This window comes from Adiantum capillus-veneris, chromosome 9 (assembly GCF_014529385.1).
Source record: "Adiantum capillus-veneris isolate H3 chromosome 9, ASM1452938v2, whole genome shotgun sequence".
Taxonomy (NCBI): domain Eukaryota; kingdom Viridiplantae; phylum Streptophyta; class Polypodiopsida; order Polypodiales; family Pteridaceae; genus Adiantum; species Adiantum capillus-veneris.
The window spans coordinates 106,613,670-106,685,758 of NC_140939.1; the positions used below are offsets into that span (position 1 = coordinate 106,613,670).

General features: G+C 42.0%; 1 pseudogene; it reads left to right on the plus strand.

The window, feature by feature from the left end:
* The first annotated feature begins 30,629 nt into the window (after window positions 1-30,629).
* Window positions 30,630-31,183, plus strand: LOC147450942 (uncharacterized; annotated as a pseudogene).
* The last annotated feature ends 40,906 nt before the right edge of the window (window positions 31,184-72,089 follow it).

Consider the following 72,089-nt stretch of genomic DNA (forward strand, 5'->3'; position numbering starts at 1 on the left):
GCCAAACTCCTAAGGTTATGACCAAACATGTGGACCACAGTAGGTAAATGCCTAGAAAAATTTGGAGTGAAAGAACCCACCTCGAAGCTTCAGGAGGGGATCAGAGAATTGGACAGGCCTCAACTAAACACTAGGCCAGTACCTTTAAACAAGGTTGGAGAGTATTGCGAGGGAGAAAATGGAAACACCACGCTACCAGTAGAATTCCAAGGAGTAGTTTCCAAAGCTCTTCTTGACAGTGGAGCGGGAGTTGCTATCGCCACCAAGGAAATCTGGAAAAAAAGGGGAAAACCAGCTTTAAGAGCTACCAGAATGAAATTGCAATTGGCAGATGGGTTCATGGAGAAGCCTCTAGGACTCTTAGAAAAAGTGATTGTCACTTCGTGCAGAATCGAGTATGAGCATACATTTGCAATAGTCGATTTCGACAAAAAGAACAATTATGAGATCATTTTGGGAAGACCATTCATGCGACAATTGAAGATGGTCCAAGATTGGGGTTACGACCACATATACCTCAGACATGGTGAGACAACAACTACAATACACCTAAAAGACCATAGTTACAAGGATGTGAACCGGACACCAGTGGAAGAATTTGATTCAGCTACATTAGCAGGATCGAAACTCCCAGCATGGTTAGGGCAACAAAAAGAGCTATGGATGTGCGGAGCTTCACATTGTGGAAGCTTAAGAAGAGAGGAATGCATCTTAGAAAGAGCGATTGAGGACGAGGAGTATATTCTGAAACCTTTCACTCAAGATGCCTTGGAGCCTATAGAATGGGAACACATACTAGCAACATTGGATGTCTGTACCATTACAGATAGTCCAACAACAAAATTTTTCGATAAGGATGGCTATGATGTGCTACCCTAGTACATGGTAAGCATTATACCAGGAGGAGATGAGACGATAGAACCACCAGAACAAGAAGATTTTTATAACTCCTCTGAGTAAATAATGATGCAGATAATGAGTGTTCAAACAACTTGAGTGAGCGTGGGGGAAAAACAGAGAATATCAAGTTTTATGATTTTGCTAATCAACACCCTAAACGCCAGGAACACTATAGGAGAAAACGAGCAAGAAACAAAGCGAGAGAGAACCTGATGCCTAGGATAAAAAGTAAAGCTCACTATTTGATGCTTGTAAAAGCAGAGGATTGTGTAAAAGATCAAATATCAGGAAGATTCTCAAAAGTTCGAAGGGAAAGAACGCAAGAGAAAAAAAGACAAGTACAAAAAGCTAAAACAGAAACAAAATCACAAAAATCTCAAAAATAAAAAAAAGAAACAACAAAAGACCAAGAGTGGACCAAATTGGAGCGTAAAGAGAAATACCAGGAACTGAAACGGTCTTTACGAGAGGTATGGACTACTGAGGAAGATAGTGATGGTAAAGAGGAGTCAAAGAAGGAAAACATGAATGTACCATCACACTATCAGAAATTTTCCATCCAGGACAGAAAAATCATCATGACACCACTAGTCAGGGAAAGAACCAACCAAGAATCTTACGATGGGCCAGAAAATGCAAAAAGGATAGACCTCGCGGAACCAGGTAAAAAGCCTCAGCCGGTCTATATAGCAAACGATTTAGAGCCTGAAGAAGAAGAACGGCTAACACAACTTCTCAAGAAGTATAAAGATGTGTTTGCATGGTCCTATAAAGACCTCAAATGAGTTGATCCATCGATATGCCAACATACATTTCCTTTGAAATCGGATGCAAAACCTAGCAAACAGTGTCCTTATACATACAATGACACATTTGCTAAACGAATCAAAGAGGAGATTGACAAGCTGATGGAAGCTGAATTCATCTATGAAATCAAACGTACAGATTGGGTGTCACCCATTGTGGTAGTCCCCAAAAAGAAAAAAAAATTACGAGTGTGTGTAAACCTCAAAAAGGTAAATGCAGCCACCATAAGCGATAATTATCCCTTGCCAATCACAGAACATGTACTTGAGAGGGTGGCCGAAAAACGGGCTTATTCCTTTCTGGACTGGTTTTCAGGATACAACCAACTAGAAATTGCAATAGAGGATCAACACAAAACAACGTTTGCCACAGAATGGGGAATTTATGCGTATCGAGTTATGCCGTTTGGCTTAACTAATGACCCAGCTACCTTCCAAAGGTTAATGACACATGCGTTCAAGTAATACCTGAGAATATTCTTAGAAATATACATGGATGATCTTTGTGTACACTCTCTTCTACGAGAGGAACATATTGACCATTTGCAAAAGGTATTTGAAAAATACTGGACATATCGAATCTGTCTTAACCCGGAAAAGTGTATTTTTATGGTTAGGCAAGGCCGCATCTTAGGACACATTGTCTCAAGAAATGGCATAACCACTGACCTAGACAAAGTCAAAGTCATAGTAGATCTACCAGGCCTACTAATGCTAAACAAGTGCAATCCTTCATGGGACACTACGAATATTATCGAAGATTCATATATATATGTATGCAGTCATTGCACAACCTTTGTATCGTTTGCTAGTCAATTTCGATTGGACTGAGGAGTGTGAAAATTCAATCCAAAAGCTGAAGAAAAACCTTGTATCAGCACCTGTACTTAAAGCACCAAATTGTGAAAAGATATTCCATGTTCACATTGATGCTTCTGCATATGAAATTGGAAGTATTCTGGCTCAACCTGGAGACGGAACAACGGATTTTCCAGTTTTTTATGCAAGCCAACAGTTAAACAGTGCGGAAAAGAACTACACAACCACCAAAAGAGAGGGGTTAGGAATGATTTATGCTGTAAAGAAATTTCGGCATTATTTGCTCGCAAACAAATTTGTGTTCTTCACAAATCATCAAGCTCTTTTGTATCTGGTAAATAAACCATGAAATACAGGGAGAATTGTACGCTGGTTTATTTCTTGCTAGAGTTTGATTTCACAGTGGTGGTCAAAAAGGGGAAAACCCATCTACGAGCGGATCATCTTTCAAGGATACACAACGGGGAAGCTCCTGAAGGAGTAGATGATGATATACCAGATGCTTATCTTTTTAATATTGAAATGAGACCCAAATGGTCTCAGGAAATTGTTAGCATTCTTTCCTGTGGAAGTAGGTTTGATAATACGGAATACAGATCCAAACAACAAAAAATTCAACAAACAAAAAACTTCTAGTTGATTGCAGGACGGCCGTATCATCTAGGATCGGACCAAAATCTACGATAATATATAAATCCGGAAGAATTCGAGTGTTACCTTGAAGAAGCACATGTCCAGGATTGTGCATTTCATAGTCAACAGTGAAAACACACCAGAGATTGAGACAGTTAGAGATTTATTGGCCAGCTATGTATGCAGACACACATTCTTATGTTACCAATTGTACTATATGTAGTGCCAAACGACCAGTGGATCACGCGACATTGTTTCAGGTAAACATTGCACCTACATGGAGTCAATATATCATTGATTTCTTAACCACCAAGACATTTCTTGAAAACATAACAAGAGCACAAAAAAGGGCTATAGAGATGGAGGCTCGCGACTTTCAGTTAATTGGGAACCAACTCTATAAGTGAGGAAAGGACAATCAACTTAGAATCTGTGCAAGTGAAAGTGAATACCTGTTGATTCTAGAACATGCACATAGCAGAATAAGTGGAGGCCATTTTTCGGACGATAAGACGACAAAAATTGTCTTAACTGCAGGAATATGGTGGCCTACATTGCACATGGATGCTCAAGAGTTTGTAAAGTGTTGTGACGCATATCAAAGCACCAAGGTGCCGATAAAGAGAGATGAGATGCCACTACGGCCATGATGGGAGCAAGGGAATTTGCAAAATGGGGCATTGATTTTGTGGGAGCTATTTCACCCCCTACATATCGCACCCATACCCAATATATCATTGTGGCTACGGACTATCTCACAAAATGGGCAGAAGCCAAGGCAACGCAAAAAGAAGATGCACGAACCACTGCATAATTTTCGTATGAGAATTTTTTTGTACGATACGGTTTACCAATAGAAATTGTCAGTGATCGTGGAACACATTTTCTTAATGAAGTCATTTAATATCTGCTAGAGGAATTCATGGTCATACATAGGAAATCTGCTCCATACCATCCACAGGCAAATGGACAAGCTTAGGCCACAAATAAAACACTATGCACGATTCTCACTAAAATTGTGTCAGAGTCAAAAAAAGATTGGGATCAACAGCTACACTCAACACTATGGGCATACAGGGTAGCTTACAAAACATCGACAGGAACGACACCGTACAACATGGTGTTTGGCCTAAATGCTATATTACCCATAGAGTTTTTAATTCCAACTCTACGAGTAGCAAAACGCTTAGAATGGACAAGGTACGAGCTCTCTTCAAGAATAGATGCCTTGAAAAACTAGATGAACTCCGCTTGAGAGCTGTAGCTTTGATCTATGCTAAAAACAGAAGACAAAAAGAGTTTTTTGACAAGCATGTGCGCATGAAAGAGTTCAAAACAGGTGATTATGTACTTGTTTATAGTTTGAAGCAGCATGCCAAGAAACTTAAAGAGCGAGGGATGGGACCCTTTGTGATTAGTGATCTATCACAAAGCGGAGCTGTCAAGCTTGCTACATTAACAGGTGAAGAAATGCCCAATTGGATTAGTGGATGTCGATTGAAGAAATATCATTTACCACTAACACGGGATATGCTTCAACAAATCCATCAAGGAAAACAACGAATGAAGGAGAAACAGAGAGTACGAGAAGAAGCTCAAGCAGAAGCAAAAGAACGCATTGCAAAACGAAGACTTCTGCGACAACAACAACAAGATGGAGCACCATTGCAAATCAATGCCATTTGACTAACGATGTTGGATGAAGACACAATGGAGCCAATAATTGTAGTCAAAGTGGATAGAAATCAAGTTGAATTGACGGCATTACTTGATTCTGGAGCTCAAGAAAATTTAATCTCTTACAGATTATACCAACAGCTCAAGTCCACAGGTCAACTTCATTCTACTCCTCAAGTGCTGGAAAGTAGTACATCACACTCGTTGAAAACATTGGGCTGGACTATATTGCATGTACAAGTACATCAATATATTTACCCACACAAATTTTATGTAGTCGAGGATTGGAATGCGAATGCAGTCAAAATTCAGCATGCACAAGAACAATAGGTAATAGCCTTTGCTCAACAATACCGGAATAATCAGCTGCCAGCAATGCAATCACTGGAAAAAGAGCCAAAAGTAAGAGTGCCACCAAAGAACAACATGATACCCAAGGCTAACAAACAGGTAAAAGCCAACCATGCTAACTACATACATACAAAGTCACCGACCATAGTGCAAAGATCTAGGTTATCAAAAAAAGGGAGACAAGTATGGATGCAGAAGGATAGAAATGACATGGCAGACCAAAAACAATACAACGGAAGAATTCAAACGAAGTAGATAGTTCAACCAAAAACCAAGGGCATAAAACAGATATGGATCCCCAAGAAAGTGCTCAGCAATAACCCAAATGTTACTCGCATTTAGATACTGAAACAAAAGCAAAAGGAACTCCCTTTAGTACAAGCAACATCGGAAGGCAGACAGCTGCATTTGCAAAAGGACGACCGACTTACGTGGATGCCAATCAGCAACAAAACAGTGGCACCAAAGGAAGTAGCAAAAAACCTACAAAAACTGGCAAAAACAAGCTACCAATGGAAAGCAAAAGAGATACGGTCTACAGCCATTCCGGCCAATCCAATCCTCTCCAAAGAGACAATTACGGCCATATCAACAATAGCGGCAAAGCGACTGCCTTTTGCAAGAAAGACAATTAAACAGAGAGTAGTAGAGTTATAGTTGTTACTTACCAAGAAAACAGGAAACCTCGATGGAAAATGCCAATAAGCATGTTGCTTATACCCTTCTCTTGCACAGCATTAATTTTTTCGTGCATTGACCGAGTATGCATAAAATAGGGCCACATTAATCGGCCAAGCATTAGCACAAATTTTTCAACCTATGCATGACACATAATCCAAGGCGATACCTTGTCATCCTGGAGGACTCCGGCTAGGAGGGGGGGAGGCATTCTCAAATCTGGAACCAATAGCAAAAAGAGCAAAAAAGGGCATGATTTTTGACTTTTTTAAGAGTTTTTGTTTGATTGCAAAATTTTTTGGACTAACCTAGGTACATATGCCCTTATACAACATGTATCTATAGGTATATGGGGCCAAACGCTGAATCAAGCCCCTAGGTGTGTGTATATAAATAGAAATAGCCATTTTTTGGGTAAAATATTGGTAAAACGGAGAAATCTGGCCATAAAGATTTCATGTGAGTGTATATAATGTTTTACGGTGATGTTTTTGATTTATTATGATTTTTTGGGATTTTCTGGGTTTGATTTGCTATTTTCCTTTTAAGTTTACTAATTTTCGGCAAAAAAACTTCAAAAATACAAAAAGCAGGTGAAAAATGATCGTAATGAAAAAAAAATTATGGGGATGATCAGTGACTGACTATAGGACAACCTATGGTACAGTGGGGGTGCAATTATAAAACTGAAGCGGAAAGCGTGTTTTGGCCAGATTTTGACCGAAATGCCAAATTTCTGGTAAACAAGGCAAATGGAGTCCAAATCAAGAAATTTTTGAGCCTAAACCGCATCTTGCAAAAAGTTGGGAGCACATGTCAAAGTTCATGAAAAGTGGTTCGGGGACCTCCATTATAAGAAATTTTCACCTCATTTTTAGCTCATTTTCACTATTGTCCTTTGAGAGAGAGCTTCTGCCACCTAGAGCAAACGGAACTTCCACCAGCTTCTACGACGCACACGACTACCCGAAGGGCTTTAGACATGAGAGGTAGGCTCACCACCTTGAGCTTTTCGCGCATGTTTGTCGTTTTGTAGCGAAAACTAGCGTAGGGTTCACACACAAAGCGGGCAGTAGAGACCTACAAGTAGAAGCGGCCACCTAACGGCTAACCCAAAAGCAACGAGACTTCATTGGCAACTTACCCTAGCATAGGAGACCAGTCTTGGATGTCCAAAGGCAGTAGAAAACCATCAGAAAAAACCCTAATTTCTAGAATCCCGCAAGAGGCCACCAAATGGGAAATCGGCAGAAAGGCGCCCAAATGCTACCAAAATTCATGGGTAGGAGCATCTCGACATGCTCAAGAAGTCTATGTAGCCCACATGACCAAAACAAGACTCGAAGCAGCACTAAACTTCAGAAACGGCATTAGACACACAAAGCGTCAAATAGCTCACGCGGCGAAACCGCATGTCTGTTTACCACCAAACTTCATGAGCGTCTTTCCTAGACCATCAACAACAAAGTCCTATGGTGGTAGACCACCACAAATCATGGAAGACTTGTAAACGCAACCACGGGTGCTTCTAGAGCGACAAATTGCCAAATGGATCTCCGATGAAGCCAAAGTCGACAAAAACCATACGTCAAGGATTCCCAAGGGATCGGGCAGCTATGGAGACCAACATCAAGAAATTTCATCACCAAAAAGCACTCCAAAAGTTAGAAAATGGCTCGGAGGCTTTGAAATCCACATAGGGAGTTACTTTCTATCCATTTGACTTTTTTGTTGAAATTAGGCTTAAAAGGGACTCAGGGGGACTAAGGGCACGCACTAGTGACAGATTCCATGAAAAAATCATCAGGAGACATCCTACGTGTAGGATGTCTCAAGGGAATTTCTGGGCACAGAACCCAACATTTTTCATCACACACATTTTTTGAATAGCCTTTACATGCTAGCCACCAAGTTTCATCCCATTTGGACCAACATTGACCTCATATGCATGAAAAAACGCAAAGTTAGGGCATAGAGGCAATAATGGGCCATAGACCTACCAGAACTTGTCCAAATCACATGAAACTTGCACAACACATTCACAAGCACATAGCCAACCAATCCGTGTGGTCACTTGCAAAAATTGATGAAGTAGACATCCTACACGTAGAATGTCTATTTGACATTTTTGGCCTACAGAGGGTGTTTGTCCATTCTAGATCTAATCACATCATCTTCAAGAGCTCATATACCAAGTTTGAAGCCATTCTAATCATTTTTTACCTCCAATACCTTCAAGATACACTTTCTCGGTCCAAAAACACTAGACAGGCTCTTACCAGCATCAATCCTTGTCCAAATCAAAATCCAAGAGCATGGCCATGTTCCACATGCCAAGGACTACCCACAGAACAAATCCCAAGCCATTTTGATGAAATACACATCCTAGGCATAGGATGTCTCCATCATATTTTTGACCCTCTGTGCAAAGAATGACATCATGGGAGCCAATACCATGGTGCAATGAGCCCATATATCAATTTTCAACCCATTTGGATCTGCCCAAGTGCCAGTAAAAGAGACGAAATCACAGAAAGTGGCACGTCTAGAGCGGCTGATGGAAAGTTTCAGGGCAGAAAGAGCCCTCAAAGGAGATATAGACGAGCTATGGAAGCCATCTCTAGAAGCAATGTCGGGATCATCCCAAAGGATACACAGAGACAGATTCGATCATTACATCAAGAATTTTGAGATTCTTGATGCCACAGCAGAGAATATCCCACATATACCCTTTAGAGAAGAGGAAGTGGAGCAAGTCCGACAAAAACTGCTAGAAGATCAAGAGGGCCAAGAGAGAGAAAGGAAGACCAAGGCGGACAGAGATTTCAAGAAAAAGCCGACAACTCCACCGGCCAGCCCTGAGTGGGCCAGCCCACCGCCCTCACCACCTCCTCGTAACCCTCCACAAGAAGACAAAGAAGAGCAAGACAAACCAGAAGACCAAGAAGAGTCCAAGCAAGAACAAAGCTAGGAGCAAGAACCAAAGGAAGAGGCTAAGCCTAAAAGTGGGCAGCCACAGCCAAATGAATCATACAACACATTTCTAGACCTGCTAGCTTCCGGATATACAAAAGAAGAGGCTGCCACAGTCGCATTCGACTTGGCAAGCACGGGGCCCAAAGAGCAAATGCAAAGCATACGGTTAGTAGAGCTAAAGGAGATGGCCACTGATACAGTGGACCTGCACCCGCCCACCAATGATTGGGATGTGGTGATGACAAAGCTAACCGGGATAAGAGCACAGTCAATGGCCTAAGAAAGTGAAATGGCAACTCTCAAAGGTTGCAGATAAAGCTGGAAGTTGACACTTTACAAAAACAAAGCCAAAGGCAAATAGAGAGAGAAGCAAAGCTGCAAGCCAGTCTGGCAAAGGCATTGCAAAGATGCCAGGAAATGGAAAGAGAAAATTAGGCAGCAGCTCAAAGACTGCAAGGAGCTGAAGAGGAGTATAGAAAGCTCAGCAAGTCATTGACAGATGCAGAGAGGGAAAGGGATAACCTAACCCTACAACTTGCTGAGGAGTCCAAGGAAGTTGAGGCCATGCAAAATGCCAAAGAAAAGGTAGAAATAGACAGGGAGGCTAGCCAGGATGAGGTCCTTGAGCTCAAGGGCCAGCTTAAAGTTAAAGATCAAACCATCCAACGGCTACGGGCATCTCCTACCAAAGTGAGAGCTAATAGCTCGACTCACACCACTACAGAAATCTTGATCTATGAAGAATAGATGAAAGAGCTTCAGAAAGAGTTGACTTTAGAGAAAAAGAAAAGGTTGATGATGGCGGAAGGGTCGGTGGCTATGAAGACACGCATGGAAGAAGAGCAGAAAGCAATGCAAGATGAGCTAGAAATTATCAAGAGAAAGCTCGAGGAGGCGGAGAAGATAAACACCGAGTTGAACAACCTCGTCGTGAACATGGGAGAAGAAGCTGAAGCAGGAAAACATACACTCCTAAAGCAGATAGAAGAGTTGAGAGGATAGTAGGCAGAAGAGCAGGCAGGCACAGGGCCGGCAGCCATGGAAGGCATAGACCTAGAGAATGTGGTAGATCCTGTGGACACACCCATGCAAGAGGAAATCCCAGTAGGACCCTCTCAAGAGCCACAAGATCTGACACAAGAAGAGGAAGAGAAGCTGCACAAGGCCATAGAGGTAGAAATCAGAGAAAGGGCCAAGCAAGCCTTGGAATGGGAGCAGAGGGTTTTTAAATCCATGACCATTCAGAAGATCGACCCCAGCAACCTCCGGTGTGAATGATACAGCCCTCTCTCCCATATCCTTTGCTAAAGTACGAATCCGCCACCATCAACAAGAGGATTAGAGAAGAGCTGACAGTGCCACTCTACACAGCAGATATCTCCCAGCCAGGTGACAGACAGTATCTTCTTCTTTCAAGATACTTACAGATGTGCATATGATATGTCTGGTCAGCCTTCCAAGGAGGTGATACATGCATTGTATCAAAGAATAATTTTTTTGCCATCCTATCACCTCCAGGACTTTGAAGAAGCGTTCTACACTGGCTTCTTCACAATCAACATTGATATTTTCGGCCCAACACTGCTGGATTTACATGCAAGATACAAGTTCCTGCTCCAGATGTGCGAAACAATAAGATGAAGAAGCAGCTCAACAGCCATGGCGGGGACGACATGAGCAAGGAAGGGGGGATTGTTAGAAGCTGGACACACCGTATGGAAATTGACTACTCGGCAGATTATCATTTTTTGTAATTATTCATTTATTGAGAAAACTCGACATTTCACCTTGTAAATATTGGGGCTTACAGAAGTTTTCAGATTGTATCCCAGTTTTGATAGTTAGATTGAGTAGATGGTTGATTTGGAACTTTAGGGTTTGAGAATTGTAAGGTATTTATACCACTTTTTGACCTTAATGAAGGACCTTTTGTCATTTTTAAAAGTTTGGAAGTCTATGAGTGAGCGTACTGTGTACGAGAGAGAGTGTGAGCTTCATCTTGACTCTACGTGTGCACCAGTGGTCGGAACTGAGTGCAGAGAAGTGCAGCGTGTTGCCCCCGATGAGAGCTACGTGCCGATACCTACATTGTACGTGTACGGTGCAGTTTTGCGAGCTCTATCTACGAGCTTCATCTGGTGATTCGATGAGCATACGTTGCCCAATTTTGCATTGCAGCATATCCATGCGTTCACATTGAGTAGAGCTACACATTAGGCACTTTAGATTTTGGAAACAAAGACCTGCAAGTTTCGACCAGACATCCTACGTGATTTTGCACTCGGTGTTTTGGATTGGGATTTTGGTTCATAAACCTTAAGGAGAGCAACCTATTGGTGTTAGTAGGGTCTCTTTCAAGTTCTATGGTGTTTCGAGATTGGTCGATGGGTGTTCGGCTCTAGAAAGTGTTGTAGGAAGTTTCCTCTTATGCACTCTTGAAGACTGTGACTTAAACATTGGGTAGAGACCTGTGTAGGAATTAGTTAGGAGTCGGTCGAGCGTAGGTTGACACCCTATGCTTGCTTCCACGCACCTGCGGGTCGAGCTTCATCCTTAGCTGACAAATCTTGTTAGATGAGTTCTCGCTGTGCTGACGTCCGTCGTGGCATATCCGTCCAACAGTAGCAACATAAACATAGTACTTAATTAACTTGGCATGACAATAGTTGAGGACCGAATTAACTTGGAGCCGGTCCACCCTCCAAAAGGCGTTTGTATTATAGATTCTCCCGTCAAGAAGGACTTGGTACAATGCAATCTTTGTGCTCCTTGTCACCTTGGTGATGCTATGAAATGGAAAGATTTATGCATCATGCGCATAACATAAACTTTGCAAAAAGCATTAACTGTCCCAAGCCTCAATCCCAAGGCCTCAAACACCTTTGAAGGTGGAGAAAGCTAGCGGGGAATGAGGGTAGGGAAGAGGAAGAAGAATCATTAATTGGAGAAAGAAATAGTTCCTTACTTATCATCACTCTTCTTGCTTAGCATAGCATAATAGCATATTAATGAATATGAAGAAGATGGCAAGCTTAAGCATTGAAGCATTGCTCTTGGTTGGATTTGCATTCCATAGCCAAGAGTGTTGGTGTAGGCTCTCCAGTCCTCAACAAGCTTGGAGAAGGAGATGGATCTCTTGCACTTTGCACTTCACATAATGAGAGTGTGTGTGTGTGTATGTGGGGGGGAGAGTATACCCCCCCCCCCCCCCCCCCCCCCCCTCTCTCAAGCTTGGTCCACCCCTCTCTCTCTCTCTCTCTCTCTCTCTCTCTCTCTCTCTCTCTCTCTCTCTCGTATTATTTAATTATATCATTTGAACATGTGTCCTCTTTTTCCTCTTTGAGAGAAAGAACTTAGTTATTTATTTTTATGCATCTAAATTCTCATTGGACCCCTTTAAAGCCTATCCAATAGGATTCAAGCACATCATGAGGGCCACATGTGGAGGATTTTGACATGTGTCTTTTATGATTCTTAAGTCATTTGGTTTGAATTGAACACTTCAACCACTTAGTCAATTAAGCATGAAAACCGTTTATGCCTCTTGAGAGTTTATCTTTGAATTGAATACTTTAAGAACCTTAGTCATTTAAGCATGAGAATCACCTCAAGCTTGGGCAAGGTTCCCACAAATACTTTAAGCACTTTAGCTAGCAAGCCAACAAGCACCTCATGCTTGGATAGAGTTCCCACCTCAAGGTCAGCCCTAGCTTGCCTAAGGTCAAAGGACTTTTTAACGTTATCTTTTGGAGGTCTTTAATACAGCTAACCCTAAGGTCTTTTAAGCTCCATTAGATGCACATTGCTCTTTGCTAAACTACCTCCTTTTGAACTCCTATTGAGATGTAACCATATCTCCTCTTGGTCCCTTGATAAGGTGGATCTAGAAGCACTTATTGCACATTGCTCTTTGTTAGACCGTCTCCTTTTGGACCCTATTGAGATGCAACCATTTCTCCTTTTGGTCCCATGTTGAGATAGGTCCAGAAGCACATATCTATATCCTAACTCTTGTTCCCTTTTTACCTTCTCATACTAAATGATCATTTTAATATGAGAAAATCATTTGGTAAAGTTAGATATTATATTTTATGACATTCCATGTGTAGATGCTTTAAATTTTTCTATTGGTAGCATATTCACATAATGAGGAGAAGGAACCATGGATTTTTCCACATATGCTAGCAAGGAATTAGACATGACAGCAAAGAATTACACCACGATAGAGAGAGAAGGACTTGGGATGGTTTATGACATTAAGAAATTCATGTGTTACTTATTGGCAAATAAGTTTGTCTTCTTTGTACACCACCAAGCACTGCTTTATCTCGTCAACAAACCATGTAGTACTGGAAGAATTATGGTTCATCATCTTATTGGAGTTTGACTTTATTATGGTTGTTAGCACTAGTTTGATAACCTAACAGGATGTAAAAGTGTCCTTTCAAGATTTTGAAAAAACTCCAAAACTATAGTAGATCCACTCATTTTGGAAATTCCTTTCATGATCCCATAGTTCAAAGACTACTACATATGGAAAAAATGAGAAACTGCTAAAATTTCTCATCTCTTGGTCACAATAGCCTCCAGAGTTGATGGACTAGTCCATTTTCCCCAAAATAGCCATCTCTTACGATTGATTGCATATAAATGAGACTGGGGATTTTTGTAGGACATGAGATAAAATTCCTTGTTAACTTCAATAGGTTAATGGTCAACAAATATGGTTTCTTTTGCCTCACTTTTCTTTTTTGGCAAAAAAAATAGGTACCAAAAAGTAGCATTTTTGCCTTTTTGTGGTCCTATCATCAAAAAATCCATATTCACGCTCAATACAGATACTATATACATGTTTTCTTAGTTCCCTTTGGGCCTTTGAATTCAAAAGGATCCATGGAACATGTCAGAAGAATAATGGATCTCTTACCAAGTGGAACCTTGGGGATTGTGCTTAATATAGCAAACATTAAAAAACTATTACCATATACATGTGGTAGTGATGTGTATGAACGCACTAGGATCGTCGGGGCATTTTTTCCCTCTTTAGGAGGTTTTTTCCTCCGTGAATTGTATATACACCTATCACTCTAGGGATGTCTATGTTTCCATTGCACACTAAGTAACACAGTCTCTGTTGTGTGCCTTGAGCTTCCTTCATCTTCTCCAAGTTGTGTTTCCCTTCAACCCTAATTCCAACAATTGATATCAGAATAGGTCACGTCCTCTCGGGCTTCGTTGCCATTATTGCTAGAACACCCCTGATCGTTTTCTCAAGTTTCAACGAGCTCTGGCAAGCATCAGTAGGTTGACAAAAAAAATCATTTCGGGCTCATTTCAACCTTCGTTTCCACTATAGCCAAGTCTGCACGGGCAATTTTGTCATTTTGTGCAGAATTTTTGTCAGTGCCAATTACTGCATATCAGGTCCCATATAGTCTACTACGGGTTGTTCTATATAGCACGTGCTGGTTCACTTAGTTTATCCTCGTTTCAGACAGTTTTCACGTCAAGTGCATGCATTTTCCATGGCTGACAACAACACATATGTGTTCAAGATGTTTGTTGTTGTTGAGGATAGATTGGATGGGGACAATTGCCCTATGTGGGCTTACATGATGCAACATGTACTTGTATCAAAGGGAGTTTGAAACATTGTGTAGGGCATTGATGTACGGCTCAAAGCTATCATGTGTGCCACTTATGTACTCAACAGGTGTCCTACAAAAGCGTTGCAGTTTATGACTCCATATGAAGCATGGCATAATAGAAAGCCATATATTGAGCACATGCATGTTTTTGGCTGTTTGGTTTATGGTTTAGTGCCACAAGTGCATGCAAAAAAATTGGATGATAAGGCTGTCAAATGTATTTTTGTTGGTTATAGTGCTAAAAGCAAAGGTTACAGGTTGTACCATCCGTAAACAAAGCGTATTTTGGTCTCACATGATGTTGTGTTTGTGGAAGACTCTGTTCATCCTTTGCTGTCATGCACTAAAGATAGTAATGTAAGCTCACAGGACATTTATAACAGTTTATTATCTCTTTTCAGTGATGGAAGTTTGAATGTAAATTCAAATGAGACAAATGTACAACCTATGCACCTTTTTCTAGTCATACTCGTTCAGGTTCTCACCATGCCTCTTATGCATCAGATTATTATGCTTTGGATGTGTCTAGCTTATGTGATACAAAGGAACCTCTATCATTTGATGAAGCATAGAATTCAAAAAATTAGATGGCTGCCATGCAATCTCAATATGATGCACTTATAGAAAATGACACATGGACTTTATGTGATTTTCCTCCTGGCAAAAAGGCCATTGGTACAAAGTGCATTTACAAGTTGAAATGCAAGGTGGATGATCAGGTTGATCGCCATAATTGTTGACTTGTTGCAAAAGGCTATGCGTAGCAGAAAGGCATAGATTATGAAGAAACTTTTGCTCTCACTTGTTGTATGACTACTGTTCATTTTCTATATGCATTGGCAGCACATTTTGGTTGGGATGTACATCAATCTGATATTGTTACTACTTTCTTGAATGGTGACATTTTTTAGGAAATTTATGTAACGCAGCCTTGCGGTTTTGTCAAGAAAGGACAAGAGGAAAAAGTGTGAAGATGTAAAAAGGCTTTGTATGGGTTGAAGCAATCTCCTCATGTTTGATATGAGAAAGTTGACACTCATTTGGTCAAACTAGTCTTTCATAACAGTCCAGTAGAAAGCACATTGTATGCCAAGCGTGAGGGCGATGTACTTCTCATTGTTGTTCTTTATGTGGATGATTTGTTGATCGTTGGTCCCAATGAGGCACATATTGCTGAATTTAAGGCTAATTTGAATGTTACTTTTAAGATGAAATATTTGGGACTATTCCACCATTACTTGGTCATATAATTTAAGCACTGTGATGGTGGTATTGCCTTGTGTCAGAAAAGTTACATAGAGACATTTCTATGTAAGTTTGGAATTGAGGATTGCAAGCCTATTGCCACTCCCATGGAAACATGTTTGAAGTTGAGTCTACATGATCTTGGTGATCCTACCGATGTCACTCTTTACAAAATTGTTGTTGGCTACCTCATTTATGTATGCAACATGAGGCCTGATATTCAGTTTGCAGTCTCACAAGTCTTCAAATTTATGCATAGCTTAGGGTCTAAGCATTAGTAGGCAATCAAGAATATTTTTCTCTACTTGAGTGGCACTTTGCATCTTGGCTTGTTTTAGCCCAAGGAGGGATCATTGGCACCAGATTTACATGTTTTTTTGGACTCAGATTGGGCTGGTTGTTATGAAACACGAGTGTCCACAAGTGGTTTTTGTTTCATGCTTGGTAGTTCATGTATTTCATGGTTGAGCAAGAAGCAACCTATTGTGGCCACTGCTAGTTGTGAGGCTGAGTACAAAGAAGCCTTCATAGCTACAAATGAGTGTGTATGGCTCAAACGCCTTATGGATGATTTGGGTGTCGGACAAGACATTGCCAACATCATCTACATTGACAGTCATAGTGAATTGGCAGTTGCGAGGAGCCCAGTTTTTCATGGTCGCAAAAATCACATTGAGGTGCATAAACACTCTGTCAGGGAGAGGCTCTCAGCAGGAGAGATCAGCTTGGCTTATGTGCCAACATAGGACAACCTTGTAGATCTTTTTACAGAGGCATTGTCTACTGAGAATTTTGAAGCTTTTTGCAAAGCTTTGGGCTTGATCCCCCTTTGTGGGCTGATCCTGTCCTCATGGCATGGCACTTCCCTTTACTCTTCACGCCAGCCCTCGTTCATCACATCACTCCAAGGGGGGATTTGCTACCATATACATGTGGTAGTGATGTGTGTAAACACACTAAGACCGTCGGGGCACTTTTTCCCTGTTAGGAGGTTTTTTTCCCGTGCATTGTATATACACCCATCACTCTAGGGCTATCTATTGTTGCATTGGACACTAAGTAACACACTCTCTATTGTGTTCCTTGAGCTTTCTTCATCTTCTCCAAGCTGTGTGCATTTCCTCGCAACCCTAATTCCAACAAAAACTAGGTTTAGCATTAATGACCTCTACAATATCATAGAAACTACTTAATATCTAGCCAAATTTGAGGATTATGATTAGATATGGTTACTAACTAGAAAAAAAACACAAATGGCCTAAGAAACTAGCCATATTGAGAAAGCTGCACTTTCTACACTAGAATGTCTTGTATTCTTTTGCAATTGAAAAAATCAACCATCATCATATACTATGCTATATAGGGTATTAAGTGCCTCAAAACTCAAGGAATATTAGCTTTATGTTACACATGCCACTAACACAATAAAAATTGCATTTGATATCAAGAAATCCACCAAAAAAATCACAAAAGTGCTAAATTTGGCTAGAAAATAGTATCAGGAAGTTCCTATAATTTGGTCTCATGACTTTAAACTTTAGAACTTAATTCTCCCTAGAAGCATCGAAACATGTTGAGAACTACTAAGGCTTATCCTCTAGTAATATAAACTTCACAAAGATGAATTTTAGAGTGGTATAGTTGCAAAACTTTGAAATAAAGTTAAAAGCAAGAGCCATTTTTTCACATAGTTTAGCTTCAAAATTGTTGTGCAAGAGTAAGGTTAATGGTGAGATCAATATTCAAAAAAATTATCAAGTTTTTTTCAACTCATAAGGAAAATTTGTGGATATAAAACACCTAAAAATTCATTTTCAAACTCTTCAAATAATTCAAGGAAAATGGTCACTTAACACGACATAAAAGTGTCTTGTTACCAGTCTTGTGTTAAAAAGGGCACCACATATTAGAGAACTGATCACCTATCAAGGACCACCTCATGGAAACCTCCCAAGGGAATTAATGATGTTTTACCAGATTCATACTTGTTCTCAATTGAGATGATTTTGATATGGTTAGAGGATCTAGTTACTCTGGTGACCATCATACAAGTAAATTCATAAATTCCACTTGTAATCGAGCAATCAACTATGTATTAGTTTTTGGCAGGAAAAATGTATCAAACAAACAAAGACAAAAATTTTCTTTTGTGAATAACCTCAAAGGAACAATCTAACTATTTGAATCAAGCTCATACAATAGCAGTTGGGATCCATTTTGCAAAAAAACCAAACCTTGAAGAGAAATTTAAGTCGTTAGAGTTTATTGGCCAAATATGAATCACGATGGTGACGGCAATTATGTGAGCTCCAGACTATGATAAGTTGAGTATGTAGGTGAGAGAGAGATTAATTAACTATATAAGCTTAATGGATATCAGAGAGAACAATTAATTAGCTAAATGGGCTTAATAGAGATCAAGAAGAGCTTTTGGTGATGAAGCACAATGGAGATCAAGCTATGGGCTTAAGGGAGATTGAGAAGAGCTTTTGGTTATGAAGCTCAATGGAGATCAAGCTATGGGCTCAAGGAAGAGGGAGAGAGAAATTAGCTATGGTATTAATGGAGATTGGGCTTAACGAGGGTGAAAGAGAGAGAGTTCTCAGCTTGAGAAAAAGAGCTTCCCTTATTCAGATTGTGGGAGATTTTTCTTTCTTGTATGTTAGAGATTTTCCTTTCATAAACTTGGTGTCATCATAACTATTGTGCATGGGAATCCTCTTTGGGTGATGTGGTAGACCGGATTTTCACCTGTATGGAAAGTGATGGGAGTGTTGCTAATAAATGGGCATCCCATTTTGTTGAAGCTATTTTGTGTCTACACCACCCTCAATTCGGATTTGTATCGATTCTTGAGAGCTCATCAAGCCCTACACCTTGCTTGATTTCTGCAGCCATGGCATTGTTCCCTTCTTTTTCACATTAAATAAAAACCTTCTTCCATTTTATGCTATGGGTGACCCCCAAAGTCCGTATCGACGATCATTTCTTGGCTTGGCCCAAGCTCCTTAAGCACTAAGTTTGGTATGCATTTCAACCAAAGCATCACCAAGCCTGAAATCTTTTTCCAACAGCCTCGACCAACATCTGCTCATTAATTCTCTTGCTCATGTCAACAGCTTTAATTAGGCCACTTGCCACTACAAAAGATCAATTAAATACAGACAAAAAATTACCAACGTTGATGGCGGGCCACAGATCTTCTAAAAGCTAAGATGCTAGAAGATGTTTTGGCAGTTCTTGATAAAGACATCCAGGATAGAGCCATTTTGGACTGCCCACATATGTTCTAAAAGCTAAGATGTTTTGGCAGTCTCTGACAAAGACATCTAGGACAGAGCTAGACTGCTATTGGCTCAAATGTAAAACTTGTAAGATAACATAACATAGAGAAAGAAATTCCAAGAGAGAGAGAGAGAGAGAGAAAGAGAGAGAGAGACCCTTTTCTTGGGGTCCAACCCTGATCCCTACGCAAGGGGATCCATCTCTTTATGTCTTTGCCTTGGCCTCCACTCCCCCCTCGAGTCCCTCTCGTTATGCCATGTGGAAGGGCCTCCAAGGTGCATTAGATATAGTTGAGATTGAGATGTACCCTACATGTTTTTGGTGGCCCAGAAAAGCATGGTCATTAGGTCACACACAAACACACACACATGTTAGGGGAGCAGTACTCTTACTATTCTACTCACTTAGGAAGAAGAAGATTGGACAATATTCTCTCTCTCTCTCTCTCTCTCTCTCTCTCTCTCTCTCTCTCTCTCTCTCTCTCTCTCTCTCTCTCTCTCTCTCTCTCTCTCTCTCTCACACACACACACACACACACACACATGTTAGGGGAGCAATAGTCTAGTTCTTCTACTCACTTAGGAAGATGATGATTGGCAACTATTCTCTCTCTCTCTCTCTCTCTCTCTCTCTCTCTCTCTCTCTCTCTCTCTCTCTCTCTCTCTTCTCTCTCTCTCTCTCTCTCTCTCTCTCTCTCTCTCTCTCACACACACACACACACACACACACACACACACACACACACACACACATACACACACACACACACATACAAGCCACGGTCATATGGTTTATGTTTCTTCCTGTGTTTGCATTTATTTTTTGAATGCAGAGAGTTCACATGACACCAACAATGTGGACTTGCAAAGGGGGAAGTGAGATCAATGAATGCCTTGCAGTTGGATGGGAAACTAAGGTGGTCAACAACCAAGGAGATAGAATCAAATGCTCTGTAGTTGCTAAGAATGTGGTGTTCAGATACCATATCGCAAAGAAAATCTTGTTAATTGTCTTTCCCTACAAAACATGGAAGCTAGCAATGTGGAGAATGGGAGGCACTAGACTCTTATGTTGCTACTAGAGAATCATTTGACCTGCAAATATGCCTCCATGACGATGTAGTGTAGGACATTGCAGTGTATAACAACTGGCACCTGAGTCACCTTTGCAAGTAACTTAATCTCCAATATACGTTGCCCAAACAATATCTCTTTGTAATCAACAAAAAGGTTGTTCGCTCCCAAAAAGAGAAGAGCTTTCTATGTGAGATCGTTCAGTTTTCGTGATATATTTTTGTAAAAGCTTGTATATGATGCAAATTTTACTCCCATTAATACATACAATGTTTTAAATCTATTTTAAATTTGGTCTCTGTACATGTTCATTCTCAAGTAGTTCAAGTTTTTGATTGAAATGAGCAATATCTTTGATTTGGGGTGCAAATGCTTTCAATGTTGGCGTCTTTCAATGCTTTGTTGCGTGATTTTGTTTAAAATTATAGTTTTAAGCTAATTTAACATTAATTTTAAGTGCTTTTTAAACATTTACCTTGGGTATATAAGTGACTTTCCAGGTTTTAAACTTCATTCCTCATATTCACAAATCTCTATCTCTAAGCTCTCTTCCCATCTTCTACGCAAACGAACCCATGGCAATGTCTTTAGATGCACTTCTCACACAACTAGAAAAGGTAGGACTTGTGGATCCAGCACATGAACTAGTCAGTGTGTTCTAGGGATGATCGACATGTAGGACACTGCCAACCTTCATGCAGAGGCATTCGAAAGCTTTCTTGACTACATAGCGTAGCACATGCAAGAATATGTCATAGTCTTTGAGGGATCCACCATGGCATGGCTGCCATTGAATTTTCTCAAACATTTCTATGCGGCCAACAAATTTTCTTTCAATTGTTGAGGTTTATTAAAGGGCTCACTAAATGGGACTACAAGATAGAAGATGAGGATGATCTCATGAGGATCTCATAGACCTGGGCATGGGGTGCATATGCACCCAATTCATTGCGTGGGACATGGTTCTGGTCTTGTGTGTGCTTGAGGGCATGTATAAGGGAATATCAAAGTAAAAGGCCAGTCAAAAATTGCATGGGACCATTGTGGAGGAATCAAATGAAGTAATCAAAGATATTGATGATCAAATTGAAGAATTTATGGCACTCATCCTCTTGCAAGAGCGTAGTTCCAATGAGGAGGAAGATCGGATGATAGAGGAAGATGAGGTGTTGGAGGAAGTTCCTGACCTCCAAATTCTCACTTTACATGCAATTGTGGTGGATGATCATCCCTTTTTGTTCCTTGACGACATTGACAAACACTAGGACTCAAAGAAGACGAGTCGCTCTTAGTGCTTGCTATCTATGCGGGCATGAAAAATCCTAGTGGAAAGGAAGAGAAAGTCAATTTTCAAATTGACTTTGAAGACCAAGGTCTCCCAGCAAGCCTCTCTTTCCTCTTGAATGAAAACGAACAGAAGTTGGCGCAAACGGTGGCAAGTACACTTGTGGAAATCAAATCATGTGTCTCAACCCTTTCCATCCTCACAAATTACTGATCGCTATGGGTATAGATGATCACTCTAGTATTGAGCTTACAAGGAAAACACTTGAAGAGATGGATGAAGAAACTGAGATAAAAATTTCTTAACCTGGTCTTGTCTATTGTCTCTTACAACAAGTGTTAACGTCATTTAAAATGCTTTGCAGACAACATACCATGTTGATAAGCTCGCAATGCGTATTGGACGCTCTTGCAACGTGTCCATGGGTAGGGATAGCTCCTTGTGGCACGACCTAAGCCACCTAGGGCCATCGACCCTTTGAGTTGCTCACACAAAGTTCTCCAAGCATGGTTCTATAGAGCTTCTCAAGTGCAAAGCATCAAGTGCCATACTTGTTGAAGACTCCCTCACCGTTAATGCTCACAAATGTATATTGGTAGACCGGGAGGCGGCATTGTATGCCTTTACAAGAAAGCACCCTGGGTCAGTCCTCTCCCACTGTGCCTTAAGCCTAGGTCAAGGGTGACAAACCCAGAGGAAATTGTAAAATTCCTTGGTGTCAAGTCAACCATTTTCCCCATAACCATAGATGTAATTCATAGAAAAGCTAATCACACATGATGTAATATCCAAAGCAATGCATAATAAAATTTTCTTTTCTATTGATTTTTGAAACAATAAATTTCATTTCCTCAACACATGCACAAAACCTTGACCATTCAAGCACCCAATGGTCGAGGGCACTGCTCGGTGAATTTTTTACAATATCGGGCAACATAAGGAGCATACGGAGGCGGCGGGATGACAGCGATGGACGATGACGCTTGACAGGGTCAGATGGTGCAAAAAACCTCATGCATGTCATGGCACACATGGGGTTTTTTTGTGTCACTCGATCATGCCGGGCACCATCGTCGTCTGGCCACCTGCGTACGCTCCTCTTGTTGCCCGATTTTGTAAAAAATGGACCGGGCTATGTCCCCCGACCATTGGGTGCTTGAATGGATGAGGTGAGTTTAAATTTAACAATTTGAGCAATTCAAATATTGAAAGAACACAATATACACAATCAATTATTACAATTGCACGAAATGGTAAAATTTGGCCATTGCTATTATATGAAAAGATTATAAATCTCATAGAGAGAGGTTACATGAGATAAACTAATTCTTATGTAGACACCCTTCATTTTGCAAATTGATTGCTAGAGCTAAATTCGTATATTTTTAGGGTAACTCGCTTAGCATGCACCATACTATAAACGTTATCTTGGAACAGCTACACCAAAATGACCTCGACGACATCCTGTAGGGCCAATAAAGCTGCACGTGTATGCATGTAACAAAATCACTATATTAATCCATTATCTCTCTTACACCTAAGAGAAGGCCGCTTTGGATATGATTGGCTCAGTGCTCTTCTAATACGTTTGGATCTTTTGCAAAGCAACTGTGCCTAGCCTCCTTCATTTCTTTTGTGTTCTTCTATGTTGTTGGTGGTGGTGGAGGAGCCACCTACCTGGTCCATTGAAGAGGATCATTTTTGTACTTTTTCCTCCTCTCCTCCTGGGTCCGTTGCTCTTTGGGATTGACCTTGTCCTTCTTTCTCTTTGCACATTGTTTGGCTCTTTGAGGAATTCGAAAAGGCCTTGAGCTCCTAGCCTTTTCTTGTTGGGCATCTTGACCTCTATCCTCTCTCGCTTTCCTATCTTCCTCTGCTCATGCTTGTAAATTAGCCAAGTGAGCTCTCTCGACCTTGGCTCTCTACCATTCCTCTTGCTCCCTTTTTCTTCTCTATTCTTCTTGCATTCTTTGTGCTTCCTTCTCTGATGCATGTTTCTTTTCCATCTCTTCATTTTGCTAACTTCTCTTGGCCTCTCATGATTAAAAAATGGGGTCACATGGTATTACTTTGATTACCCTTTGTTTGCACCACGTGGGAAACTTTTAAAAGCGTAATTTTTGCAGTTTCTTGAGTGCCAGGTGATGAGACAGCAAGCGAGGGCTCCTTGTTTTGTAGAGGACTCTGGTATTCCTCTTCAATTGCTCTTGTTTCTTGTATGGGTCTGTTTAGAGATGAAATTGGTGGGGGATTTGAAAGAGGTGTGCGGTTGGCATGATTTAGTGGTGCAAACTCACCAAAAATCTATCTCATGGTGGTTAGATCATCTGGATTTGATGGTTGGGGGTGTTGTTGGGTGTTTGGAGCAGATTGCAATGGGGTTATCCACATGTGGCTGAGCATATGTATTTGAAGCTATAGATTCTTCATGAGGTGTTGGTTGCAAATTTTTAGTGATGTGAGTGGTGGTGGTGACATTGATGTGCATAGTGGTATACTCATGTGAATCATCCATGTGGTGCAAGATATGAGTGCGTACTCATTTGGACTCAAGAGGATCTTTTAAAATGTGTGAACAAGAAATGAACTTTAAGTTGTGAGTTTCTACTTATATAGTACTTAAAGTTTTAAAAATAACTTAAAAACTCAATAAAACTAATAAAATTTGAAAGAAACTCCAAAATAAATAAAACTTGACCCATGGAACCATTGATTGGGGTGTCAACAAATCACTTGGCATTACAATGCATGTTTACAATAGAAATGGTTAGTGTCAAAAATTTATTAGTTTTCCATCCAACGCCTTCTATTTCGCCGCCTTGTCTCCAACGATCGTCGGATCGATATTTTGCACTTGAAGCATGATATGATTGTGATCATCTCATGCTAACCACTTTCCCTATTCAACATTTCAAACTTATTTGCACTCTAGCTTCTTCCTCTCTCTCCCCCCCCCCCCTAAAACTCCGTAGAACAAGTTGAACATCTCGTGTAGGGTATTGCTCTTTTTCCTTCCACCTCCATGCCGTGTATTTTTGAGATACAATGCTTTTTCTTGATAGTGTGAGCGTTTTCTTGCATTTTTGTTTTATTTTTTCCTCTTCTCTTGCTCTCCTCCTCCTCACTTGCTGCAGATTTGGTGTTGCGGGCTTGTCGGGCTTGGAAAATCTACTTAAACGCTTCCCTGTATCAACAAGGTAAGTTTCTTTTCGAGATTTGTAGTAGATTTCCTCGTTTGTGTGTGTGTGTGTGTGTGTGTGTGTGTTTTCAGGTTTAGCGGTATTTTTTCAAGTGTTTCTTGCTCAAATAGGCTACATGTGAGTGCTCTATCATTCTCTTCTCTTGCATACATGCACACATATACACACATGAACATAAACATGCATGCAAATAAATAAAAAAAACATATTAATTTTCCTACAATCTACACTATGCGCGCTCACACATACACATTTTGAAATGAATTTTTCAAATTAGTTTTGTTATTGTTAATTTTTTATTAAAAATAACAAAATTATCATTCATAAAGAAAGAAAATGAAATTTAATAATAAAAAAAGAGTTATTTTGATTTAAGTCAGCATTATTTTTTTTATTTTTATGGAAATTTACTTAGAAATTAATAAATTATGTTGCTTTTATAAACTATGACCTGTTGTAGGTGTTGTAAATGTTAATCAAAATATTTTTAGTTGAGTCTTAGTGCTAAGTTTTAATTACGTTTGATTTACCTCATGCCTTTGGAAAATTGGTGTTGTTATGTCGACCGCTTAGGGCAAATTGATGTTGTTATGTCGACCCGACGTAGTTGGCCGCTTTGGGCTAGTCGCTTAGGTACTCAGCCGCTTAGCTGCTTAGGGCTAGCCGCTTAGGACTAACTAGTATTCATGCCACTAAAGGCTAGATGCTTAGTGTTACCCGCCTCTGGCTAGCTGCTTAGGTATTCAACCGCTTGGCCGTGCCACTTATGGCATACTCATTTTGTTATTTAGTCGCTTAGCTGCTTAAGGCTAGTTGCTTAGGGTTAGTCGATATTCAAACCATTTAGGGCTACCCGCTAAGGTATTTAGCCGCTTAGCCACGTCGCTTAGGCCTACACGCTACACTATTCATTCGCTTAGCCGCTTAGGACTAGTCGCTTAGGACTGATTGGTATTCAAACCGCTTAGGGCTAGTCGATATTTAGGCCGCTTAGGGCTAGCCGCTTATGATAAGTGGTTGGGTTATTTCAGTCCACTTAGGGTTTAGGTCTTAGGGATAGTCGTTTATGTGCTAGGTCTTTGCAATCTAGCTGTTTCAATCCGTTTATAAAAGGGACATATACTTTGCCTGCTTGAAGTTGGCCACTTAGGGCTAGCTGCTTAGGTCTTAGTTCTTTGCAATTTGGTTGTTTTAGGCCGCTAGGAATTTAAGGTTTTATCACTCGTTACAATATTAATATTTTTATTGGATCTACATGCATTGTCATGTAGACGTGGGTGTGTACATATATCATACCCTCGAATATAGGCATTCACCAATAATAACGATTTACCTCTAAATTTTATAGTTGAAACTGAGAAAACCTCCAAAATTTGAAGAAAATTAGTGTAAATTGGTCTAAAAACCTTCACATTTAGTCAGTTTAGCTCTATTGTTTCTAACATGTACGTGTGACAAGTTTTTGGAAAAACGTTTTTCTCGAGCACCGGTCACTCACTCTCAGTGGCCAAGTTGAGTGAATTTTTAGTGTCGTGTCTCTTGTTCACTTGCAGGGCTTCTCTTTGTCACGCACTCTCAGAGTCTCGGAAGCAAGTCAGACTCTCGCTCTCTCTTTTATTTTTTTTGGAAAAAACTTTAAAAAGACATTTCCAAAACATTAGGTACAATCCCGTCCAAAAGACTCAACGTCCATGTTATTGATAGCTTCAACCACACTGGCAATTCTTGTAGAATGCATCTTCTTAAGAGTTCTATGATAGAACTCAAAATTCATGAGTCTTATTTCTCTCCTGGCTTAATATGCACTAATTAGACACCTCTTCACTTCCTAACAACAGGAACATTACTATGCTGATTCTGGTTCTGCATATCCTCCGTGCGTCTAAACCTATGTGGTGGCTCTCGTACCCTTCTTGTTGTGCGAGATCTCACTGCACGAACAATGTGAGAGTGAATGGCGCATGAAATGCAGTATTGCATTTTGGCGTAAAGCTTGGGAAGTGTGTACCCATCATAAACGCAAGCATCCTGCACATCTCGCTCAACAGCTTGTTCAACAATGTTCCTTACAAGAAACCGCTTGACAGCCTTGTCTTTGGGCACACATCGCCCATAGTTGGAGCATCTGATGGGGTTTGTGTCACCTCTTCCGTGCTTTTTACATCCACCTTTGTGGTGCTTGACCATCATGACTGTTTATGCTGCAACTACTTCTGCTTCCTCTTCATCGTGGACGTCTCTCTCTCTCTCTCTCTCTCTCTCTCTCTCTCTCTCTCTCTCTCTCTCTCTCTCTCTCTCTCTCTCTCTCTCTCTCTCTCTCTCTCTCTCTCTCTCTCTCTAAAAAAAAGGGAAAATTACCAAAATGCCCCTCTAATTTGTGGAAATTCCCAAAGTACTTCTCAAATTTCAAAAATTCCCAAAATATCCCCAATATTTTGTCATAAATTCCCACAATGCCCTTCAAATTTTCCAAAATTCCAAAATATCCTTGGTCGTGAGATTAAATTTCTCCAAAGATAAATTTTTTTGTATCTTTTCATAAGAAGACTGATTATCTATCAATAAATTAAGATGCTCAAGCTAGAAGTTGAGTTGGTTATGTAGGCTTTGGAGATAAATCGTTTCATTATTTTTAGACATAATCGACTATTTTTGCGAGGTACTTTGTAACAAATTACATGCTAAGCACTCAAAACAGATCTGAATTGTCAAAAAAGGAAAAAAATCAGAAAATCTTGAACAATCCTACCAAAATAGATACAAGGGTATTTTGGGAATTTTTGAAATTTGAGGGGTATTCTGGGAATTTCCACAAATTGGAGGGTATTTTGGTAATTTTCCCAAAAAAAAACTCAACTCTCTAAAAGAGCGCGCGCCGGCGCGCGCTCTTTAAGAGAGTTGAGTTTTTTTAGAGAGAGAGAGAGAGAGAGAGAGAGAGAGAGAGAGAGAGAGAGAGAGAGAGAGAGAGAGAGAGAAAGAGAGAGAGACTCTCAGCACACGCGGGACAAGGGGCACTCACGAGCAGCCATGGTAAAGCTGTGTCACAAGCAGCCAGAGATCGCAGTTGCCATGAAACATAAGACAATATAAAGATAAAAGCGCATCACCCTCTACCCTCTGCAGGAGCGTCAGTGAGCAGTGCAATTATGGCTCCTTTCAACGGCGCCACGTCATTTGTGGAGGTCTGCCCCCATTGATGTCCTCTTTCCCTTCTTGGCCTACCAGTGCTATTAGGTGGGCCTGTGATCTCTCCCTCCCAATTCGACGTCTATTGAGCACGATATATGAGCTTCGGTGTCAATCAGAATCGTATACGAGAGCTTCTGATATGCATCTTTTCATAATAATCAATATCTAATTCTCCTAAATGATAATTTTCTCATATTAAACTGATCATTTAATGTGGGAAAGTGCCAGGGGAGAAAAAGCTAGAATATTGGTTAAGCTAGCAGACCGGCCACAGTAGGGATCCAAAGGAGGGAAAATAGGGATCCAAAGGGGGGGCCATCTGCAAAAGAGCCATGTGCAACAATGGGCTAAAAAGGCCCTAAGGTTCAGCCCATTAAGACTTCCAAAATGCTAAGGTTCCAAAATTCAAAGGTTGTGTCCAAAGGTCAACCCTAGGGAAAATTGGATGCTTTGTGTGTGCCCTAAAAGTCTTTGCACATCCCTACATGGGAGGGGGCGAGCCCTAAAGGTAGGGGATGAGAGAGAAAGCCACACACACACACACACACACACAGAGGCTCCCTTTACACAAAGGGAATGAGGGACACATGTCAGCTTCCTAGGCCAGATGCCCACAAGGTGTGCCCAATTTCTATTGGATGACCCTTGAAGTGGACCAATGAGAATTAAGCTAGAGTAAATCTAGTTTAATTAATTTAAAAACATTTAATAAAAGAAACCAATGAGAATTAAGTCTCCTAGAAGACTATTGGGCAGTCTCCCAAGGGGTCCAATGAGCATTCAGGAGCCCCATGGCTTGCCTGATCGATTCCTATTGGCCAGGAGGCAAAGGGGTCCAATGAGAGTTTAGTTTAATCATTTAATTACCTAAAGCTCTCACAAAAGGGGAAAGGGGGACACATGTCAGAAGGCTATCACTTATGCTGCTTAATTGTAATTGGCTTGACTTGGGGAGGGCCAATGAGGCTTCAGCAAGAGCAATTAGCAAGAGGGCTCGCCCAAGAGAGAGAGGGGGCTGATTTTTGCAAGGCATTATCACACACACACTCACACAAGCTCATGTGTGAAGAAAGAGAAGACTATCTCTTCCCAAGCTTTAATGGAGAACTCATCACCTACTCCAAGCTTGTGAGATAGAAGCCTACATCAACACTCTCTTGGCATGTGGATGCAAATCCAACCAAGAGCCAAGCTTCAATGCATGCTCATCTTCTTTACCAAGCTAATTACTAAGCTAAGCTATGCTAATATGAGTGATTATGTGAGGAGATGTACATCTTTCTCGTAAGATACTCCTTCTTCCTCTCAATCTACTCTCATACCCTGCTAGCTCTCACCATCTTCGAAGGTGTGTGAGGTCTTGGGTCTGAGAACGGGGATAATTCAAGTTGTGTTTGTTAAGTGTTTTGCTTAGTGCATGAAGTTTCCATCTTCATTGCACTAGCTAGTCTTGAAGGAACACAAAGAATTGTATTGTACAATGTCTCTCTTGATGGGAGAAACCATAATACAAAGCCTTTTGGAGGGGGGACCGGCTCCATGAAAATCCGGTCCTCAACTGTTGTCAATAGCTTAATTTCTCTCTCTTTTGAAAGTATTGTCGATGCTATCTAACTAGGTGTTATGCTTTTTATTGCTCTCTCCACCCAAGCACTCTTGTAATTCTCATTAGGAATCTATTCTAATGAAATGCCCACTATGTTCATGCTAATTTCCGCTACACATAAGTTATTAGGCCATTAAATGTTACACATCTCCACGTAGTACTTCTTGTCATTCAAGCTGATGTGGTCCTGCGTATTAATCGACTCACCGAATGTCGTCGTCGTACTTGCATTAGTAGTCATCAAGATTTTTGGTAATCTGAAAGGAGGTGATAATTTGTTTCAAGCATCCACCATTGCAAAGCCTCTGAACTCTCACCTAAAGCGAGTTGTGAGTGGCCTTGCACCTCAACTCGTAGGGCAAAAAAACAAGAAGACGACACATCTCCACCTGTGCGATCTCATTCCCAAGATCATGCGCAGCAAAAAAATAAGTCCTTCTGAAGTCCACCGTCATGTACGTCGTCAACAGATGACATATCTCGTTTTGTCTCTCTCCCCCCGCCCCCAACCCTCCTCTCTGTCTCTAAGCTAGCACAACATCTTGGTAGATTCCCCCACCTCAAAAAATTTGAACATACCTACTCTTGTTGGGGGTCGCGTACACGCCATCGTGTGATCCTTGCTATAGGAATGATGCAAGAAAATGTTTGACTCTTGTCATTGTTGTAGAGTACTTGATGCACAGTTTGACACTGGAGAGCTCATTTGTCCTCACTATAGAATTACTCAGTGGAGAATTTGATGTCGACCATCCTCACTATAGTGTTACTCGGGCGTGACACCCATCTTTGCTGAAAATTTACCCAGGCCATCATGGAGTACGATCATAACTTCACTCATGTTCAATTCCATGATCGACACCAACTGGATCTGGAGACTGTTAGAGAGAAAGAGTGATTTCGTATTGTTGGATGTGATTACAATTATATCTAAGCGTGTGTGCTCGCCCCAGCCGCTGGCACAATCACCAGCATAATATAAAGTGGTCCGTTGTTCAATTGCCTGCCAAGGGCTCATTATCGGAGCCCAACACGTCTTGCAGGGTCGTTTGCAAGCAAAAGAGAAGAAGAAGTAGAGCTCGTTGCGATTGTAAGCAGAAATAGTAGCTACAATATTATATTCAGGGTGGACAAGGAATCTTGCAAGCGGTCATGGGAGGAGAGGCAGGAGCAGCTGGGGAGGGGGAGGGTGGACGTGGAGGGCGGAAGGTATGGCCTGCAGCGGTGCAGGGCCGCCCGTCGAGATCATATTGAGGGCATGGGCGACATCACAGCCCGCATAAGCGGGCTTCAGCTAGTAGGCAAGCTTGAGCAGGAGGAGGAGGAGGAGCAGGAGGAGGCGGTAGGGGGCCCGGAGGAATGCTGCCTGCAAGCCGTCGTCTGATAGCTGCGCCAGGAGCTACAAAACGTACACTCCCATCTGGCGGCGCTGGAGGCGGAGGAGGAGCCACCCGACCTTCTACAAGCTCGTAATATGCTTACACTTCAAGCATCCGGTGGTACTGTAGCTACTGGTGATGAGCTGGACCTGGGACTGGCACTCACCCTGCCAGGCATAGTTAATGATCCCCTCCCGCCAGCTATCATTAATAATTATAGTCGCCTGCTGCAATATCAGGTCAACGACCTTATTGATGGTATGGACCGCCGCCTCACCCTCTCGCAAGCTACTGTACTGCCTCTAGACCTCCGCTTGCCACTGGATCCCCTCGACGACTCCAGACCTTCTCTGCCCAGCTGAGATTCAAGGAGACATTCTATCTTCACCTTCAACTTTTTGCATGCCGACTCTTTATGGTTTGTGTTTCTTAATTACGTACTTCACTAATGTCACTCGTCATAATTCAAGTACTTAGTTGAGTCATTTTTCTACTCTTTTAAGGCATGCCAAAACATAATCTTGTATTCACACTTACATTGTAATCACATCCAACAATACAAAATGAGACCCTAATCGTGTAGGGCTGCTAGAGAGAAATAGCGCAATAGCAATGACAATGAGGCCCACACCATCATTGAGTCACACACAATGATGTTTAATTGCATGTCTAACACTTAGATATGGAGGGAGTATTGATAATAGTGCAGGGTAGGTAGAGAGACAATGCAACAACGATGTCTATGAGTCACACACCTTGTGTGACAGTGTGACACTGAGGTTAAGCCACATTGCAAATTGCAAAAGCAATGCTTGTGAGGTACACATGATGTGCGACATTGCAAAGGTAGAAAACACCTCAATGCCTTTCGATTTGTTAAAGCTAAACCGGTTACAATGGTAACTATGTCAAAGTCGGCATACTTACAAACTTGTGTGCATAGATCCCCTCCCGTGACCATGACTGAGGCATATTTTTCAAAAAAACAACTAATAACTATTCTTCGTGTTACAATTGCCTAAGCTGACAATACAAGGACTCTAGTTTGCAGGCAGTAACTCAAGATGAGTCAAAGTGTCGCGACAATATGGAGATATTTCAAGAAGCTTAGAACCATACCATTGATGGACTATAGTTTCACCTAGTAGCACTTAACCGTAAATGGATATTAATTAAGAGCATGAACAGTGGTTGTGGAGAGAATGTGAAGATGGATGTAGAATGGGAGGACTACTGGCAATTAGCAATCATGCAGGTTGGAAGGAGTAGGCAACCCTGTGTCAGTTAGAGGGGGCCACAACACTGATGATGATGCAAGGGAGCAACCCATCCTCAGGGTCTTCCAGATCCAACCATCATCCTCCTTTCTCTCATTGGTATGGTCATCAATATCCTCTCTCTATTGAGCCCACAACTCATGATTCTCACTTACCAAAATTGGTTACTGACTATTTCCAAAGTTGCATGGGTTGCAACTCCACATGGTAATGAGAACTACTTCAAATCACATGACCAAATCATTACTCTTAATCACATCACCTAGAGTGTGGATATTTGTGGGATAAATTACCTCCCTACACCTCTGCTATAAACAAAAGAAAATAAAGACAGACAATGGGCATACTTAATAAAGCTTCTAGTTCATAATTCAATTACATGGAATGAAATGTAAGTATGAAAAAAATTAAGAGCATACATAGTACAACATGGGTAGATGTCATTTTGATATTCTCTCGGGTTTTAGTTCGCTCGGAAAATCTCGCTCGGGCTACGGTAAGACTCCTTGCAACTTACCCCCCTCAGCCAGTGGTGCTCTCTCTTCATCTGATATGGTAGCCTCCCCCTCATGCAATTGGCGACCATTGACAACGCTCTTGACATTGAAGAAGCTTTTGAGCGACTGCTGCAAGGCTTTGTTTTCACGTTTTTTAACTTTAGTCTTGCCATTTTATTTTGTATCCAGACATTGGATTCGATTCAAACAGATTGTCTCAGTTTTGCATCATATGTAAATTTGGCCTTTTGAAGCCGAGTAATATAGCATTTCATTTCATTTTCTCTCTATTTCTCTTCCCCCTCCGACAATGACTACCTACCGTGGTAGACATTGACAAAGCTCTATAGCGACCGTTACAATACTTTTTCAGATGATGCCCAATGCATAGCACCCTCGGGCATTGACACCGATGCTGATGATGATTTTTTCAATCTTTTGTTGTACTTCATTCTATTTTGTACCTAGACATTGTATTGGATCCATAAGGATTGTATCAATTTGATCTCATAAGCCTTTTACAGACGGTTGAAACATTAAGGAAGTCATGTTGTCCTTCGTAAGCATATGTGCTTGTATTTTTTATCATCAACTCCAGTGTTGTGTTGTAGCATCTTCTAGATGTGGTAGCAAAAAAATAAATATAAAAAATAATGGTAATCATAAAAAAAAATTGTCGCCTTACGTAGGTTCCATGACTATCATTGGCCAATTCAAAAATTGACAACCACTCTATAATTAGAGACGATGATCATGATCCAAGACCTTGGTTGATAAAGTTGGATACTCCTCGGCTGCAAGGTATCCATGGGACTGCGCAATCATAAACTATGGGATGGTTGGACTCATTGACACAACACGATATGGAATCGTATCATACCATTATTGTAATTTTGGCTAGGCAGTGATAATCTCCTCATTACTGGTTTTTGGATAATGAATTCGTTACTCATTTCTCTGCTTGCCACCTGTAGTTCAAAAAAAAACAATGGATAGAATTATATTTTTATACGCCTTGGGTCAAATTAAGCCAAAGTATCCTTCCACATTGCTAACAAGTCCTTTCTATCTATCACATATACATAGTCTGAATTATCTAACTATGTACAATTTGTAAATCTTGAAGCGGGGAGACCCTTGTAGCTTCAACCAAGTGGGATACCTCACGCTAATTGTTCAAAACCACCACATTTTATTCTTTTATTTTGATCAGGGTTGCAGGTAGTGAGTGATCTTGGTGTTGTACTTTTGATATTCTTCTTAAAGATCAGAGTATAGTTACAACTAGGCTGAACCCTACCATTCAGAGTGAGTGTAACTTGTTAATGGATCTCTACCTTGCATCTCACTTCTAATCATCAACTTTCCCTACCTTCATTTCACAGATGGGCCATGTTTTCTTTAAATTATCATCCGTATATTGGCACTTTATCCACAATTTTACGTTACAATTTTGTTAGTCGTTATGCTATATTCATGTTGTATTCATTCGTTTTTTTTTTTTGCAAAAATTTCTTGCTGCGAGATAACTAAAGTGTTTTATTTTATTTTTTCCATTTTAAGTAGAAAGTACGGTTGATTAATGCAAAGTCTCTCCTCACATTACAATATTGCAATTTTGTGTGCTTTTTTTTGGAACATTAACACCCTCACCTGGCGCATGGGCTGAGTATTCTAACAAGGCATCAAAACTTCTCTCTTTGCTTATCTAGAAGGGTGCAAGGATAATGTTTGCATATACTCTACTTATTCGGCCGTATATTTCACTCGTCCACTCATTCTTACCAATTTTGCAGATAAATTGAACCGTTTGCTTTCTGATTTCAAGTATTTATTGAGACACACATGATGGGATAGCAAATGGTGTTTACAAGACCACAATTTCAAGTAGTATGAGAGTTACATTGCTAAACACATGATTTAAAATACTACAAGACCCTCACGCTCGCCACACACATGTACCTGCATATTTTGATGCAAAATATACTTCAGGTATGTACATAACATACATCATTCCTCTTTCCATATTTCATTTCTCTTCATTGTGTTCTAAGTTGAATACTCAAACACTACTAAGATCATGGCTTCTAATTGTATTGGAAGGAGTTTTTATTGAGATGATTTGTCAATAAGCTATGCAGCTACTCATGTCTGCTAAGGTGCTCTGGGATAGGGAACAATAGTTTTTAAGTACTCTCCTACTCAAACATGCTCCAAATTGGTCTCTCACATGTGATAAATAATATAATTTTATTCCTAGCCTAGTCCATTGGTCATAGACACATAGATTTGCCAATTTAGGCAGTGTGTAGATACTCATCTTGGCGCAGACCCGCCAATTTAGGCAGCACATTGATAACTGACAAATTCTTGATTTTTAAATAATATCAAATGCAAATTCGTCGATTTAGACAGCATTAGTGCAAATTCGCCGATTTAGACAGCACGTCTTATTGGTGTAGATTCACCGATTTAGGCAACACCAATCACAAAATCATGCTGCAGTGGTTGGCCACCACTGCAACTGGTATGATTTTGTTACCCGGGTATACAAAATGACGGATATTGGATTTGGATTTGAAATGGATACATGTTGGTAGATGTTTGGGGTTATATTTGAAATTGGATTTGAACTTGGTAATCAAATTGGACTTGAGATCTATGAGATTGATGATGAGTGTGACCAATGAAAGGGCCTGATTCATCAGGGTACGGCATATAATCCTTATTCTAGTGGTATGGGACACTAGAATAGGTAGTATGTGGATGACGGCAAGCATAAGCAACGTTGTTTCGTTTCATAATTTTTTCATTTTACAACGTTCTTTTTTTGACACAGAATACTAATCACTATTTTTGACAAGTATGGTTTGCAGATTTTATCTTCGCAACTGAGGACACTTACTTTACAACGGAGAGGTATGTAATGGAATTGATATTTCTATTAATTGTTGAAGTTGACATGTGGAAAAGACTTGACCGATCTAATACTATGCATACATAAATACATTTCATGTATTATTCAAGTGCACTTTATGAGCTTCGGTCATTTATGACCGGCCGGTCAGTTTGTACTCACTTTGACCATTTGAGAAATCTATAAAACAAATATGTGCAAGAGGGAAATGGTCACTCTTGCACGGGGGGAGATTGCACCCAGTGTTTGTGTCTTCTTCTCTCTTCTCCTCCCTCCTCTCTTGCTATGCCGACGTAGAACTCCGCTCTAGGAGGTGCATCTGCACGTGCTCTTTCGCTCTCTCCCGCTCTCTATCTCTCTCTGCTCGTGTTGTGCTCGATTATGGATTTGTGCGAGTCAGCAGGTACGTCGATTTATTCGTTTAGGTCTTTCTATGTGCTATTTTGAGTGTTTTGCAGAGTACACCGTTCTTTTGTATGTAGAAATCAATGGCACCTATAGTGCCACTAAGTGTTAAAGAATATATGTTTGTGCCAAAGAATCTTTATTAACATGCCACATTTCATCAATACATGCTTTAAAATTTCAATAAAGCTTCTATATATGGTATCTCTCAATACACATGCTTTGAAACTTCACTAAAGATTCTAGAGATGGTGTCTCAAAAAACGGAGGTGTTCAAAAACACCATTGATGTGACTAATAAGCAGTAAAGGCGTCGGTATTTCTGCCCAAATTAGTGTGTCGGAATCACCATCAAAATGCCCGCAAAAATCGCCGTCAAAAATTTGCAATTTGATTATTTTTTAATAAATTTGTGCCTCTCTCTAGATTTACCTACACGTATACCAACGGTTTTATTTGTTTCTCTTTGCTTGTACACTTGTCATGACCTTGACTAGAACTATAGATGCATTATTTGAGGTGCTAACCGATGATGAAGCAAAAGACGTCGTGCGCACACTCACACACCCAGACAACTCAACACCACACAAGGAATTTTCTCTTTTTCCTCACCTCACTCACCACCACTCAAGAGCTTCCTAAGAATTTTACCCACGAGCTCGATTCAAACTCCAAACGCCTCGACCTACAAGCCCTTGTCTTCCCGCAGACACCACAAGGTGAGTCGAGTCAATCAACACTTGATGGTGACCAAAATATACAAGAAAAACCATCAAAAATTCAAAAATTCTAGCCACAAAAGTCCTCTCACAAACCATTTCAAATCCTTCACCAAAATCCACTCTGTTGGACTCTTTGGAGTAGCGCCAACCCTAATGGCACCGATACAAGGTCACATAGTCTTGCAGAAAGTCGCACCTTCTTCCCACAATTCCTTGCACACACATATCCATGGAAACCTTAGAACTTCCATAGACTCTCCCAAGTGAAAAATTGAAGAGAGAAAGCTCTCATTCACTCCTCCACACACTCGAAAACAGGACGCGAACGCGACGGGACTGCACTAGACCACCTATAGGGACCGTGCTTCCTCCCACACACAGAGAGAGGTGAAAGTGCCAAAACTTGGCTTCAAACATTCTCCCTCAGCCTCTAACGCTCACAGCACCGTGAGTGATGTGTCAAATTGAAGCCTTATCACACCATTTTCGGTCATTTTTTGACCTTTCTAGACCTAGTTTTGGCCAATCTTGACCCCCAACGGACATTTTTCGCGGGAAAAACCCCAAACGGACTTCAAAATTCACCATTTCGTACTATTGATCCTCGATACCCAAATCACTTTGCCACATCCCCACATTCTCTTTTTGACCACTTTTAGGGCGGTGCACGCATCACCGCAGATCAGGCACCATAATAGATAGTTACTACATATTCCAGACTTCCCGGGCGGGACGAGGGTTCTCACACCTCCCACTTGCATTGTTTACATTCTAAAAATCCCAAAAACATTCCCTAGAGCCAAAAGACACCATCCGAAACCATATCTAAGGTGCCAACACCCTATACGGGCATGTACATGTGCCCGACTGCTAGCACACGAACCTAACTATTCACAATGTGTACACATTGCATCTTTTTTAGAACTTGAAACCACTTCGCAAAGCTCCCAAATGCATGTATTTTCATCCTTTTGTACATATGACAATGCATATACTCACTACTTTGTACACACCAAAAGTGGTTTATCATCATTGCCCAGCCCTAAGTTGAGCATTTATGCTCAACACTTGCATCAAACAATGACAAAAAAACTGCAAAAGTGACCCCAAAGTTTCTCCTAGATCATAGGGAAACTTATCCATCCGCATAGAACTAACTACATGCTCAACAAAACCACCCCTATCAAATGAAAAAGCATCGTTTTTCTTCCCAAAATTCCACCGCACACCTGGATCCCAAGAATAATTTGAATCTTCTCCAATTTTGGCACATGCCATGTTGTACCATACTTTGTTCCGATCAGCCAAACCCACAAATACCTCAAAATGCATCTTATAACTAGAGCCCATTTGATTGACAACCATAAATGCCACATTATCTTCCTGATGAATTGAATGCTCTTCATTCACCACGCCCAAGAGACCATCACTCCAAGCATTAACAACTCCACTCCAAAATCGAAAACTCTCTTCTAAAACACTATCACTAGCATCCTCTTCTTCCACATATAGTGTTTTCCACTTGAAAATCCAAAGACATGCATACAAAGCCACACAAGACATCATTACCCAGTCTTTATCATGCCAGCTAGCCCCAAGACTTGCTAACTGCCAATCAAGATCTTCACAAATAAAGGGATCTGGTCCAAACATACATTGAAGCATTTGAAATGCGTCCATCAAATCATCGTGCAAGCAAAAGATCACTTAAACTTTCTTGTCTACCGCATCCTCAAGATGTTTGTATTGAACAACCACATGGCACGTATCATTATGGACATCCCTTGGAGATGGAACCAGCATCAAATCCTTGCACACAAAGAACTCATCCCTATAACTTTGATGACTCAATACCTTTGCATCACAACCACTAGAGGTTTTCCCAACCCCCAACTCTGGTAAATCACATGCACCCAAGGTCACATCAACTATCATAGCATCATCCTCTCCTACATCATCTTCACTTAATGTGGAAAATTCATGACCATAGCCTATCCATATCATCATCAATGCGAGCATCCATGTCATGTTGCTACAAAGCCCCTTCCCAAAATATACATTTCTCTTTGTGCAAGGCTACCATATCCCTCAATGGATCTAGTGACTCTATGTCATCATCGCATACATCATCACACCAACTCTCATCAGCATCGGATGTATCCCCATCATAGGCTACCTCATCTTGATCATTTTCACTCTCATCATCTTCACTTTCCACACTAGTGCTCAAACTTTTGCATTCATCTATTATGTCCTTGCCATTTTGCACCAAAGGCTTGTCTATGGTCTCCAAAATTGCTTCATATACTTCATTTGCATTGATTTTGGGCATATGGGCATCCACACCTGTCTCCAAACTATCATCCTTGCCAACATGACCACCTGCAACTGTGACTTTATGCACATAAAGGTCATCCACACTATCCATACCAGGTATTGACAAAAGGAAGTTCATGCCTATGGCAACACATAGCTTTCTCTCCTTTCGTAGCGCTATCTTCAATGCTTCACACATGGATTTGGGCTCTTTCTCTTGCACTTTCAACTTACGGACCCGCAACAAACTTGTGAATACCTGTACTCTTTGGCTATTTGTAAAACCAGAATAGAACTCCTCTTTAGAAATGTCTTCCACATGCAATAGAGCATCTTTCCACACTCTCCAAGCATCATCAAATCTTGGCCAAAAATCTGCAACAAACTCGTGCTCTTGCATAAACAAACTAGTGACCTGTTTCCATGCATCTTGGTGAGAAATCACCTTCTTGAACCGCTTTAAAAAGCATCTCTTGAACATGTCCCAATTTCCCTTGTCGTCTTGTGACAAGCTCTCATACCAATCTCTTGCATTCCCTCTGACCACTAGATTGATAACTGCAAGCTTTTGCGCCTCACTTGGAGCTCCACAACATAAACATGTCAAATCAAACTCATATGATGCAAGCCAATCGTCTGCATCCTTGTAACCTATGAAAATAGATGGTTGGAATGGCACCACCATCATGAAACTCCCTTCAACATCCAAAATATGCATACATCACTGCTTGAAATCCAAATTCTGGGTGCAAAATCGGAAATTTTCGCTCCCTAGCGGGATCGCCAAAGGATGATGGAGCAAAAGACGCCGTGCACACACTCACACACCCAGACAACTCAACACCACACAAGGAATTCACTTAAATTACTCACCTCATTCACCACCACTCAAGAGCTCTCTAAAAATTTTACCCGCAAGCTCAATTCAAACACCCATCACCTCGACCTACAAGCCCTTGTCTGCCCGCCGAAACTACAAGGTGAGTCGAGTCAATCAACACTTGAAATGACACTTGATGGTGACCAAAATATACAAGAAAAACCATCAAAAACTCAAAATCTCCAGCCACAAAAGGCCTCTCACAAACCATTGCAAAGCCTTCACCAAACGCCATTATGTTGGACTCTTTGGAGTAGCGCTAACCCTAATCGCATCAATACAACGTGACATAGTCTTGCAGAAAGTCCCACCTTCTTCGCACAATTCCTTGCACACACACATCCATGGAAACTTCAAAACTTCCATAGACTCTCCCAAGTGCAAAATTGAAGAGAGAAATCTCGCATTCACTCCTCCACACACTCAAAAACAGGACGCGAACGCGACGGGACTGCATTCTAGACCACCAATAGGAACCCTACTACCTCCCACACACACAGAGGTGAAAGTGCCAAAACTTGGCTTCAAATTTTCTTCCTCAGCCTCAACACTCACGGCATCGTGAGTGATGTGTCAAATTGAAGCCTTATCACTTGGGCAATTCTCAACGACTTTCAGAGTTCAATGTGGACATTTTTTGGGCAAATTATGATGAATAGAAGCGGTCATTTTTTGACCTTTCTGGACCCAGTTTTGGCCAATCTTGATCCCCGAGGGGCATTTTTCGCGAGGAAAACCCCAAACAGACTCGAAAATTCACCAAATTTTGTATGCTTGATCCTCGATACCCAAAGCACTTTTCCACATTCTATTTTTGACCATTTCTAGGGCGGTGCACGCATCATCGCAGATCAGGCACCATAAATAGACGATTATTGCATGTTCCAGACTTCTCGAGCGGGACGAGGGTTCTCACACCTCCCTTGTTAGCATGATTCCTAGGACAATTCTGTAGATAATTCCCACCTCTTCTACCACATTGCATGCAATAAGCCTCAATTGTCTTCACATTCTTATTGGAATTATTGACAATATGATCATCAACTCCATAGTTATGGAAATTCCTCGATCTCAGTTTATGCATTTTTTTCATCATGGGTAGCCTAGCTTCCTGGTTTGCAATGAAGTAAAAATGTGCTACCTTTGGAAGTGTCTGATAGATTAGTTCTAATATGGTAAATTGTGGTTGAGTGTACTATGCTTCCTCTGCTACCACAATCAACGAACTCGCCTCTTTGTAGGGCATGATTGATACTATGGTCTACGCCTCCACTTGTCCTTCAAGATGCATGTACTTCACAAGTATTGCATTGTTTCTTGGAAGGGGTGTTTTTTGACAAAAAATTGGTTGTGTTCTCTCCATAGACATGGGGGTTTCTTTTTCACTTGTCCCATGTTAGGTGTGTTGAGCATATGGTATTTGGTCTATGCACCAACATAAGGTATGCACTACCCCTAGTCCATTCAGTGCCTATGTGGCAAAACCCATGTGATAGCGTGTATAGCTTTTCCACCTAGGACAAGTAATGTTATGTTATGTGTGTGCAACATATCTTAGTCTTAAAAGCCTATGTGGAAGTTAAGTGTGTGTGTGGCACAATATCCTAGATACTATGTTGTATGATTTTACATGGCTTTTTGTAAGTCTGAGGCTCAATCCGGATAACTATTCCAAGACTTAAATATAAAGCACATGTTGTACATAACATCTACTAAGGTTTTTTTTTGTATATTGATTATATTTTATTGAAGGTGTCTCCTTCTCTCTCTCTCTTTATCTCTCTCTCTCTCTCTCTCTCTCTTTCTCTCTCTCTCTCTCTCTCTCTCTCTCTCTCTCTCTCTCTCTCTCTCTCTCTCTCTCTCTCTCTCTCTCTCTCTCTAGCTATGCAGCTATGGCTACCTTCTCCTTCAAGCCCCCTTGAACAACTACACCCACCATGGATCCTAAAAATTGGTACTAGAGCTTGGTTAAGGTGCATTTGAGTGTAAACAATTCACTCTCTGCACACTAATCTCTTGCTTAATCAACTCACAAGAGTCGGATAAGTTCATAAATTTGCATTGAGCCACTACCCTCACTGAGGGCTTGTCAAACAAATAATTAGTATTTTTTATCTTACATTTGCGTTTGGAATTTAGAATTCTTCTAATAAGCTCATTCATTGAATGCCCTCTTATCTCTTACTCAGTGTATATATATAATCCTTGTAGTAAATCTCACTAGCTGAGTATTTCAAATGTGTTATTAGTGTGTGTGTGTGTGTGTGTGTGTGTGTGTGTGTGTGTGTGAGTGAGTGAGAGAGAGAGAGAGAGAGAGAGAGAGAGAGAGAGAGAGAGAGAGAGAGAGAGAGAGAGAGAGAGAGAGAGAGAGAAGATCTCCATTGAGTCCTCACTGCTTTAATTGGTAATTCTTCACATTGCCTTGTTGTTGAGGTCACAGCAATCTTGAAGACATGTGCCATTGGAAGCCTTTGTGAAGGATGTACTAAGTAAGCAATTTACAATCTCAATTGGCGGTCACCTTCAAGAATGCAGATAATCTCCAACATCTTGGTTGATGGAAACACGAGCCCATTTTTGCAAGCATATAACTCAATACACATCAGCTCAAACTTGTAACGTTCTTAGCAAAGTAGAATGTAGGAATCCACAAAAGGGTAGCAGTAGGACACCAGCACTATCGCATGTTTTACAAACTTGCAAACTTGACCTTGTGCAAGTGTGTGTAGGAAATTGAAGTCATATATGCGGCATCATCTCTTTTGAGTGCATGCGCTGTCTACAATTTGCAGCCAATATGTTTGAGCTTGAGCAATATTGGGAGGGACTCTGTGGCTTGCTTTTTGAGTTGAAGAAGTGGATTTTAAGGCTCAATAGCTCAAGCATCAAAAGCTTGAAACCATAGCTCCTACAAGGAGCACCATGATCATCATTATCAAACCTTGCCATTTGAGCTTCTATCAAGGCCCGACAAAAATAGGTTGGAGCTTGCGGATGGAGTTTTGAAAATATCATGTTAGCTCTCCCTAGTCCAACACCTTCAATGCTCTATTGCATTTTCGTACTAACTCACCAATAGTCCCCCCAAGACCCTGTCTAGACCAACGAGGGGGCGACTTGTTGTGCACCTCAAGGCCTTTCAATTGTGCTCCTTGAGATAGAAATCTTGCCTTGATCACCATATCCTTAGTCATAATCGCCCATTCCTAGTCTTGCTCAAAAATAGCCGCAAGGAATCTGGTGCATCAGGCCTGTGCATGGAGGACGGTTGGGTTGAGAATCCCTATTCCTCCTTGCTCCACAGGTCTCGCCCACTGATTTCCATCAGGACCACTGTCACGAGGTCACATTGTTAGTGTTATTTTTCCATAAGAATCCTTTCACAGGTTTCAAGAAATCTTTCCAATCGTACTTGGCAAGCTTGAGCAGCGGGCTAGTGAAGACTATGTGGGGTAACATAAATGAGTTGATCACTTTCACCTTGCTTGGGAAAGGGAGCAACACATACTCCCATCTTTTCATCTTGCACCTTAGCTTGTCCAAAACCCATTGGAATCTTTTCTTGTGTGTTACCTCAACCCCCAGTGGGGAGCCGAGGTGACAAAATACTGTGCATTTTGTCACTCTCTCTCTCTCTCCAGACCACATAGATGGATCAAAAGAGTCATTTTTTGATAGACACATCAATCATGATTTTTTAATATTGCATTTTGACCTTGAGGCAACAATGAACTCTCGCACAATCTCTAGGGCAAACAAATTATTGCATGCTAATGATGATCACTATCTCGTTGTCGGGGGATATGTGTTCAATATGTGAGCCGGGCAGGCGCCGCGGGCCTTTGACTGTGAGAGCTGTGAAAGAGAGAGAACAAGAACAACCGATGCAACTGACTCTCGCAATCACCGCAATCATCAATTAATTGAATATTACTTTCAGTACAGCTTAATCCTTAGCCAAGGCGGGCTGTTAACAGCACCGTCACATGGATCATCTGCTAACTAGGAGTTTAAGCTCCTGTTTATAGGATTAACCGGGCCGTTAACGACACCAGACTTAACAAAATATTAAAGAAATCTCTAGCTGATGTCGCTTTATCTACCTCTTCTACTTTCAAGATTCTACAAACCTCATGTAAGTTCACTCTGTCGATCATCATGCTTCAATTATTACAAACTGTATTGCAATTTCCCGCTCTTTATGCTTTGGACTGGCTTAATTGCCATTCTCTAGTTGTAACTTCCTCCTACTCTTAAATTTCTATCTGATGCTTTAACCCTTGCTTTGCCTGCCTCGTGCTTTCCTCTTGCGTCTTGCCTTGCTTTGCTCTTGTTCAAGCTCGAGAGAGAGAGAGAAAGAGCTTTGCCTACTTACCGAGCTCCAAGCTTTGCAAAGAGAGAGAGAGAGAGAGAGAGAGAGAGCTGGAGAGATCGAGAGGGAGCTTTGCTTGCTCCAAGCCCTCCTCCCCTCGTTGCCCTTCCCTTTCTTTCATTTGTCTTGCCGAGCTTCCTCGAAAGCCCTTCTTCTCTCCTGCCTTTCTTTTCTTCGTTGAATCCAGGTCGAAAGGGACAGAGAGAGCCTTTTGCTTCACTGACTTGTGTCACTAGCCGAGGATTAGCCGAGCTTGCCCGCCTCTCTCCTCTTCCGAGCTCTTCACTTCCTAACCCTCGTCTCCTTCGCTTCCTTGCATGCAATGGACTTCCTCCTCCTTCGTTCACTCCAATTTCCCCTTGTTCTGCAACACTTATGCCCTCATTTCCTATTCCTCTATGCTTTGATTCGAGAGCGAGAGAGAGAGAGAGAGAGAGAGAGAGAGAGAGAGAGAGAGAGAGAGAGAGAGAGAGAGAGAGAGAGAGAGAGAGAGAGAGAGAGAGAGAGAGAGAGCTTTGTTTCACCCCAAGATTTTCGCTTTCTTCCCAACTCTCCTCGCCTTTAATTCCTCATGCAAAAGACCCTCTATTAATAGCTCCTCCCTCCCTTAGCAACGACAGCGCCGTTGTTACTAGGAAGGCAAAAAAATCCCCCCTATGATGTGGTAGGGCCGGTGCTTTGGGCGCATGAAACCCTCCAGGACAGGCTCCAAAACGGTACGCCTTGGCATGCTGTGAATTTTCTGCTTCTTCATGGTGTTCATCCGACATCTACACTGCGTGTTACGAGCGTCTCGTCCATCCTCTGCTCTTGTGTTTTTTGCCTACGCGTTGCTCGCCATTTTCTTCACCTTGGCTTCACACACTTAGGCTTTAGGGTGACCATAGTTAATCACCTTGGGCGGCGGCCGGCTTGCCTTCTTGGGCAGCCACTTGGGTTGAATTTGGGCTGCTCCTGGCCCTTGTTGGCCCGGCACCACATTTAGCATACATGCCGACCGAGGTATTGCCAAGTAGTATATCTTCCTCCATTGGGCGAACACATTGGGCGGGCATTGGCCCTTTGTTTCTTTTGGGCGGGAAGCCCTTAAAGGGAGGGCATTGGCCCTTTGTTTCTTTTGGGCGGGCGGCCCTTAAAGGGTATCCCATTTGGCATACATATCGACTAAAGCATCGCCAAGCACAACAACTTTCTCTAGTAGCCATCGATTAACAATATCATCGTGAATTTTGATGCCCGTAAAAACGTCTCGAATAGTGCCACAAGCGTGCTAGATGCACGTATAAGTGATTGCATTTGAACAATGACCCTCGATTTGTATCTGCTTAAGCCATAGCCGTGTTGGGCATTTCCTGTTATCAGCAATCTCCAATAAATAATATTCTTCTTAGGCACAACATATCAACCAAAGCATTGCTGCATGATGTTCTGAAACTCGGTCAAAGTAGAAAATTCCCAGATGGCACACCGACTGAGCAGACCGGGCTGCTACGAAACCGTCCCCCAGTGAATCTTTAACGGCCAATAACTTGGCAACCGTAACTCCGGTCACTGATTTGAAAAGACCGATGCACTCCACAAAGTGAGCACTTTAGGCCCGTGTATTCACTTCACTTTTGTCCCCTCGGCTACAGTTGCCCAATCCGGTACGGATCTGCAATTGACTCAAACTTCAAAGTGACATAACTTTCTAACCGTGTCTCCAATCGACGAACCGTAAAGATAGGCCGATGGAGCGCAGTTCTAGATCATAATCTCCCATTTATGCTCACGTCAAGCATAGTCCTTTTTAGCATCATCAAGGCATATGTTGGCCCATTTAGCCGCATTTGACATACATTCAACATTAAACTTGGCTTGCTATCAAGTCCTAGTCACTGACCATTAATCAAGTAAGCTTCAAATAAGCTTGATGTACATTTTTCTAGCATCTTTCTTAGCACGGAAGCGGAGATGCACGACATCCACCCCTTCTCAACTTGCACAGCCTCCAGTCTGTGAGAATCTCCTGGATCAAACACCATTGAGATCACATAGCATTGATGGGCTCCACAATATACTAGAGCTTCACTTGAAGCATAGTGCAACACCCACATCCCGTAAATTTTTGGCAACTTAAGCGCCTCACCAGCAAGCAATAAAGAATTTTGACTCCCTTTCACTGGAATCCAAGATATCACTGACATAAGCATCAACAGAAATAACATCCAAATCCAGCCACATTTGGCACATTGTCCAAGGAAATGGAAAACCTTGTGCACTTTTTGTAGTATCAAGGATGATTTAGCATCATCACCACCTTTAGCTTCATAGCCATCACGAAAAACCTTAGGAGTCTCTGGACCTGTATCATTAGAGGAATTTTACCTGTTGGGTTTTCATCTTAATCATGAAAAACAAATTTATCCTATAGATCTTCATTCATAGCTTCGTCAGATAAATCACCCTTGGAAATCTCAACATTCATCAAAATTGTAGGAGTTATCTCCTCATGCAGTCCATGTACAAGCATAGATGTAGAATCCCTATCAATAACATGTTCACAATCAGCATTATCTAAGCAATCTTCATACTCATCAATATCATCCTCTGCTTCCTCATCTGCATCCATGTTACTTAGCAATCCATCATAGCAGTATAAAGGATCATCTGGCACCCCCTTTGAAGAGGTACATGTATCAGAAAGCTCTTCTATATTTTCATGATTATCTAGACAAAACATCATCGATTATGGCATCTTCTTCCATGATAATAGCATTTGCAAACATATGGTTAGTAGCACTCATAGGTTCATTGACATCCTCACGTTCATCCTGTACTGGGTCCACAATCTTGGTCACTTCATCATCTACTGTGTATATAATAGCTTTCTTTATGCAATCATCTGCAGCAAACATGTTGTCCTGCTTGCCTATAGTGATGATAGTTTTAGAAATATCCTATAGAGGCTCATCTACTTGATGAAATCCTTCAGAATAACCCATGTCAAGGTCAACAACTTGTGAACCACTTACTATACAGTCTATGTCTTCACTGGAACCATTATTAGAAGTAGCATCCATGTGAGCAATCTTTGAAAAAAAATCATATAAGCCTGTTTCAGCATTAAATTCATCGTTTACCTTTTCTTCATTGCTCAAAATATGCTCCTTTGAAACTGAATCTGCTACTTTTAACTTCGCATTTTCTTTAGCTTTTCTTCTTGCAGAAATATGCTCCCAGAATTCATCATAGTTGAGGAACTGCATCTGATCCCCTTCACCTTTACTAAAGACAATCTGAATTCGTTCAGTAATCTCTTTTATTTCTAGATCTAGAATCCTTGAACTCTCATAAATGAATTCCTCTACAAAATAGTCCCACCGTGTGGGATATTCTTCTGCCAGTTCTTGCACCTGCTTTTTAAAATCCGAGTTTACAACCTCTTCAAAAGCTGCAATCATTCGATTTTTTGGAACATTTCAGCTCTTCATTTCAACTTCATAACATGCAATAAAACCTTCTGGATCATATCCCTGAAAAACATGATACAGCTCACATACATCATCAAGTGCTAGCTCTACAGCATCATCAATCCGCTTTTTTATCTGCATGGCTTCCGCTTCAATTGTTCTAGCATCTCCATCTTAACCTCGAACCCCGGCTTGTTTCACGTTGGTTTCACCAAAGATGTCGGGGGATATGTGTTCGAAAAGTGAGTCGGCGAGCATCGGGCCTCTGGCTGTGAGAGCTTTGAAAGAGAGAGAACAAGAACAATAGATGCAACTAACTATGGCAATCACCGCAATCATCAATTAATTGAATATTACTTTGAGTACAACTTAATCCTTAGCCAAGGCGGGCTGTTAACAGCACCATCACATGGATCATCTGCTAACTAGGAGTTTCAGCTCCCGTTTACATGATTAACCGGGCCGTTAACGACATTGGATCTAACAAAAGATTAAATCAATCTCTAGCTGATGACGATGATGGAAACTCCCTCATGTCGCTTTATCTGCCTCTTCTACTTTCAAGATTCTCCAAACCTCATGTAAGTTCACTCTGTCGATCATCATACTTCAATTATTACAAGCTGTACTGCAATTTCCCGCTCTTTATGCTTTGGACTGGCTTAATTGCCATTCTCTAGTTGTAACTTCCTCTTGCTCTTCAATTGCTATCTGATGCTTTAACCCTTGCTTTGCATGCCTCATGCTTTCCTCTTGCTTCTTGCCTTGCTTTGCTCTTGTTCAAGCTCGAGAGAGAGAGAGAGAAAGAGCTTTGCCTCACTACAAGAGGTTGTGTGCTCTTGTGACGCTGTTAGCGACGGAAATACATTGGGTTTTTATAACCCCCGGCGTCGCTACGAGCGTCGCTATATGCGTCACTACGAGAGCGTCGCTATATGCGTCGCTATGAGCGTCGCTATATAGCGACGCATATAGCGACGCCTATAGCGACGTTAACACAGAAGACTATAGCGACGCTACAGAGCCATAAATAGCGACGCTTATTGCGACGCCCGAGAGAATTTTTTTTTGGTGGCAAGGCATTGAATGCCCTGCCACCCATCAACCATATTGTACTTGATTCACTTTTTTAAAAAAGTGCAAAGGTAGATAATAGACCCAAAATAGTCACCCACAAGACGCATTGGTTGCAAAATTGACAATTGTACACATCATAGGCAAAATGAATTGATTGGCAAATGTAATAATGACAATTATACAACATCATAGGCATAAAGAATTGATTGGCAAAAGGAACTGCGGTGACAAATGTAATAATATACATGGTTCAAAAAGACGTATAAAATCCATCTCATGATACATAAGCTATGAGAAACCCTAAACTAATGCTATCTAGCTACGGCTAAACTGACGTCGTCTAGTCAGACGTCTCATCGCGTCCAAGCGGCGTATCTGTCGGATTCTGCAAAAAAAGACAATAAGACAGTTTTCAGTAAGTATAAACATATAACGACATTTATAAAACAATACAAAAAATAAAAAAGAGTAAACCCTAATACTAACCATGCCGCCGCGAGAACTGAGAATGTCCATCAGGGCGTTTAAGCCCTTCCTGCCTGCGTACTCGCGCTCGTACGGTGTGGGATCACGTCCTGTCATCGACCACTGTCAAAACATACAAAGATTTCATTATGTTAGAACTAAAAAACTCATAAACCCTAAACTATCGAACATGCATAAAGAGCAATGTGAAAAGACTTACAAAATCGGCCTCAAATGATGCCCATCCACTGCTCCCCAAGTGGTGCGAGCTCCCTGCCTCTACTCGCGCTCTGGCTGCATCCTTTTGTTGCTTCCACTTGTCGGGATTCTCGCGCGCTGCCTTCGCTTGTGTTTGCAGTATTCGCGCATTCGAATCTTCATCAGGTCTTCATTGAAGCGCTGATCCCGTGTTGGAACGGGAAACTCATCATGAAGTATGCTGATGACTCTGTTTTTTAAATCACTTGGTACTTCACTCCATTTGTTTAGTATGTAGAGTCTAAACAGCTGAGAGCACAGACCACGCATGCGCGAGATCACCTTCTTGCCGTCATCATCCATGATGATGCCGCCGCTGATGTCGACAGAGTAAGGCAAGCCCTCTGGCCGGTGACGCGTGAACCTTGGTGTCCCGGCAGGGGTCTCTAGCGGCGTGTCGATGGGGGTACGGACGTCAGGTGTCTCCACCGGCGTCTGGGCCCCGAAGCGAGGGGTGTCGAGTGGGGTGGCTCCTGGCGGAGTAGGTAGAGGTGTGTAGCTTCTAGGAACAGTCAGCCGTGCAAAACCTGGCGTAGATGGCGATGTTGTGGCTGGTGTGGGGGCGGGCAAAGAAGGGGAGGGTAAAGAGCCTCGTCGAACACGAGGCGGTGTGGAGGCATCGGTGGCGGAATCCCCACAACAACCGCCACCACCACCACTAGAGCGCCGGTGTCTAGACGAGTGTGAAGCTCGTCTCGTCGATGCCAAAGCTTCGGAGCGCGCCGAATGCTCCGAAAGAGAGGGAGATGCGGATGGTGTAGGAACGTGCGATGATGCGCCAGAGCGATGACGCTCCACGTACCACTGTCTCTGCTGCGGTGACAAAGAAGAAAGAAACTCCTCATCATCCATACCTGCATTAAACACACGAATATTTAAACTTAATATTGAATGAATAGAGTAGAAAATGACGCAAAGACCATTAAATACAATGACGTAATGACGCATATAAATACAATGACGCAATGAATCGAGTGATAGAAGAGGCAAGTCGAAAACTCAGAATTTTCAATCAAAAGATGTGAGCGCGAGTAGAAAAGAGCGTTATACACCATGGAAGGTACTTAGAGAGCCAGAGCTTTTACAACACGGAGCAAAATTGTTCAAATACAATATTTGTGGCTTTAAGAGATCTCTCTCTCATCCTCGCATAACTCAGCATAACTTCCTATATCTATATAGAGCTCTCCGTTTAAACACATATCCTCTGTTTCATTTTGTAGCTCCTCTGCATGCACCCCATATAGAGTAGTAGCATCTTGATGCTCATCCGGCACCACCGCAGCGGCTTCTGATTGAGCATCTTCTCTGATCTCCTCCATTGATGTCGTTGTGATTGGCACATGGTAGCCTTCATATGTCCTTGCACTACGAGGGGCTACCTCTATGAAGTACCACCAGTTTGATGTAGACATTGTAGGATGAAATATTACCTGCCAGAGCCACATAACTTACATGAGAGCTTTCAAGCACATAACTTGTAAAAGGGGGATGTTAACTATTTATATACTTACTTGTTCACAATGCTCGGGTAGTACAAAAGTGTCTCTTAGGTCAGTCCATTTCTTAGTAGAATCCACCTCAAGAAAACCAGACTCTCCTCTACGCACAGTAGCGTTGCGACCCTCCATGATTATCTTGAACCATTGCACGTCGAACAAGTCGACAAAAAATCCTTTGTAATCGATCCTCAAAATCTCTTGCAGCGTGCCGAAGTAAGTGAGTTCCGCCACCACAGGATCCGCATCAGAGGAACGTCGTCGACTAGACTGTTCAAATTTTGCCATGATTCCACAATCTTGAGTAAAACGCTTTTTGTCGATTCGTTCCACCCTAAAATGTCGACCTTTACACCATGCTGTTGTGTATGACTTATACTACAACGAACAAAGATTATGAGTGGCCGTTCAAACGTTTATAAATAAAGTCACTTGCTAGTCGTACATTGCAAACTTACCTTGGTCGCGCAACCCCGAGAGTACTCCCACTCTTCTTCAGTCACTTCGTCACCGCATTGTTGTGCGCTTTTCAATTGGTTGTGCAACCATCTTAAGATCATGAAGGTTGGTAGGCTCTCTAGAACCGCTGGATAGTGCATCGGTGGTCGTCTTCCCCGTCTCCACTCGATTCGTGCCCTTTGTCGCTCTTGCTTTGCATCCTCATATTGTGAAATCCACTTTTGCATCACTAGATTGTGAAGCATGCAAAATCGGTTGATTTTAGCCTCTAGATCTTCCGTCATCTTCTTCTCAACACCGAGATTGCACATGACAATCCCAGATATGCACTCATCATCTATGGTTCGCCATAGCGTGTCCCGGGATTTATCAAATCCGTCTAGCCACTCTCCAATGTACACTAAGGACTCTGATACCAACCAACCTTCTGCCATGCTACCCTCCGGACGTGCCTTTTGACGCACATATCCCTTAAGCGTTTTCATGAAACGCTCTAAGAAGAACATCCATCTGGAATGAACTGTGCCAACTATTTCCACCTCATCAACTATGTGAACAAGAAGATGCACCTGAATGGTTAGCATGGTAGTAGGAAAATGTTTCTCAAACATGCACACAAGCTCCGCAGCATTTAGTTTGGCGAATGGTATGGAGTCTACGTTGATCTCCTTTTGTGAGATCCATTGCACCAGCTTTGCAAGTTTGTAGATTGTGTTACGGATGTCGAGAGACAAACATCCCTTAATGGCAACCGGTAAAATAAACTGTAAAGTATGTGCAGCAATGATATTAAAGTATGTGCAGCAATGATATTAAAGTCCACATTTTATGCAATGATATTAAAGACCACTATGAACGTACCTGACACATTTTATGCCAATCGTGTGACTTCAAACCGGTAAGCTTTCCTTCTTTAGTAAAACACGTTCGGAGCGAGTGCATTACGCCAGTGGGGGTCCACAAAGATCGAATAGCCTCTTTTACTTTGCGTTCTTGGGCTCCTGTGAAAATCCATGGTGCTTTAGGGAGTTTTATCGATCCATCAGACGCTGTTTGCGGCCAATATTGCTCCATACGATCCACATTTCTAAGGTCAACTCTGGCTCCCAAAGTATCTTTCTTGCCGGTCAAATGGTCCCATAGTAGATTACCCACATTCTTGAATATGTGCATTGGATCGAGCAAGTGATTGATCATGAGTCGGGGCCAGTATGGTAACTCGTACCATAGAGATAGTCTCTTCATCCCTGGAGGCAATCCGTCATCGCACATCTCCTTCTGCTCTAACCATGCTTGTGCAGACATCCTTGGTGGCTCTCTTCCCAAAAAGCCATCGCGTAACACATGATTCTCTGGAAGATACGCTTGATGACCTTCGTAGATTTGCTTCTTCAGTGAGGGTGCCCTACGTGCATTCAGTCTAGGTCCACATGTGACACATGCTCTATATCCGCTTGTTTGAAGCCCTGCATGTATACACATGATAATAGATCAACTATGGGAAAAAAAAATATTTACAGTGTCTGAGTGAGGAGTGTCAATAGATCACCTGAGCATTCTGTTAGCCCGGGATAGTCATGCATGGTCCACATTAGAATGCCTCTGATCAAAGCATTCCGTCGTCCTGTGTGTCGGCTCATATCCACCACCTCTATGCCAATCCACAATTGTTGTAGCTCTTCCAATAGTGGACGAAGATACACATCCATATTCCCCACTTTATATCGCCCTGGCACAATCAAGCTTAGCCATAGGTGCCCCTTCTTCGTAGTCAACCACGGGGGAATGTTGTAGTTGACGATGACAACGGGCCATACACTGTAAGATGTTGATCTTTGACCAAATGGATTTACGCCATCCATAGCCAGGCCTAAGCGCAAATTTCGAGCTTCCCTGGCAAAATCCGACCATGTTCCATCTATATGTTTCCAGGCTACGCAATCTGCAGGAATTCGTAGCACACCATCCGAAGATTTATTCTCCTCATGCCATGATGCTAGGGCGGCCATGGACTTACATTCGAAGAAATGCTTGATGCGAGGAAGCAGAGGAAAATGTCGCAAAACCTTTTGTGGAATTTTTGTCCCGTGGAGATCTACTCGATATCTTTCGGAATCACATTTCGGACACTTCTCCATGTCTGTGTATTCCCCTCTGAAAAGAATGCAGTCATTAGGACAAGCGTGGATAGAATTGTAATCCATCCCCAAGTTTCACAAAATCTTTCTTGCTTCATCTCGGGAATCTGGCATCACATTGTTAGCTGGTAGTATGTGCTCTTTCAGCAATCTACACAACATAAAAATATGATACATTCGTGTAAAAATCTATCAGATCATTGTACATTTAGAGTTCTATTAAAGTAAACTAATTGTAATAGATCACCTGAAAAGCGCTTTGACGCTAGTGTCACTCCATCCAAACTTTGCCTGCATGTTGAGAAGAACCAGGAGTGCTTTCAATCTAGACATACGTGCTCCATTATACAATGGCGTATCGGCTTCACTTTTCATATCGTCATAGATAAGCCTTTCTGAATCCATGATCGTCTCGATCATTTCATCAATATCGGGCTCAAACATTGCCTCGTTGGGAATGTGCTCTGCATGATCATCCCCCGAGCTGTCAGAGGCTACATCTTGTGGCCTCACATATGCTGCTTGACCAAAGCGCCTGCGAACACGTCTATTGGGTTGCAAGATTGCTGCTTGTTGGCCAGCGTCAGAGTCCGACGAGTTATAATTGGCAACAACTCGATCTATAATAGATGGATCGAACTCGCCAAATTCGTGAACGTGCTGCAAAGAAACACGTCTTGTCCGTCGCACAGCATGCTTGCATTGATTACAAGGACATAAGACCCTCGTTGAGAGATAGGTGTTTCGGTTGGACGGTCCCACATCCTCGTCGCTACTCATAATGAGGATAAAAAAATTATTACCTGGACAACAAATTTAATATTCTATTGGCATTCTTCGTCCTCTCTCTCTCTCTCTCTCTCTCTCTCTCTCTCTCTCTCTCTACCTCACATTCTCTAGTCATGTTTTCTCTCTCTTTTCCTCTCTCAATGTGTGCGTTTTTTGTTTATGCATTTTCTCTCTCTCTTTTCCTCTCTCAATGCGTGCGTTTTTTGTTTATGCATGCTCTCTCTCTCTTTTTCTCTCTCAATGTGTGTGTGCATTCTTTGTTTATGTATGTGTGTGTGCGTTTTTGTTTTTGTTTGTACTCTCTCTCTCTCTCTCTCTCTCTCAAAAACACTATGTGTGTGTGTAAGAGAGAGAGAGAGGGAGAGAGAAAGAGGGGAAGGGAACATGAGAATGAGGAGAGGGAAGGAGCATACCTGGCTCTCCTTCCTCTCCTCGTGTGTGTGTGTGTGTGTGTGTGTGTGTGGAGAAGAAAAAGAGAGAGAGAGAGAGAGAGAGAGAGAGTGAGGGAGAGCGTTACCTGCTCCTTGCTTGAGGGCGCCAAAAAACTCAGATCTGAGATCCGAGTTTTTCGGTGCGCTTGGTTATTTTTTTACCCCAGCCGGCGTCGCTATAAGCGTCGCTATGAGCGTCGCAAATTTACGACGCTCATAGCGACGCCGGGAATTTTTTTTTTGAGCGTCGCTGTGTGAGCGTCGCTAATATGAAGAGCCTCTTGTAGTGCCTGCTTACCGAGCTCCAAACTTTGCAAAGAGAGAGAGAGAGAGAGAGAGAGAGAGAGAGAGAGAGAGAGAGAGAGAGAGAGAGAGAGAGAGAGAGAGAGAGAGAGAGAGAGAGAAGGGGCTTTGCTTGCTCCGAGCCCTCCTCCCCTCGTTACCCTTCCCTTACTTTCGTTTGTCTTGCCAAGCTCCCTTGAAAACCCTTCTTCTTTCTTGCCTTTCTTTTCTTCGTTGAATCCAGGTCAAAAGGAAGAGAGAGAGTTTTGCTTCACTGACTTGTGTTGCTAGCCGAGGATTAGCCGAGCTTGCCCGCCTCTCTCCTCTTCCGAGCTCTTCACTTCCTAACCCTCGTCTCCTTTGCTTCCTCGCATGCAATGGACTTCCTCCTCCTTTGTTTTCTCGAATTGCTCCTTGTTATCTCCTCTCGTTTTCAACACTTCTGCCCTCGTTTCCCATTCCTCTATGCTTTGATTGGAGAGAGAGAGAGAGAGAGAGAGAGAGAGAGAGAGAGAGAGAGAGGGAGAGAGACATAGAGAGAGAGAGAGAGCTTTGTTTCACCCCAAGCTTTTCGCTTCCTTCCTAGCTCTCCTCGCCTTTAATTCCTCATGCAAAAGACCCTCTATTAATAGCTCCTCTCTCCCTTAGCAACGACGGCGCCTTCATTACTAGGGAGGCAAAAAAATCGCCCCTATGATGTGGCAGGGCCAGACTTCGGGCACGTGAAACCCTCTAGGAGGTTCCAAAACGGTACGCCTTGACATGATGAGAATTTTCCGCTTCTTTGCGGTGTTCTCCGACATCTACACTGCGTGCTACGAGCGTCTCTTTCATCCTCTGCTCTCGCATTTTTTTCCTGCGTGCTGCTCGACATTTTCTTCACCTTGTCTTCACACACTTAACCTTTAGGGTGGCCATAGTTAACCACCTTGGGCGGGCGGGCGGGCGGCTTGCCTTCTTGGGCGGCCACCTGGGTTTAATTTGGGCGGCCCTTGGCCCTTGTTGGGCACCACATTTAGCATACATGCCGACCGAGGTATTGCCAAGCAGTATATCTTCCTCCATTGGGCGGCCACATTGGGCGGGCATTGGCCCTTTGTTTCTTTTTGGACGGGTGGCCCTTAAAGGGCATCCCATTTGGCATACATATCGACTAAAGCATCGCCAAGCACAACAACTTTCTCCAATAGCCATCGATTTTCAATATCATCGTGAATTTTGATGCCCGTAAAAAGGTCTTGAATAGTGCCACAAGCGTGCTAGATGCAAGTATAAGTGATTGCATTTGAACAATGACCCTCGATTTGTATCTGCTTAAGCCAATCCGTGTTGGGCATTTTGTGCTATCAGCAATCTCCAATAAATAATATTCTTGTCAGGCATAACATATCAACCAAAGCGTTGCTGAAGCGTTCCGAAACTCGATCAAAGTCAAAATTCCCAGATGGCACACTGACTGAGTGGACCGAACTAGTATGGAACCCGCTTCCCGTAAATCTTTAATGGCCAATAACTTGGCAATCTTAACGTTTTAATTACGTTTGATTTACCTCATGCCTTTGGAAAATTGGTGTTGTTATGTCGACCGATTAGGGAAAATTGATGTTGTTATGTCGACCCGACGTAGTTGGCCGCTTTGGGCTAGTCGCTTAGGTACTCAGCCGCTTAGCTGCTTAGGGCTAGCCGCTTAGGACTAACTGGTATTCATGCCACTAAAGGCTAGATGCTTAGTGTTACCCGCCTCTGGCTAGCTGCTTGGGTATTCAACAGCTTGGCCGTGCCACTTATGGCATACTCGTTTTGTTATTTAGTCGCTTAGCTGCTTAAGGCTAGTTGCTTAGGGTTAGTCGATATTCAAACCATTTAGGGCTACCCACTAAGGTATTCAGCCGCTTAGCCACGTCGCTTAGGCCTACACGCTACACTATTCATTCGCTTAGCCGCTTAGGACTAGTCGCTTAGGACTGATTGGTATTCAAACCGCTTAGGGCTAGTCGATATTTAGGCCGCTTAGGGCTAGCCGCTTATGATAAGTGGTTGGGTTATTTCAGTCCACTTAGGGTTTAGGTCTTAGGGATAGTCGTTTATGTGCTAGGTCTTTGCAATCTAGCTGTTTCAATCCGTTTATAAAAGGGACATATACTTTGCCTGCTTGAAGTTGGCCACTTAGGGCTAGCTGCTTAGGTCTTAGTTCTTTGCAATTTGGTTGTTTTAGGCCGCTAGGAATTTAAGGTTTTATCACTCGTTACAATATTAATATTTTTATTGGATCTACATGAATTGTCATGTAGACGTGGGTGTGTACATATATCATACCCTCGAATATAGGCATTCACCAATAATAACGAAGTTATTACCTGGTGGTTAGAAAATCTCCGTGAACCTATTGACCGAGGTATGCGGTGATTAGGCATGGCTAGAGATCTAGAATGTGAGCTAGTTAGAGCTAGCAGCAAATGGTTATCATCAATCATTGTTTGGCCGTACAAAGACGCTTCATGTTTGATTGCTAGGATGTGGCTGTGTTTAGGCGGTTAAAGTAGAAAAAACACAAACAAACTTTAGAAACGGCTTGTGCACTTTAAAAATGCAAACGAACTTCAATAACGCAAACAAACTTTGATAAACAAAGTAAAATAACGCAAACGGACTTCAATAATGCAAATAGACTTTAAAAATGCAAACGGATTGCAAAAAGGCAAACAATCTTCAGAAATGGCAGTGTGTAATAGATCAGTCCGTATTAGATCGGTCCATCTAAGTAATCCGCATGTACTAGATTAGGGTTTGTATTGGATCATATGCATTGTCATGTAGACATGGGTGTGTACTTATGTCGCACCCTCAAATATAGTCATTGACCAATAAAGACAATTATTATCTGGTGGTCCTGATCTCCATGCACCTCTAGACCAAGGTGTGCGGGGATGTTAGGAAGTGAATGGGTCATAAGAGGACCTCTTTATTTGACAGTTTGAGGAACTTCTTAAAGCTTAAGCCAAGTTTGACCAAGCTTAAAAGAGAGGGGAAAAAGGCCTATGCTAGGATTTTAAAAAATTCCATTTGTATATTTTGTATTTGAAAATAGTCTATTTAGTAACCTAAAAGAGAGGTGGGTAAATGGTTTTTAAAATGTCTTTTTTCCACTCCTCTCCTCTCTCTCTCTCTCTAACATATAAAACACTCTTTCTCACTTAGATCTCATTAAAGAAAGCACGTTTCAGCCCCTATCAAAAAAGAAAAATTTTCACATTCTCTCTCTAAAATGTGAACCAACTCTCTCTTCCCCCCCCCCCCCCCCCCTTTTCTTGCTTGTCACTTTACCCTCGCAATCATTGAGGGGACATTCTATGCAGCCTACTTCTGACAGAAAGTGCAGATCCTCCAAGGTTGCATATCTGCTCTATCTTCCACTCTCTCTTCCTTTATTGTCTTTCTCTCTCTCTCTCTCTCTCTCTCTCTCTCTCTCTCTCTCTCATGCTTCTTTCACTCCAGCTCTAGGTGAGAGCAATGGAAAAACCCATTAGCTCTATGTGAAACATCATTTCTCTGTCTGCACGCATGTTCAACAATTTGAATTCAAACGAAACTGAGCTGCACTCCCTCTCTTTCTTCCCTCCACAACATAATCCTTTTCTCCTATCTCTGAATATTTTCCACTTCTTCCCTCCATAGCTAACTTCACCTACTTGTAGAAGTCACCATTACACATTCTCTCTCTAATTTGCTTGATTAGCTAACACAAATGTCATTCAATCCCCTACCACTACAAGAAATTACTAATAAGCCAAAATGATATCAATTAAACGTCTTTTAGAGCAAGCTACTGTGCAACTTGGCACATCTAATCCCAAGCTGCAGATTAGCTATGGAACATTGGGTGCAAGGAAATTTTTGCAAAAGGATTCATATCAGAGCAATGCTTTAAAACATCAATCAAAGATCATAAAGATGGATTCTAAAACAATATGGTGTCAAAACACATCAAATGATGTGACTAGTAAGCAGCATATATATTGATTATGCCAGCAAGAAATATAATATCTAGACACAAAGAGCACCAACAACTCTTATTATAAAATTGCTCACTTAATGTGAAGTACGAGAAAATAGCTAGTCCCAATTTTGAAATACTATCAAGTTTCAAGTACACTATAGTATGTACAACACCCAAATTAACATTTGATCATTCAAGAACCTAAAAACATATTGTTGAGTAGCCTATGTTCCTAAGACCATTATTTGTTATCAATGTAATGGAATTGATATTTCTATTAATTATTGAAGCTGACATGTGGAAAAGACTTGACCGAGCTAGGCCTACGCATACTGAAATATATTTCATGTATTATTCAAGTGCTCTTTATGAGCTTCGGTCATTTATGACCGGCTGTTCAGCTTGTACTCACTTTGACCATTTGAAAAATCTATAAAACAAATACGGGCAAGAGGGAAATGGTCACTCTTGCACGGGGGGAGATTGCACCCAGTGTTTGTGTCTTCTTCTCTCCTCTCCTCCCTCCTCTCTTGCTGTGCCGGCGTAGCACTCCGCTCTAGGAGGTGCGTCTGCACGTGCTCTTTTGCTCTCTCCCACTCTCTGACTCTCTCTGCTCGTGTTGTGTTCGATTATGGATTTGTGCGAGCCAGCAAGTACGTAGATTTATTTGTTTATGTCTTGCTATGTGCTATTTTGAGTATTTTGCAGTGTACACAGCACTTTTGTCTGAAGCAGTGGTATCAGATCTAAGGTTGCACTCGTGGTAACAAGAAAAACACTTGGTGCAAGATTTGTTTTTTAGCAACAAAGCTCTTCACGATCATGTAACACAGATAAGTACAATTATATGCTTCTATTTTGTTTTATATCTTGTTTAGTCTCTTCTTAATGACGTATATCTTTGCAAAAAATTGGGATCACATCGATTATGGAAATTACTTGATTGGATCTCATATGTAGATATATGCATGTATGTGTGGGAAGAGACAATTAGATGAATTGCAGTAGAAGAACTAGGCAAGGTGAATGATGCTCGAAAGGCTCCAAGAAGAACAATGAGAAGTTCTGACTCCGTGAGGCTTGAGTCTTACGAAAAAGGAGACCTAGAAGCATAAGCGAATCTTTTCTTATATTTTGAGAAAACACCATCGCAAGCCCTCACGTAGTTGCTCGACTAGGCTAGCTTGACTTTAAAAAAAGAATTGAATATCTGACATGGACATGCAAGATAAAATTTCTTTTGCACTAACCAACTCGTCCAAGGCCGAATACGTAAGAGGGAATTGAGATAGAGTAGTGAGGAGATCATTTTCAGACGGTGGGAACTCGCCCCAAATCAATCAAAACTATGCCGCTAGTTGTGTCATGCACTACAGTGGTGCAACTCGAGTCTCGGCTCACTACAAACCTTACCATGTGGCAAGCCTTGCGACTCAATCATTGGCAACAGCAATTCAGAATGTCAAAAATAAAAATAAAAATAAATTGACGACATTGTAGACCCACTAACGCCGCAACATTGTTTGCGAGCAGAGGAAGCCATGCTAGCGGCGCTTTCGCGCTACAATTGTAGCTACCGTGCACACCACATGATCTACATGCCTTAACGGAATGTGTAGCCGCCAACACACATAAGGGTTGCACAACTGGCGTTCTTTTTCTCCCAACCTCTAACCATCCCCATGCAGGCGCGGGTATCACTCTAATTTCTCCCAACCACTATCTTTCCCTGCCTGATCTCAATCAGCCAGTGTTTCTCTCACTCTTAGGTCAGCTACTTGGCCAATCACCATGTAGACTCATACAAAGGTGGGCTTTAAAAGCTGGGTGTGCCGATTTCCTCTGCCTTTCCATGCATAGCCGTCAGTATTAGATAATGCCCCTACCCATAGAGTGGCCCCTTCTCCACCAAACCCAACCAATATCTCGCAACCACCTCATACCCAAGACGCCACCATGCATCTGTACTGCATTAACCACCATCCCCGACACCTCATGCTGTAGATGAGCTGCAGTTCTCTCTTGTTCTTACTGTACTCTTGGTTACTCAAACCACCTTTTCACACTCACTACCTCTGTCTTTCTCTTCCCCTCTTTACAGCACTACACGGCCACAACACTTTTCTCTCTCTACTCTCTACATGTGACCCTTGGCCACCTACCGCAGACCCACCCACTTCCCATGTAGAGGTGCTCCCACTCTCACACCTTTCTCGGAGTCGACTCGAGTCATTCCTCCCTCCCCCTATCTCTTGCATGGCGCTCGGTCTCGTCAACAAATGGTAAGGTTGTAATTCGGTTTTGGACCAACAGTTCAATAGCCTGTAATCCATTGCCTTTGGCAACGGAAGCAGCATGATTCAAATTTTTAGAAACATCTCCCAGCCCCTTCTCGTTCGTTGGCGGCCATCCAATCCACAGGAAACTGTCAACCTCTTGTCATAGGAGAGCTCCTCGATTGCGACCTGCACATGTTGTGTTCTTTGTAGCATTGGTTCCTTCATAACTTGCAACTGAGGAATCCCAATCCTCGAGCGAATACTTCCGAGCAGACAAGAAACCGAGCGAACATAAGCAATGAGAAATATTAAATAAAGATCTCAATAGTTACTCTATAGAGTATAGTGTAGCAAAGTAACCATATTGCATCTCAAATAGTCTCAAACAAAAAAGTCATACTCTTCCTTTAATGTGTTCACACAGACATTGATACACAGTCATATCCTTGCTTTTGAACCATCTTGCTGAGCATATTCCAAAACTCTATTTGTGCAAACTTATTCTCCATGGTAAATTCACATGTTGCAATTGTCATAAATTCATGCACAAATAGATCAAAAGATGGTAACTCAAATGCCACATGTCCATCGTAAAGCATAGGTAGCTCTTGAATTTGAATGATATCCTTTGCTTGCTTGAGTGCCATGTGTAGGCTGCTTTGTGAAGGCATTGCATGTAGTATACCAACTATTATGGAGGGACCATCTAACTATTACTAGTGTGTCCTTCATTCCAATGCCTTGTGTGCTTTCAATAGCAATGTGAGCGTTCTAGAATTGACATTAGCCATGATTGAGAAGGAAGATTGGTTCACCACTAGCAAGTTCAGTAGCCTTTGTCTTCACCTGCTCTCCCATTAGAGTTAATGGATGCAAATTGAATGCATTAGTTATTTCATAATGTTGTATCACAAAAAGCGATAAAAAGTGCATAGATGCTATCATCAAACATAAGAACAATCTTATGGCACATTGTCGTCCATAAATGGTCATGTGCCTTCCCATGGTTGACTTCAACATGAGGAATTTCAAACTCCAAGAAAACCTTTTTGAGCAATCTCAAAAAAGAGAAAAACCCCACAAGATACATAGAACTTAAATCATAATAGAAACATTTAGCATCAAATTACATATTACAATCTACCTATCATTGTCTCTAAACGTCTAGAGCATTCCTTATGGAGACTTTAATCATCCACCCTTATATTAACTCCTTGATTATCCAAGCTTATGCTCCCTCCTTTGAATCACAGCTTATGGTCATCAATATTAAAGCGATGGTAGATGCTTGGACAAGTAAATGAGTGTGTGTGTGTGTGTGTGTGTGTGTGCGCGCGCACAGCGTGTGCAATGTTGTGGAGAGAGGGGAGAGAGGGTTTCTTATTACATAATATTATGGCAAGTGCTTCTGAGAAAGTTACAAAAGAAGTAGATTTGGTAGATCGTATTGGTAGGTCTACATGGAAGGGGTGCGCATGCTCTCAACCAATCTAGCCAATTACGCTCTCTCTCTCTCTCTCTCTCTCTCTCTCCTCTTAGACTCAACACCGCCTCTTTAAGTCACTCACAGTGCTTGAAAAAAACCTAGGTTTAGTGTAGCCCCACCTACAAATTTTGAGATTTACCTCTAAAGTTTATAGTTGAAGCTGAGAAAACCTCCAAAATTTGAAGAAAATTAGTGTAAATTGGTCTAAAAACCTTCACATTTAGTCAGTTTAGCTCTATTGTTTCCAACATGTACGTGTGACAAGTTTTTGGAAAAACGTTTTTCTCGAGCACCGGTCACTCACTCTCAGTGGCCAAGTTGAGTGAATTTTTAGTGTCGTGTCTCTTGTTCACTTGCAGGGCTTCTCTCTGTCACGCACTCTCAGAGTCTCGGGAGCAAGTCAGACTCTCGCTCTCTCTTTTTTTTTTTTTGGAAAAAACTTTAAAAAGACATTTCCAAAACATTAGGTACAATCCCGTCCAAAAGACTCAACGTCCATGTTATTGATAGCTTCAACCACACTGGCAATTCTTGTAGCATGCATCTTCTTAAGAGTTCTATGATAGAACTCAAAATTCATGAGTCTTCTTTCTCTCCTGGCTTAATATGCACTAATTAGACACCTCTTCACTTCCTAACAACAGGAACATTAGTATGCTGATTCTGGTTCTGCATATCCTCCGTGCGTCTAAACCTATGTGGTGGCTCTCGTACCCTTCTTGTTGTGCGAGATCTCACTGCACGAACAATGTGAGAGTGAATGGCGCATGAAATGCAGTATTGCATTTTGGCGTAAAGCTTGGGAAGTGTGTACCCATCATAAATGCAAGCATCCTGCACATCTCGCTCAACAGCTTGTTCAACAATGTTCCTTACAAGAAACCGCTTGACAGCCTTGTCTTTGGGCACACATCGCCCATAGTTGGAGCATCTGATGGGGTTTGTGTCACCTCTTCCGTGCTTTTTACATCCACCGTTGTGGTGCTTGACCATCATGACTGTTTATGCTGCAACTACTTCTGCTTCCTCTTCATCGTGGACGTCTCTCTCTCTCTCTCTCTCTCTCTCTCTCTCTCTCTCTCTCTCTCTCTCTCTCTCTCTCTCTCTCTCTCTCTCTCTCTCTAAAAAAAAGGGAAAATTACCAAAATGCCCCTCTAATTTGTGGAAATTCCCAAAGTACTTCTCAAATTTCAAAAATTCCCAAAATATCCCCAATATTTTGTCATAAATTCCCACAATGCCCTTCAAATTTTCCAAAATTCCAAAATATCCTTGGTCGTGAGATTAAATTTCTCCAAAGATAAATTTTTTTGTATCTTTTCATAAGAAGACTGATTATCTATCAATAAATTAAGATGCTCAAGCTAGAAGTTGAGTTGGTTATGTAGGCTTTGGAGATAAATCATTTCATTATTTTTAGACAGAATCGACTATTTTTGCGAGGTACTTTGTAACAAATTACATGCTAAGCACTCAAAACAGATCTGAATTGTCAAAAAAGAAAAAAAATCAGAAAATCTTGAACAATCCTACCAAAATAGATACAAGGGTATTTTGGGAATTTTTGAAATTTGAGGGGTATTCTGGGAATTTCCACAAATTGGAGGGTATTTTGGTAATTTTCCCAAAAAAAAACTCAACTCTCTAAAAGAGCGCGCGCCGGCGCGCGCTCTTTAAGAGAGTTGAGTTTTTTTAGAGAGAGAGAGAGAGAGAGAGAGAGAGAGAGAGAGAGACTCTCAGCACACGCGGGACAAGGGGCACTCACGAGCAGCCATGGTAAAGCTGTGTCGCAAGCAGCCAGAGATCGCAGTTGCCATGAAACATAAGACAATATAAAGATAAAAGCGCATCACCCTCTACCCTCTACAGGAGCGTCAGTGAGCAGTGCAATTATGGCTCCTTCCAATGGCGCCACGTCATTTGTGGAGGTCTGCCCCCATTGATGTCCTCTTTCCCTTCTTGGCCTACCAGTGCTATTAGGTGGGCCTGTGATCTCTCCCTCCCAATTCGACGTCTATTGAGCACGATATATGAGCTTCGGTGTCAATCAGAATCGTATACGAGAGCTTCTGATATGCATCTTTTCATAATAATCAATATCTAATTCTCCTAAATGATAATTTTCTCATATTAAACTGATCATTTAATGTGGGGAAGTGCAAGGGGAGAAAAAGCTAGAATATTGGTTAAGCTAGCAGACCGGCCACAGTAGGGATCCAAAGGAGGGAAAATAGGGATCCAAAGGGGGGGCCATCTGCAAAAGAGCCATCTGCAACAATGGGCTAAAAAGACCCTAAGGTTCAGCCCATTAAGACTTCCAAAATGCTAAGGTTCCAAAATTCAAAGGTTGTGTCCAAAGGTCAACCCTAGGGAAAATTGGATGCTTTGTGTGTGCCCTAAAAGTCTTTGCACATCCCTACATGGGAGGGGGCGAGCCCTAAAGGTAGGGGATGAGAGAGAAAGCCACACACACACACACACACACACACACACAGGCTCCCTTTACACAAAGGGAATGAGGGACACATGTCAGCTTCCTAGGCCAGATGCCCACAAGGTGTGCCCAATTTCTATTGGATGACCCTTGAAGTGGACCAATGAGAATTAAGCTAGAGTAAATCTAGTTTAATTAATTTAAAAACATTTAATAAAAGAAACCAATGAGAATTAAGTCTCCTAGAAGACTATTGGGTAGTCTCCCAAGGGGTCCAATGAGCATTCAGGAGCCCCATGGCTTGCCTGATCGATTCCTATTGGCCAGGAGGCAAAGGGGTCCAATGAGAGTTTAGTTTAATCATTTAATTACCTAAAGCTCTCACAAAAGGGGAAAGGGGGACACATGTCAGAAGGCTATCACTTATGCTGCTTAATTGTAATTGGCTTGACTTGGGAAGGGCCAATGAGGCTTCAGCAAGAGCAATTAGCAAGAGGGCTCACCCAAGAGAGAGGGGGCTGATTTTTGCAAGGCATTATCACACACACACTCACACAAGCTCATGTGTGAAGAAAGAGAAGACTATCTCTTCCCAAGCTTTAATGGAGAACGCATCACACTACAAGAGGCTCTTCACATTAGCGACGCTCACACAGCGACGCTCAAAAAAAAAATCCCGGCGTCGCTATGAGCGTCGCTATAAGCGTCGCTATGAGCGTCGCAAATTTCTTTGTAAATTTGCGACGCTCATAGCGACGCCAGCTGGGGTAAAAAAAATAACCGAGCGCGCCCAAAAACTCAGATCTCAGATCTGAGTTTTTCGGCGCCCTCAAGCAAAGAGCAGGTAACGCTCTCCCTCTCTCTCTCTCTCTCTCTCTCTCTCTTTCTTTTACACACACACACACACACACACACACACACACGAGGAGAGGAAGGAGAGCCAGGTATGCTCCTTCCCTCTCCTCATTCTCATGTTCCCTTCCCCTCTTTCTCTCTCCATCGCGCTCTCTCTCACACACACACACATACACACACACATATAGTGTTTTTGAGAGAGAGAGAGAGAGAGAGAGAGAGAGTGCAAAAACGCACACACATACATAAACAAAGAATGCACACACACATTGAGAGAGAAAAAGAGAGAGAGAGCATGCATAAACAAAAAACGCACGCATTGAGAGAGGAAAAGAGAGAGAGAACATGCATAAACAAAAAACGCACACATTGAGAGAGGAAAAGAGAAAGAAAACATGCATACGATCCAAAAAAACGCACACACATTGAGAGAGAAAGAAAGAGAAACTAAGGGAGCGTCGTAGGAAACTAATTAAAATTAAAAGACCTAAAGATCTAGCCGACGAGGAGTTGAACTGAAGACCTATTATTCAAGAGAGAAATGGCATAATCAATCTATCATACTTGGCATGGGTGATAGAAAGGTTATACCATTTATCTCTTTTTATTGGCACACACATCCACACACGCGCACACACACAGGAAGAAGAGAGTTATAACGTCGTAGGAAACTATTTTAAAAGACGTTAAAGATTAGGTTATATGTAGACTTACATTAAATTAGATTTAGGTTTATTTTTAACTAGATTTACATTTATTTAAGCTAGATTTAGATTTATGTTATATTAGATTAGATGCGGGTCTCCATAGACTGCGATGCCTGCATGAAGCGGGTGAAGAAAGCCCTCAATGGAATATAGGGTATTGCTGCCTTCACTCATAGTGGGCTCCGTCGATCCAAAAGTACTGGTGAAATGTCTTCAGAAGATAGGGAAGAAGGTGGATCTTTAGGGCGGCAAGAGTCACTACATCCCCGACACAATGACCATCTAGACAACCTCTAGTCATTAGACTTACGTTAAATTAGATTTAGCTTTATTTTTAGTTAGATTTACGTTTATTTAGATTTACGCTTATTTACGTTAGATCGAGTCCACGCAAGAATTACTTACGGTTTAGGGTTTAGAGTTAGACGAACAGTGAAAAGATCTACTGTGAAAAGATGTTAAGATGAAGTGAAGTGCTACAGCTAGAGAAGAGGCAAAGGGATTTTGTCCACTACATGCAGTATCATGTGGACGTGGGTGTGTAGATTTCTTGTACCCACAAATATAGGTATTGACCAATAAAGACGAGATTATAACCCGGTGGTTCTGATCTCCGTGCACCTCTAGACCGAGGTGTGCGGGGATTGGACATGACTAGAGAATGTGAGGTAAAGAGAGAGAGAGAGAGAGAGAGAGAGAGAGAGATAAGACGAAGAATGCCAATAGAATATTAAATTTGTTGTCTAGGTTATAAGTTTTTTATCCTCTTTATGAGTAGCGACGAGGATGTGGGACCGTCCAACCGAAACACCTATCTCTCAACGAGGGTCTTATGTCCTTGTAATCAATGCAAGCATGCTGTGCGACGGACAAGACGTGTTTCTTTGCAGCACGTTCGTGAATTTGGCGAGTTCGATCCATCTATTATAGATCGAGTTGTTGCCAATTATAACTCGTCGGACTCTGACGCTGGCCAACAAGCAGCAATCTTGCAACCCAATAGACGTATTCGCAGGCGCTTTGGTCAAGCAGCATATGTGAGGCCACAAGATGTAGCCTCTGACAGCTCGGGGGATGATCATGCAGAGCACATTCCCAACGAGGCAATGTTTGAGCCCGAGATTGATGAAATGATCGAGACGATCATGGATTCAGAAAGGCTTATCTATGATGATATGAAAAGTGAAGCCGATACATCATTGTATAATGGAGCACGTATGTCTAGATTGAAAGCACTCCTGGTTCTTCTCAACATGCAGGCAAAGTTTGGATGGAGTGACACTAGCGTCACAGCGCTTTTCAGGTGATCTATTACAATTAGTTTACTTTAATAGAACTCATGGTGTATAATGATCTGATAGATTTTTACACGACTGTATCATATTTTTATGTTGTGTAGATTGCTGAAAGAGCACATTCTACTAGCTGACAATGTGATGCCAGATTCCCGAGATGAAGCAAGAAAGATTTTGCGAAACTTGGGGATGGATTACAATTCTATCCACGCTTGTCCTAATGACTGCATTCTTTTCAGAGGGGAATACACAGACATGGAGAAGTGTCCGAAATGTGATTCCGAAAGATATCGAGTAGATCTCCACGGGACAAAAATTCCACAAAAGGTTTTGCGACATTTTCCTTTGCTTCCTCGCATCAAGCATTTCTTCGAATGTAAGTCCATGGCCGCCCTAGCATCATGGCATGAGGAGAATAAATCTTCGGATGGTGTGCTACGAATTCCTGCAGATTGCGCAGCCTGGAAACATATAGATGGAACATGGTCGGATTTTGCCAGGGAAGCTCGAAATTTGCGCTTAGGCCTGGCTATGGATGGCGTAAATCCATTTGGTCAAAGATCAACATCTTACAGTGTATGGCCCGTTGTCATCGTCAACTACAACATTCCCCCGTGGTTGACTACGAAGAAGGGGCACCTATGGCTAAGCTTGATTGTGCCAGGGCGATATAAAGTGGGGAATATGGATGTGTATCTTCGTCCACTATTGGAAGAGCTACAACAATTGTGGATTGGCATAGAGGTGGTGGATATGAGCCGACACACAGGACGACGGAATGCTTTGATCAGAGGTATTCTAATGTGGACCATGCATGACTATCCCGGGCTAACAGAATGCTCAGGTGATCTATTGACACTCCTCTCTCAGACACTGTAAATCTTGTTTTTCCCCATAGTTGATCTATTATCATGTGTATACATGCAGGGCTTCAAACAAGCGGATACAGAGCATGTGTCACATGTGGACCTAGACTGAATGCACGTAGGGCACCCTCACTGAAGAAGCAAATCTACGAAGGTCATCAAGCGTATCTTCCGGAGAATCATGTGTTACGCGACGGCTTTTTGGGAAGAGAGCCACCAAGGATGTCTGCACAAGCATGGTTAGAGCAGAAGGAGATGTGCGATGACGGATTGCCTCCAGGGATGAAGAGACTATCTCTATGGTACGAGTTACCATACTGGCCTCGACTCGTGATCAATCACTTGCTCGATCCAATGCACATATTCAAGAATGTGGGTAATCTACTATGGGACCATTTGACCGGCAAGAAAGATACTTTGGGAGCCAGAGTTGACCTTAGAAATGTGGATCGTATGGAGCAATATTGGCCGCAAACAGCGTCTGATGGATCGATAAAACTTCCTAAAGCACCATGGATTTTCACAGGAGCCCAAGAACGCAAAGTAAAAGAGGCCATTCGATCTTTGCGGACCCCCACTGGCGTAATGCACTCGCTCCGAACGTGTTTTACTAAAGAAGGAAAGCTTACCGGTTTGAAGTCACACGATTGGCATAAAATGTGTCAGGTACGTTCATAGTGGACTTTAATATCATTGCATAAAATGTGGACTTTAATATCATTGCTGCACATACTTTACAGTTTATTTTACCGGTTGCCATTGAGGGATGTTTGTCTCTCGACATCCGTAACACAATCTACAAACTTGCAAAGCTGGTGCAATGGATCTCACAAAAGGAGATCGACGTAGACTCCATACCATTCGCCAAACTAAATGCTGCGGAGCTTGTGTGCATGTTTGAGAAACATTTTCCTACTACAATGTTAACCATTCAGGTGCATCTTCTTTTGCTCCGTGCTGTAAAAGCTCTAGCTCTCTAAGTAGCTTCCATGGTGTGTAACGCTCTTTTCTACTCGCGCTCACATCTTTTGATTGAAAATTCTGAGTTTTCGACTTGCCTCTTCTACCACTCGATTCATTGCGTCATTGTATTTATATGCGTCATTACGTCATTGTATTTAATGGTCTTTGCGTCATTGTCTACTCTATTCATTCAATATTAAGTTTAAATATTCGTGTGTTTAATGCAGGTATGGATGATGAGGAGTTTCTTTCTTCTTTGTCACCGCAGCAGAGACAGTGGTACGTGGAGCGTCATCGCTCTGGCGCATCATCGCGCGTTCCTACACCATCCGCATCTCCCTCTCTTTCGGAGCATTCGGCGCGCTCCGAAGCTTCGGCGTCGACGAGACGAGCGTCACACTCTTCTAGACACCGGCGCTCTAGTGGTGGCGGTGGCGGTTGTTGTGGGGATTCCGCCACCGATGCCTCCACACCGCCTCGTGTTCGACGAGGCTCTTTACCCTCCCCTTCTTTGCCCGCCCCCACACCAGCCACAGCATCGCCGTCTACGCCAGGTTTTGCACGGCTGACTGTTCCTAGAAGCTACACACCTCTACCTACTCCGCCAGGAGCCACCCCACTCGACACTCCTCGCTTCGGGGCCCAGACGCCGGTGGAGACACCTGACGTCCGTACCCCCATCGACACGCCGCTAGAGACCCCTGCCGGGACACCCAGGTTCACGCGTCACCGGCCAGAGGGCTTGCCTTACTCCGTCGACATCAGCGGCGGCATCATCATGGATGATGACGGCAAGAAGGTGATCTCGCGCATGCGTGGTCTTTGCTCTCAGCTGTTTAGACACTATATACTAAACAAATGGAGTGAAGTACCAAGTGATTTAAAAAACAGAGTCATCAGCATACTTCATGATGAGTTTCCCGTTCCAACACGGGATCAGCGCTTCAATGAAGACCTGATGAAGATTCGAATGCGCGAATACTGCAAACACAAGCGTTCCGAAGTGCAAAAAGCAATCAAGAATGGGTGGAATAGGCCAGATTGGCTGGCCAAAGAAGATTGGAAGAATGCGAAGAAAGCAGCGCGCGAGAATCCCGACAAGTGGAAGCAACAAAAGGATGCAGCCAGAGCGCGAGTAGAGGCAGGGAGCTCGCACCACTTGGGGAGCGGTGGATGGGCATCATTTGAGGCCGATTTTGTAAGTCTTTTCACATTGCTCTTTATGCATGTTCGATAGTTTAGGGTTTATGAGTTTTTTAGTTCTAACATAATGAAATCTTTGTATGTTTTGACAGTGGTCGATGACAGGACGTGATCCCACACCGTACGAGCGCGAGTACGCAGGCAGGAAGGGCTTAAACGCCCTGATGGACATTCTCAGTTCTCGCGGCGGCATGGTTAGTATTAGGGTTTACTCTTTTTTATTTTTTGTATTGTTTTATAAATGTCGTTATATGTTTATACTTACTGAAAACTGTCTTATTGTCTTTTTTTGCAGAATCCGACAGATACGCCGCTTGGACGCGATGAGACGTCTGATTAGACGACGTGAGTTTAGCCGTAGCTAGATAGCATTAGTTTAGGGTTTCTCATAGCTTATGTATCATGAGACGGATTTTATACGTCTTTTTGAACCATGTATATTATTACATTTGTCACCGCAATTCCTTTTGCCAATCAATTCTTTATGCCTATGATGTTGTACAATTGTCATTATTACATTTGCCAATCAATTCAGTTTGTCTATGATGTGTACAATTGTCAATTTTGCAAACAATGCGTCTTGTGGGTGACTATTTTGGGTCTATTATTTATCTTTGCACTTTTTTTAAAAAGTGAATCAAGTACAATATGGTTGATGGGTGGCAGGCATTCAATGCCCTGCCACCAAAAAAATATTCTCTCAGGCGTCGCTATAAGCGTCGCTATTTATGGCTCTGTAGCGTCGCTATATGCGTCGCTATACTCTTCTGTGAGAGCGTCGCTATAAGCGTCGCTATAGGCGTCGCTATATAGCGACGCCTATAGCGACGCTTATAGCGACGGCTATAGCGACGCATATAGCGACGCTCTCGTAGCGACGCTTTTAGCGACGCTTATAGCGACGCCGGGGGTTATAAAAACCCAGTGTATTTCCGTCGCTAAGAGCGTCACAAGAGCACATAACCTCTTGTAGTGTCACCTACTCCAAGCTTGTGAGATAGAAGCCTACATCAACACT